General features: G+C 47.4%; 1 long non-coding RNA gene across 1 annotated transcript; it reads right to left on the bottom strand.

Annotated features, from left to right (window-relative positions):
* Nucleotides 1-32,728: 32,728 nt before the first annotated feature.
* LOC138579501 (uncharacterized) lies at nt 32,729-65,132 on the bottom strand. Its single transcript, XR_011304025.1, has 2 exons — nt 65,065-65,132; nt 32,729-33,100 (listed from the first exon to the last, which is right to left on the bottom strand). It is a non-coding gene; the product is annotated as an uncharacterized lncRNA (long non-coding RNA).
* Between the last annotated feature and the right edge of the window lie 6,957 nt (nt 65,133-72,089).

Genomic DNA, 72,089 nt, shown 5'->3' with positions numbered 1-72,089 from the left:
AATTACACACAATCTATATTTGATCCAAAAGACATATTTGCACAGGTGCACATTTGTTTAAAATTACATGCGCCCATCACATATCACAGGAGGTATACCCTGTCCAAATCTACTCTTCCTGGGAGCTTGCATTGAGAAATGGCAACATATTTCACTTTTTGGTCAAGTTACCAATATCAGATTCTTACTCAAATTTACCCAAATGTGTGCAAGGCATGCAGGCATTAATTGATGAAGTATCAGACTTTTAACATGCATACATTTTAAGTAATACCCTCTTAACTGCTAGCTTGCCCCCAGATCATGTCACCGGTTCTAAAAACCTCTTAAAATGTGGGCAGAAAAATCACAAGAATTATGGTATCATTTAAATAATCATGACAAGTCCGTACTATGAGTTATTCATCTTTTTCTAAAACCATATTCTGGCTACAGGGGTGTGGTTTCCCCCCAGCACAAGGTTGAATTTCTTGTTTTTCCAGTTCTGCCAAGCCAGCTTGCTCTCACAGGCAGTGCTCCTCCCCTTTCCTTCCAGGAGGAAGCCACTTTTTACGGCCCCCATAAGAAAACATTTGCCTGAGTCAGGACAGGGCTTTGTTCAATTTCCTGCAGAGCCCAGGTAATTCAATCAGGGAAGTGTCATATCCCTTTTGGTGGGAGCAGCAAAAGGGCAGCTAGGCCTGGGAACACAGCTGTTGTGCAAGTCTCATCTCCTGTCGGGGGTAGCTGGTGGGCAGAATTCAGTTCCTTAAGCCAGGCCCCAGCTAATGTCACTTTTAGTTACCCAGTTTTCTGCATTCAAATAAAATTAACCATTTTTACATATGCAGCTAGAATGCTGATTCTAAGTTTAAAACTATGACATTTAAACAATTGCAACCTATTTGACACTCAAAAGTAGGTCACTCATTTCTTTTAAACATTTAGATTTTTAGTGTCTTTCAGTCCCAATTTACTTAAACTGCTGAAATCCACAGCTCAGCCAGTCTTGTATAAACCTTGAAGTCACTTCAGAATATAACTTTACATTGGATCCACCTCTCAGTAAGTCTTTCTTTGGCCTGCTTTGGGTTCATTTATTCAGTTTTACACAAAGTCTGGTGTTGTTTTAAAACGCCGGCTTTCTGATAGTGGTGAGTACTGGTAATGCACCCATTTTTGGGATTTAAGAAAATTAATTCCCCACAATTCTAGGTTGCTTTTGGCAATCAGCATTGCCATTCCCAATGGTTTCAGGCTACTGTGTGGGTAGTCCAATGGTGGTTTTAGGCAATGCCCTTCTGTGCCCATAACATCGGCAAAATGGGTGGCAGCCTATTCTTCATGCACTTCCCTGGGCATTTTCTGGGAAGCTCTGGCCATCATGATGTTTTCCATGTCAGTACTGCACAGTTTTGAGGTAGGGCTTGGATGCATGGATAAAAACATCCCACAAGCCCCCCTCTTGCGATGGCCATGCTGTTTCACTGATGGGACTCGCAAGACCTGGGATGTTTCCTCATCTTCTTCCAATAGATGGCACAGTTCAGCATCTTTTCCTCCATCCGGTCGGATCGATCGGTTCTCCTCGCCGGTCCTGATGGGAGTATTGGGCGGTACACTGGGCCCCTTGCGTCTCTGCTCCTGGTCTCTGGATCGTCCTCCTTGGCCCGCGTCCAGGTTTTGTTTCTCCTAGGACGACAAAGGAAGAGCGGCAATACCTATTCATGGACATTTCTCCCCCACCATTGATATAGTGGGGTGGCATATAGATTTATAGTCAAAACATATGAACATGCACATTTCTTTTTGCATTCAAAAACAAAAACACCCACATTGAGAAACTCAGATTTTGATAGGCGATATGTCAGATATTTTAAGTTAGAACTGAATTAATCTGAGACAGTACCCTCTAGGATTCCAGAGGATTCCTCCAGTTGTTGCAGAGTGTGCCTGGGATGGCAACATTTCAACTGGTTTATGTGGACCCACTTGTCTTCCCCCTCTGCCAAACCGCCTTTGGGGATGCGGATCTTATAGGCCACAGGGGAGATTTTCTCTATAATCTCAAAGGGTCCCTTCCATGTAGGCAAAAATTTTCGCTGTTTGGCCTGGTTCCTTTGGAAATTGTATAGATAGACCCGGTCCCCCACCTGATATTCCTTCCTGGAAGTTTTCAGGTCATAGTGGCTCTTCATGCTATCAGCTGATCTTTCTAGATTCTGCTGAGCATAAGCAAAAGCATGTTGAAGGTGTTTCCTTAAATTGTCCACATACTCATGAGTTGTGGAGGCATTTATCAGTGTCTGCTCTTGGGTCCTGTAGAGCAAATGCTGAGGAAGCACCATCTTGCGCCCAGTCATCAACTCAAATGGTGACATTTTGGTTGCAGATGAAGGGGTAGATCTGATGGCCATTAGGACCAGAGGTAATCGGATATCCCAACTTGGCCCAGAATCTGCCACAAACTTCTTTAATATGCTCACAATGGTTCGGTTATATCTCTCTACTGCCCCAGAAGAAGCTGGCCGGTAAGCAATATGCAACTTCCTTTTGACCCCCAGTATCTCCCACATCTTTGTCATTACTTCACTGGTGAAGTGGCTACCCCTGTCTGACTCAATCCTTTGAGGTAGACCGAAATGGGAAAAGATGTGGTTAATCATCAGGGCAGCTGCAGTTTCTGCCTTGCAATTTGGGGCTGGGAGACATTCCACCCACTTGGTAAACAAGCATGTCACAGTCAACATGTACTTATTCCCCCTAGCAGAGCGAATCACGGGGCCTACAAAGTCGATTTGTAAATCTGACCATGGCAGTGTCATCCCCCTCTTTTGGAGAGGCGCACGGTGCGTGAGGGATGATGGCTGAAATTGCGCACACACAAGACACCCCTTCAAGTATTGGTCGAGGTCCTGCCCCATGTGTGGCCAGTATGCAACCTCTCTTAAGATTTCCAATGTTGTGTGAAACCCCCTATGACCGGCGGTGGCCTCATCATGGGCGTGACTTAACATCAGGCTTTGGAATGAGGTAGGAACCACCCACTGATCGTGGCCAGCTTTGGATTTCCTTACCAGCAAACCGTCTTGGATTCGGAACATTTTTGGACATTTCATCAACACTCTTAGGTCCTCTTTCCCAATGTAATCGGTATCCGTCAGGGGAAAGTTCTCCGGGTCCTCAAGGTGTTGGTAAACTTACCAATAATTGGATCCCCCTTCTGAGCTGTAATCAAATCAGCATCAGGGGTCTCCTTACTCCATTGTGCAATTGATAGGTCGTTGTGAGCATTTGTCTGGGACCTAGTGATAGCAGTGACCTGGATTTCCCCCAACAGGGACTCAATCTCAATTAGATCCCCTTGGATGGCCTCGGTTTTGGCCAGCTGATCAGCTAAGTCATTTCCAGTTTTGTCTGGTCCCTCTACTTTGGAATGACCCTTGATCTTTTTCCAATAGATGGTCATCTCATTCGAGGTGACCAGATCATCAATGTTTTGGATCAACTTCCCATGTTTCAAGGGTTTGTTGTTAGCACATAACATGCCTCTGGTTTTCCAATTAACCAGGTGCTCCACGAACCCGTTCCGTACATAATCCGAATCTGTGATTATGACCAGTTCGTGGAGTTGATGCTGGACAGCAGTGAGGATGGCCTGATGCACAGCCATCAATTCTGCCACCTGACTACTTTGGGGACCAATTTTGTATCCAGCGGAGGGTTCTGGGAACTCCTTCACCTATGCATTCCCTACACCGGCCACCAGTTCTTTCTCCCCGTTGTTGTCAACATGGTAAGAGCATCCATCCACATAGACAGTGGGCATTCCCTCACACTTGTCCTCTTCAAAGACTTTGTGGGGGGAATTGAGGTATGCCTCCAGGTTGTCCTTTATTTTTAGACTTTCGTCCTCGAGACAGTTTTCTCTGGCACAATCATGCAAGTCAGCCAGACCTTGCGCGAGGGGACTCTTCTTGTTTTGGCCATATCTGACCTCCACCGGAAAGCCTTCCATTGACAGAATCCAGGAAGTAATTCGGGAATTACTCACATTTCCGGCCCGGATTCTGTCACTTTGGAGATATTGCAGAGGCTGGTGTGGAGTCTCCACTATAATGTGTTCCCCCTGGATAAACGGGCGGTAATTCTTCAATGCCCACACCGTTGCCAGGAGTGCCTTCTCACAATCGTTGAATTTTTCCTCCACAGAGGATAAAGTTTTGCTCGCATAGGAGATTACTTTATTGACCTTGTCATGCTTTTGGTATAATACTGCCGTCAAGCACGTATTAGAGAACCCCGTCTCCAGGAAGAACTCCTTGTTTCTGACAGGGTAAGCTAGGCAGGGTGCTTGTGAGAGGCTTCTTTTGAGTTGTTTTACTGCCTCGGCTTGTTCTGGACCCCATTCCCACTTGACCCCCCCCTTCAGGAGATGAATCAGGGGTCTGGTGATCTCTGCGTAGCCCTCAATGAACTTTCTGCTGTAATTAGTCAGTCCAAGGAGGCTCCTTAGTTCCCGCAGAGTTGTGGGGTCTTTCAGTTTCTGAAGGGCTTCCACTTTCTTTTCCTGGGGACAGAGACCCTGAGGAGTAATCTCATGCCCCAAGAAATTAACACAGGTTCTACACCACTCTGCTTTCTGAAAGGAAAGTTTTGCTCCGGCGGCCCTCAACTGGGTCAGAACATAACGGATCTCCGCTATGTGTTCCTCCACAGATGAACTTTTGATGAGGACATCATCTACATAAGCCAGGTTACCCCTCGCACCCAGGTCGGGCATGGCCTTATGTAGGAAAATGTTGAATTCATTGCCGGAGTTGAGGTATCCGAAGGGAGTCCGGGTCCATGTGTATTGCTGGCCCCCAAAGGTAAAAGCCAGTTTGTATTGGTCCTCCCTGCTGACAGGCACGGTCCAGTATCCATTGGTCAGGTCTATTGCAGTGAATACCTGTGACCCCTGGATCTGGGCCAGCCCTTGGTCAATGTAGGGCAGAGGCCATCGGGAAGTATGGATCCGTTTGTTGAGCTCCCTGAGGTCGGCGCAGAGTCTCCACTGGCCGTTTGGCTTCAATATTCCCAGCACCGGATTATTGAAGGTGCTGTGAACTGGACGGATTATTCCCCGGGACTTAAGGTTCTTAATTATTTCAGTAAGGGACTCCATGGATGCGAGAGGCAAACGATATTGCTTCACAAACACTGGAGTCATGCCAGGGTCCGTGGGGATTGTTGTTGTGTGGATGTCAGTGCGACCACAGTCATATGAGTCTACCGCAAAGAGATCTTGGAAATCCAAGAAAACTTGTTTCAACTTTTGCTTTTGTTCCAGAGTCACACAGGCATCAGCTAGGTTGACTCTCTCTTCCACCATCTGCCTGAAGCCTGGAAAGACTTCTGGTTTGGCTATCTCAGCTGCCTCCTTCAGCTGGGTGGAGAAGTCCCTGGTCAGAGTGCTGATTTGGACCGGAGGCTTCAGGTGGGAAAGGCAGCCCTCATGGACCTGGAAAATCACCTCATCCCTCCTGAAGTCACAAGTCACATCTTCCTTACCATAGGGGCAGGAAGTGTACACCAGGAAGTTCCCCCCATGCCGGGTAAAAATCCTGTCTGGTGTTGTATTGTCATCACTGTCACTGTCAAAGCAGTCCTTGGGGATTGGCCCTAACAGTTCATTACCTAAATCTATGGAAAAATGTCGGTCATCAACCGCCATTCCAATAATGGTGCCTGCCGCTAGAGTAATACTCTTTAAGTCGCTGTTATCCACCTCTATTGGAATGGTGTCATGTTCTATGTTGACTAATGGTGTTGGGTTTACCCCCAACCCTTGCTGTTGGAGAGAAGCGTTTAGAGGTATGTAAGCATCAGGGTTTTGCAAATATTGTCCTCTTTTAACTTTCACTTCCAGGGAGAATTGTCGGGTCCTTTCTGGGATGGTGACTTCCTCTTTGATCTGAATTTCAACTGCATAAGGTAGCAATTGAGCTGACCTAAATGCTTTTTCTGGATCATCAAAGCCCATGGGATTATCCGCTAATCGGGACCAATCTTTGAAGTTTATAAGGTCCAAACTAATGGCAAAGCGATTGAGAATGTCACTGCCTAAGTAAAAGGCGGCATGGACGTCTCGCACGACCCAACAATTGTGGACTATGCTCTTGTTGCCAAGGGAGATTTTGAGCAAACACCTGCTTGGCAGGAGATGTTTGGAATTAGGTGCTTCCAGGTCCATTCCCCATTTGTCTATCAGTTTGAAGGTGGGAATGGCTGGATCTTTTGGGAGTTGGCGAAACATGGCTTCGCTGATGAAGCTCTTACCATTGTTCACGCACACTCGAGCGAGAACAGAGTCCTTCCCATCATTTAACTGAACAGGGATGAACAACTGCTCTCCAATTTGCTGAATATCAGCCAGGCTCTGAGCTGATTTCACATCTTTCTGGACTATAGGAGTGGGAGTTTCTGATTGTGGATTGGTAAAGAATTTCAGGGTGTTTCCTTCCAGTGTGGAATACCACCTTAAACTGGAAGGAAGGTTGATTTTCAGAAATAGAGAGGACCCACCATCACCAGTCTGTTGTCCTACTGCTATTACTGTCACGTCTGGAATTTGGCTATTCTGGAAGTGAAATTCTACTTGGTCAGATTTTTGTTCAACCATGTGGCAGGTGCCGTTTAAACTAACATGGTTGACACTCTGTTTTAATTTTATTGGTTGGCTAGTCTGGGTCCAGAGGACCTTGTTTACGCAATCTATTAAGGGTGACAACCTCCTCAGGAGGTCATTCCCCAGTAAACAAGGGGTGCCCTCTGGAGTCACAACTATGACCGGGTGTTTCAACTTGTGTCGCCCAATTTTAATGTCCAAATCTGCCGACCCCTCGACGGGAATTTCCTTCCCGTCAAAGTTCTGGAGTTGTCCAGGAAGTGAGGTGAGAGGAATTTGGTAATTCCCTCCCCTTCCTGCATTCAGTTCATCAAAGGCCCTTCTGGACAGAAGGGTAGCTTGAGATCCCGTGTCCACCAGTGCCAAAATTGTACCCTGTCCCTGTACTTGTACCGGGGCATAGTATCTTCCCTCCTTCTCCTCAAGGGGGCACAGATAATGCACATTTGGGCAGAATTCTGTGGAGAGCCTTGGGAATCTGAAAGAAAAAATTGGCAACTGGAGATCAGAGCCATTGTGGGTTCCCCTGGCTCCGGTTCCGGGCCGCCCCCCCTTTTTGGAGGCAGTCACCAGGATGGGTTTGAACCAGGGGATTTTGGCATTGTTGGTTCTGGTATAAGATAGTGGGCGGCGGTAGCTCAGTCTCCACATCTCCCCAGTCTGGATTTGCATCCCTAGGGACCCATTTTTCTTTGGGAGGAGTTCCCCCCTCTCTGAAGGAGAAGATCCTTTTCCCAGGATCCTCTGATGATCCCTCTCCCTCAAATTGGAAGATCTGTACCTCCTCCTCAAACTGAGTCTGTTTGGGTCTTTTGGTTATCCTACCCCCCCTCTGCTCCTTAGAAGGCAGACTTTCAGGGGCAAGAGATTTTGTTTCCGGTTCCTGGGTTTCCAGGGGCTGTTTACAAGTGAGGAAGGAAGCTTCCTCCAAGGCTTTACACCCCCCTTCCCTTTGTGCCTCCTCCCTGGGAACCGGTGAGTTATCGGGGTGCTGCCCCCATCATTGTTCTGGAGCACCAGGTCCAGAGTTGGGTGCATTCTGCGCCGGCATGCCGATCTGAGGGTTCTGCTGAGCCCTCAGTATGTGACCCAGATCCCGCGCCATGTTTTGAACCTGGCGCTCTAACTGGGAAACCCGCTCAGGCTGATACGGGGCCCTGTTTTCTCCCCTGAGCTGATCCCGGGAAGGGTAGCTATCCCTTCTTTGGTAGTACCCCTGGTTGGGAAGATTTGGATACCCCTCCACCCTTGGGCTCCCCTCTCCCGGATTCGGTTGTCTGGGCTCAGGGAATTGGGGAAAGAAGGGTGGAGGATTTTGGGGCTGGATGTTGGGTGGATACCTGGGGAAACAGTTCTACCCAGGATTTGGAGAATTTCTGCCCTCCGGTGGGAAGTTGGGAGGGAAGTTCCCTGGGTTAGGTGCTTGGCTGGATCCCCCCCCTTGGGCTGGAGGAGTCCACACATAACCCAAGATGGGTCGACTTCCCTTGTAACGGGGACTTACATAGTCAGGAGAGGGAGGGACCCCATTTGTGGGACTACCTCCTTGACTCCCTGTTTGTGACTGGCCCGAGGACCTTCTGGGCCTAGCATTATTAGGTGCAGGTAGGTTTTTGGGCCCCCCAATCTCCAAATCCAGAACGGGGGCAACCTTTACCTCTGCCACCTTGGCAGCAGCAGGGGTGCTGTTGGTTTTGGGGTTTTTAGGCTGGTTTTTGTTTTCCACCGGTTTCTGCACCTCGTAGATGCGGGTGGCTTGTTCAATGACCCATTCTAAAGATCTTTTCTCATGAAAATCTCTCACGAGCTGGGTCATTATATATTTGGGCAAGGCATGGAAAAATGTATTGACGAATTCTCTGCTGTCTGTGCGCACCCTCCTGGTGGTCTGCGCAAAAGCACGCTTTAACTCCTGCACAAATTCTTGTGGGGCCTGATCCTCCCCACATTGTAAATTGTAGGCTGCCTTGCGAGCCTCTTGAGGATTTCTATGAGTAGAAAAATGTTTCAAGATGGCCGCCTTATAGGCGGACCATCTTAAATGATTTTGGTCCTCCAGCCCCGCAAAGAAACTGGAGTATTCCGGGGAGAAGGTCCACTTTACATATTGAATACAGCTTTGGCTGTCCTTCAAATGGAAAGTCTCCATCATTTGCTGAAACAACTCTAAGTGCTCCCAAACAGAATACTTGGCGTTCTTATGATAAGGCGTGATGACACTCCTGATTGCCTTAATCTGTTTCAATGGGTCCTTAAGCAAGGCCCTTTTGCCTTATTGGCCTTTTAGGTTCGGGTAACCCTGGTCCATTCATCTTCTGACTCAGAGGCACTGCTCCCAGAGGTTCCCGTCTGTTCTTCCAGGTTTTCCCGGATTCTGCGAGCCTGGGAATGGCTGGCAGAATGTGGGGACCTGGTCTCCTGTGTCCTGTACCGCTCAGAAGAGTCTTCAGATCCCTCCTTGCTGCCAGGATTTGATGGGTACCCCCCCACTGACCTAACTGGGCAGAGGTTTTCAGGATGCCCTTAATGGGCCTACTCTCCTGGGTTTCCCCATCAAATTGCACTGTGCTTGGGCGCCCATACCCGGATGCCCGCCCCTCCATTCCTGGGTGGTACTGGCCTATGAGCCCCATGCTTCTGGCTGGATAGTAATCTGCCATCCCTGTGGCCCTGTGCTCATGTGCGCCAGGGGACATGGGGGTGGCAGAGTCCAGGGACTGAGAGAAATAAAGGCCTCTGGTACTAGGGCTCCTGGGGTTATGCTCAGGAGTTTCTCTTTCCCAGCGAACCTCATCTCTATCCGCCCCTGCTCCCTGTTGCAATGCAAGAGCCTGCGCCTTCAGTTCCTCAGTTAAGGCCTTACTAGACTCTATCAGTCTCTCCTGCATCGCTACCCGTTGTTGGAGTCTATCATTGTGCTGGCAGAGAGCCTCATTCTCTCTCTGCGTTTCCTGATTGGTCCTGGAGCACTGGGCCAGTCTTTGCTGCAGGAGGGTTACCTCCTGAGCTGTGTCCCTATTGGCCTTCTCCTGTCTTGCCAGAGCCTCCTCCACCCTCCTGGTGTGCTCTAGCAAGTCCTGGTGTTCTTTTTGGAGGTCACCCAGTCCCTGGTGGGCCAGGTGATTTTCTTCCATTTTTCTCCTTAAGTGGCAGACTTCCTGGCCTAAGGTGTCCCTTTCCTGACCAAGAGCTTGAATTTGTGACGCCAGGTCGTCCCTTTGCCTTTGGAAGGCACCAGCTTTCTGGCGCTCCTGATCAAACTCTGCCTGGGTATCCAGGTCTTTCAGGATCAGTTTATTGCTCTCCTCTTTCTCTCTGTCTAGTTGGATTTGCAGGGTGGCTACCTGCTCTGTGCATGCCCTGTTGAAATTGATCTGTTGCTCCAGCGTTTTCTGGCTCTGCAGTAGGGAGTCCAAACTGTCTTGGCGTTCCTTCTGCAAAGCCAGAATTCTGGTATCCTGGTCTGTCTTTTCCTGTTGCAGTATATCCATGTCCTCTTTTATTTTAATGATATACTGCCTACTATTATTTTCTGACTCCTGGCTCCCCTGCAGCCTCTGCTCAGAAGAGACCAGGTCAGATTGGACCTTCTCTAACGCCATCTGTCGCTTGTTCGCCAGATCTTGTCTTTCCGTACATTTATCCTGCATGTCTCCCATATATAGGTACAGGTATGCCGCTATCCTAACCATCTTGTCTTGTTCATCCTTAGCTTTAGGAGCCATGTATAGTTCACTCAGGCCACATGTAGGGGACCCTGATCTCCCCATATATCTGACCCTGTTTCAGTGACCTGTAGCGTGATGGCCTGCAACCAGACCATGCGGTCCTGGTGAGTCCACTCACCTCTCACAAATAACTTATGTAAGAAGTGCTCTCTGGCTATTTTCATGTCTACTAAGGTCGTCATTCTAGAGATTGGTCTCTGTCCTGACTTACAGAAATTAGTATTTTATTTTTGCAAAACAGACCTTTTTCTTAGAGCGTTCCTTTGAGGAGTGCTTTACAGCGTAACACAGCGTGGTGATCCGACCGGATATGTGTATCTGGTCAGCTGGCACACTGTATTAATCTGCACAAGTGATAGATCTAACCCAAACGTCCCGCTCGAGCCCCCAATTTGTAAGAGGATTCAATTCAACACTACAGCTAAGTCAATGCCTAGTCTGGGATACTGAATGGAAACCCTTATTGATATATCTTTATGTCCAGTTCATGCGTTCTGGATGACTACCCCTATATAACACCCCTCTCTTGGAATCCCCCTGACCCCACTGAGCCAAGAAGTAGTTCTGTTTTGCAAGTTTAAAGGTTTATTTGATAATTTAAACAATAGATATATATATCACACTTCATAATAAATTAATAATTGAATATCACACTTAATCTGAGCAGTAATCAATAATGGATAGTCTGGCACTAGCACACTTCTTTATAATCAATGATGAGTGGTTATAGGATGGATAAGATAGCAACAATACTTTGATGGTTTCAAATGGATGCAATGTGGAATGAAATGCAGTACAGAAAATACTCAATATGATTTCAACAAAACAATGTAATCACTTTTCTCTGGCAATTCACCCCCCCCTTTTATGCAATGCAAGGAAATGGAAGGAAAGCACACAGTTCTCAGAAATGCAATCAAATGTAATTCAGTTCACCCCAGCAAGCTTAGACTACAGAAGTTGGAAACACAGGCCCAAAATGCTTTTATATGTGCTGGCAATGAAGTGAAAAATATGCTAAAATGCTTCTAATTCCCTCTAGAGGTTCAGGGTGAGTGGTATCTAGTTAATGTTAGTCCAGGCTCACTCTAGCAATGATTCAGGGATGGTTCTTAAGAGGCAAACGAATTTTTAGCGAGGAAACTGCTGTTTTCACACGTGGAGAAATTTGCAAATCGCGGTAAATTCGCGAGTGCGTTTTTCGCGATTGTGGCAAAAGTATAGAGATACGGAATGCCGTTCTAGGTCCATTGAAAAGCCAAGATTCTAAGCTTTCAGAGGAAAGTTACTGCAAGTTCCTAAGACAAACGGTCACGGAGATATGAGCGATATGGTAAAGGTCGTTTTTCAGATTTGAAACTTTAAAAGTTCAAAGTGACAAGTGACAGCTAGCAGCTAGAAAATGACAGGTGACAGCTTTTAGGCAGTTCTACTTAGATAAAATAGATTGAATTATATTATTTTAACTAAGAGGTTGGTTCTGCACAGTTCTGCTGGGTACCCACAATATATTTAGAAATAGAATGGGCCTCGCCACGGATCTTGTCAGGTTTTAGACTGGTCTCTGGTCTGGTCTGGGTCTCTTCACAGTGATCTGGGTCAGCTCTCTGGTTCTGCTAACAGCGGTCTGGGTCAGCTCTGCGCTGCTGGTCTAGCCTCTCTGGATTCTGGAGATTGATGGATTTGAAGTCTGGATCTCTGGATGTTGTATGGTCCGGCAGCATGCTTCGCAGCAAATGGAATTGAATGTCCCTATCTGTCCTGTCTGTCTGCTTTTATGTGTTTTGAAAATGGGTGGAAAGGCTAGCTTCCTAGGCCCTACCCCTCTCCACTTGTCACTGGCCACTTCCTCCTCTTCCCCTTGATTGGGGGAATGAAATGAAGTGTCATCATGATGAGGTCTGTTTATGGTACAGAGAACCAACCCCTGTCAAATTACACACAATCTATATTTGATCCAAAAGACATATTTGCACAGGTGCACATTTGTTTAAAATTACATGCACCCATCACATATCACAGGAGGTATACCCTGTCCAAATCTGCTCTTCCTGGGAGCTTGCATTGAGAAATGGCAACATATTTCACTTTTTGGTCAAGTTACCAATATCAGATTCTTACTCAAATTTACCCAAATGTGTGCAAGGCATGGAGGCATTAATTGATGAAGTATCAGACTTTTAACATGCATACATTTTAAGTAATACCCTCTTAACTGCTAGCCTGCCCCCAGATCATGCCACCGGTTCTAAAAACCTCTTAAAATGTGGGCAGAAAAATCACAAGAATTATGGTATCATTTAAATAATCATGACAAGTCCGTACTATGAGTTATTCATCTTTTTCTAAAACCATATTCTGGCTACAGGGGTGTGGTTTCCCCCAGCACAAGGTTGAATTTCTGGTTTTTCCAGTTCTGCCAAGCCAGCTTGCTCTCACAGGCAGTGCTCCTCCCCTTTCCTTCCAGGAGGAAGCCACTTTTTACGGCCCCCATAATAAAACATTTGCCTGAGTCAGGACAGGGCTTTGTTCAATTTCCTGCAGAGCCCAGGTAATTCAATCAGGGAAGTGTCATATCCCTTTTGGTGGGAGCAGCAAAAGGGCAGCTAGGCCTGGGAACACAGCTGTTGTGCAAGTCTCATCTCCTGTCGGGGGTAGCTGGTGGGCAGAATTCAGTTCCTTAAGCCAGGCCCCAGCTAATGTCACTTTTAGTTACCCAGTTTTCTGCATTCAAATAAAATTAACCATTTTTACATATGCAGCTAGAATGCTGATTCTAAGTTTAAAACTATGACATTTAAACGATTGCAACCTATTTGACACTCAAAAGTAGGTCACTCATTTCTTTTAAACATTTAGATTCTTTCAGTCCCAATTTACTTAAACTGCTGAAATCCACAGCTCAGCCAGTCTTGTATAAACCTTCAAGTCACTTCAGAATATAACTTTACATTGGATCCACCTCTCAGTAAGTCTTTCTTTGGCCTGCTTTGGGTTCATTTATTCAGTTTTACACAAAGTCTGGTGTTGTTTTAAAACGCCGGCTTTCTGATAGTGGTGAGTACTGGTAATGCACCCATTTTTGGGATTTAAGAAAATGAATTCCCCACAATTCTAGGTTGCTTTTGGCAATCAGCATTGCCATTCCCAATGGTTTCAGGCTACTGTGTGGGTAGTCCAATGGTGGTTTTAGGCAGTGCCCTTCTGTGCCCATAACATCGGCAAAATGGGTGGCAGCCTATTCTTCATGCACTTCCCTGGGCATTTTCTGGGAAGCTCTGGCCATCATGATGTTTTCCATGTCAGTACTGCACAGTTTTGAGGTAGGGCTTGGATGCGTGGATAAAAACATCCCACAAAGTCTTTCTACGAGTCATGCACTCAGTTGTGACCCATGTAATATCCTAAAAATGCATTCTGCACTGTGGGTGCAAGCAGGCATCAGAGTTACTCGTCTGCCCAAGCCTGGTATATAGTGTGGAAGCGGGGTGGGGATGCTGTCAAGGGGAGAAGTGTCATGGCATCTTTTTCATTGGCTTCAGCGACTTAAGTCCAGGCAACAGTCATGTCAGGTGGGCAGAAACAACTGGCACATTGAAACCAATCCTATTATTCATATTATGTATTTTGCAGCAACCGCATGGATTTGTGGGAGATACGCCCAGTGCTTGATTTGTAAATGAATTGCCAGTGCCCAAAAAATATTGACCCCGTAAGGCCAGGCGCAGCGCCGTCCGCAGTGCAGGTGCGCCGGCCACGCCAGTTCAGTGCTAGACCTACTTAGATCGGCCCACCACCAGCCCATCACACTGCTGCTGCTCCATGTCACATGTTTGGCGCTGCAGCAACTGCTGGCACAGGCTAGTAGTAAATACGCAACTAAGACATGCTCCTCCTGTAACTGCGCCTCAATGCCCCTGGGCTGTGTGAGCACTTTAAAAATGCAAATAAATAAAAAAGCATTCTGTTTCAGTCACTGTTGCACTGTATTTGTCTCTACCCCTTCTGCCCCATCTGACAGTCTGTTAAAGTACACCAAGTATTGTTAATCGGTTACGTCCAGGAAGAGCACCCTCCCCTCAGCCCGTTCTTCAGTCACCTCATCCAGGTGTTTTGTGTAATCAATTTACTCTCAAGACCTTATCAGTCATCACATCTCATAAATGCATTCCCCTTCACCCTTCCTTCAAGCATGAGCATGGTGTTGTATAACTTGGAAAAAGTCATTTCTGCAAGACATTGTTGTGAAATCAACGGCCTGTGCTACTTCTGCTTTAGGGCCTCTTTCCACCTTAACACATATTAAAAAACGAAATATGTTTTGTCAACCAATATTCAGGAGCCAGAGGAGAATGCATATTCGGATACCTCCTTCCCACTGACATGTTCTTGACATACTACTTCACCCACAGACACCCACCTCCCTATCTGAGGATTCCTATCTGAGGATTGCATGTGATCTCATTCGATAGCATCAGCATAATTGTATCTCAGTCCTTACTGGATCAGCCTAATATACCTGCCACTGTGTCATTTTTGCCCAACATGCGCACTCTACAGACTTGCCTCCTTTATACATCCTGGTCCCTAGCCTGGACCATTCTAACCATCACCACAATAATCGCCCTCACCAACACTACCCCATGCAATCTGCAAGAGAGAAACTTGCGACTTAGAGCTAGGTTGCCACGACTTTATGACATCAAAAACAAAAGAACCAGTCCACCAGTCCCTCCACACACCTCCATTGCCACTAATCCTGACCTCCTAGCCTCAGCGACAGTAACTCGTCCGGAACCACAAGGTGACCCATATCACAAACAGAGGAGACCCAACTACCCTAGTCTAAGATTTGTCAAAGACACCACTACAACTCCTACATTATCAGGAGCCCTTATTAATGCTAGGTCCCTTATAGCACACAATACTGAAATAGCTGATTTACTGACTATGGACAACTTCGACATACTTGCTGTTTCTGAAACCTGGCTCCATGATACAGCTGGCCCTGCCCTCATGACTGCCATACCAGACAATTACAATATCCTAAGAGTCGACCGGCCCAACACTAGAGGAGGCGGCCTGGCCATCATAACCAAAACGCAGCTAGCTGCTAGACTTACCCCACACCCAGCAATCACATTGTGCAAACTTCTCTCAGCTAAAATGCCGATCTCCAACAATAGCACACTAACGATACTCCTAGTGTACAGACCTCCAGGCCCACTAGGCAACTTTGAGGAAGACCTATCCAGTCTCCTCACTAATAGCATTAAAGACTCCACCCAGCTCCTTTTACTAGGTGACTTTAACCTGGGCTTTAACGACGTTGAGGACAAACAAGCCCAATCTATCCAATCCATTTTAGTCAATCATGACATTACCCAAAAAGTCTTAGCTCTGACACACATAAAAGGTCGCACACTGGACTGGATAGCCAACCATAACTGCGACATCACCATCTCTAGTATTCTACCTCAAACATGGACTGACCACCATCTTATATGCTTTACAGCCAGCATAGAGCCTCTCAAACCTAACAAGAATAAAATAGTACCCCCCATGCCAACGAGAAGCAAAAAAGAAATCACAGCTGAAAAACTTCTCCCACTACTCCTACCAGCTCTCACTGCCAGTTCCAGTGAATCTAACCCTAGCGAGTTAGTTGAGTCATTTAACAACTCCATGACCAAAGCTCTGGACTTGATTGCCCCTATCAAATCCCATAAAAGTAAATGGGAAGTTCACCTTAACTCATGGTTCACCCCCAACTTAAAGACATGCGCATCCAAAAACGCAAACTCCAAGCTATCTGGAGGCACACTCCTTCTGCTGACAATAAAACCACACTTGCCAACTTTGCCAACAGTTACAAGAAGGAAATAATTCAAACTAAAAAAGATTCATTCAACGAAAGAATCAGTAAAGCCAACTCAAACTCCAAAGAACTCTTCACTATTCTCCGGGAAATGGAAAACCCAATTGCCCCTACAGACAATGTCCCCAAGGACAAACTTTGGTGCACCAGCATCCAAAATGCCTTAGCAAATAAAATCACAACCCTTCAATCTAAAATTGCTAAGACAAAAGCCTTCTTGAGCCCTAGTGGAACTCATACCACCCCACTGAAAGAGATACCCAGCACATCCACCCAAAGCAATTATAAACCCTTCAGGTTTACTAACATCTCTATACTGGAAACTGAAAAGGTTATTCTATCCCTTAAACCATCGAACTGCCAAGGCGACAGTTGCCCTGCGCAAATCATCAAGGATGCAGCCAGAGATTTAGCACCCTTCATCTCGAAACTAATCAACGCCTCCTTCAACACGAGTACTGTACCCACAAACCTTAAAGAATCTTGGGTACTGCCCCTACTCAAAAAACAGACACTTGACCCAGCAATCCCCACCAACTACAGGCCCATTACTACGGTCCCATTTCTCCTTAAAATCATCGATAGAGTAGCCTACCTCCAGATCCAAAACTATCTGGACTCACACCAGCTATTAGGTTCACGGCAATCTGGCTTCAGACCTCTTCACGGTACTGAAACGGCCCTAATCGACCTCAAGACACAAATCGACGAGTTGAAGGATAAAGGTAGAACAGCTATGCTCCTCCTCCTTGAACTATCAGCGGCCTTTGACCTGGTGGATCATGCAGTATTATGCAACCACTTAGCGTCTGCCGCCCATTTCTCAAGTGAAGCTATAGCATGGGTACAATCCTTCCTAGCTAACCGTACGATGAGAGTGTTCTCCCCTGTAGCTGCCCGAAGCCTCAAGCCGCGGCATGAAGTATGTGGAATGCGGTGGGTGACGTGGGTGTTGGAGAGACGGTTGGGATGTGAGAACGAAGGTGGATGCGGATTACAGGGCGCCGGTTATATATATATGCATTAACTATCTTTATGTAGACAATAAAGAAGAGTTTTACTGTTCCGGCTCGTGTCCCACACTTCAAATGGCGACGAGGATGCCGGCGCCTTGAGAGCCCACTGGTCGGAAGGAGTGGCAGACACAGCAACAGCAGCCATAACGAGAGCGGGTGCTCTGAGCGGTTGCACCTCCGTGCAGGCTTGTGCAGACAGAGAGCAGATGCTCCGAACTAGCGCACTAACATTGTGTTGGTTCGTGCAGTTAAACGAGGCCAGGACAAGAGCAGCTGCTCCGAACTAACGTCCCTCACGTTGGTTTGTGCTGAACTGTTCCCCGCCCTCTAAGTTACGTGCCATTGAAGAGTTAGAGTAAAGGACCCACAGTTTGGCGTGTCACGTGATTAGGAAGAGCAGGAAGAGCAGGCAGAAACAGGAGTAGACAGTGATCCACTCCCCCTCCTCACAGTACTTTAAAAAAAAAAAACAGGAAGAGCAGGCAGAATGAGGAGTAGACAGTGATCTACTCCCCCTCCTCACAGTACTTTAAAAAAAAAAATTATAGGAAAGAACGTATAATACATAGCCTATACTTTAGGAGTATACAAGAGTTTATGCAGATACTATAATCAGTTATCTACAGGATTATGCAGGGCATCAGTATACAACCGCCAGCAAGTTTTCTTCCAACCCCAGGTCAACCGGTAGTTTTATGGTCAGAATGGAAAGAATTCTGGTTAAACTATATCCAGGCAGTAGAACAGGAAGAACTCACATCCCGAAAAAAGAAGTTGTTATTACTACATGCATTGGGGTTGGAAGGGCAAAGAAAGTTCAGAGAATTGCCAGAATTGACTAGAGATGAAGCTGGTGATGCTGATGAGCATGACAGAGCGATCAGACAATTGGACAAATATTATGCTCCAGAAACCAATATGGCTATAAACAGGTATAAGTTCTATACCAGAGTACAGAAGGAAAATGAAAACATAGAAGAATATGTCTCCGCACTGAGAGTACTATCACGGACTTGCCAATTTGGCAATGGCATCACCTTGGATGAGTTGATCCAAGATCAAATCATTATCCACTCAAAAGATAATTTAATCCAAGATAGATTATGGATGGTGGGTAATCCGTCCTTGCAAGAAACCATAGCAATAGCAAAGCGAGTAGAACACACTCATTTATGTTCGAAGGAGGTGAAAAGCAAGAAAGAGGAGGCTATACAAAGTATGCAAAAACATAGCCAGAGCAGCAAGGAGGTGCAAGAAAAAGAAACAGAGGAACAAACACAGGTCAATGTAGTTCGACCGAAAGACAGAGGAGGAGGAAATACTAAGATTAAAGATAAGATTGAAGTCAATGCACAGGGACGAAATAACAGAATGAGAAACTATGAGCAGAGAGGGAATTCATATAGAGGAAAGTCTTGGGTGAAAAATGAACCCAGACCCCAGGATGATCAGTGAAATCAGTATAACCAACAGAAAGAAGGAGACAGATGTTATAGTTGTGGAAGAGTTGGTCACTATGCATATGCAAGACAATGTCCTGCGTTGGGACAAAAATGTGGAAACTGTGGCTTAAGAGGCCATTTTGCAGTCATGTGTAGAAGAAGGAAGAAGATATCTGGCAATATGGAAGAAGAAGAAGAATCGGATGAAGAAAGAGTGTTTCTTATTCGGGAACCACCTGATGGAGAATTCAAATGTCCGAGTTGTGAAGTATTTTTGGATAGCTGGAGAATAAAAGTAAAAGTGGATAGTTGTTCGCCATGGACAATTATCACCAAGAAAACCTGGAAGAATTTAGCAAAATGTGGCTTAAAAACCAGGATGGAGGCATCTGACATTCTGAACCCTGGTGGATTTGAGGGATCCAAATTCAAGATGATTGGGTGGTTCTCGAGCATTGTTCAATTTAAAGACAGAAGATCTCAAGTAAAGGTATACGTGGCCGAAAAAGGAGTAAATGTTTTGGGTTGGAGAGATCAAGCTGGACTCAGGACCAGGTTGGATCCAAACAATGAAGAACAGATTCTGGTTGTCAATAAGAGCCAAGCAGCAAAAAGCAAGGAAGTCATAAAAAAAGAACAGGCCAAATTGACTAAATTGGGATTGTTGAAAGATTTTTCACACAGAATTCGTTTTAAGGAGGGTGCAATTCCTGTTAGACATACTAAATCCAGACCCATTCCGTTTGCCATCGCTGAAAAGGTGGAACAGGAATTGACCTTGTTAGAATCTGAAGGAGTGATAGAGAAAATTGAGTCGTCTGAATGGATAAGCCCCATCGTGATTGCAGTAAAGAAAAATGGCAAACCTAGGATTTGTGTAGACTTGAGAGACGTCAACAAGAACATTGTAACAGATGTTTTTCCACTTCCTATCATATCCGAGATGCTAAATCGTATTGATAATGCTGATGTGTTTTCTACGTTAGATTTATCTAGCGCTTATCATCAGATATCCCTAACAGAAGATTGTAGAGATATTACTTCTTTTGTTACGCCTCAAGGATTGTATCGATACAAACGTATGCCGTTTGGTTTGGCGTCTGCAGCAGCAGTATTCCAGAGAATTATGATGAATGTGTTGAAAGGTTTGAAAGGGACACTTGTATATCAAGATGATATAATAGTGTTTGGCAAGGGGTCTGTGGAGCATGATAGTAGGTTGAAGGAAGTGTTGAAGAGATTGAAGGAAGTCGGTTTGAAAGTTGAAGATAGTAAATGTAAATTTGGAGTGGAGGAAGTAGATTATTTAGGACATACAGTGAATGGCAAGGGTTATAAGCCAAAAGGGGATGCATTGAAAGCCATCAAGGAATCCCCTGAACCTAAAAATAAAGACGAGTTAAGGTCATTTTGGGATTGTGTGAATACTACAATAGATTTGTAAGGAATTTTGCCAGCACCATTGAACCATTGAGGAATCTGTTAAAAAAAGATGCAAAATTTACATGGAGTGATGAATGTAGTAAGGCAGTTGGAAGTATAAAACAAGGAATATTTAACTTGATAGAATTGGGAGGATTTGTTTATGGAAGATTGACCAAGATCACGGTTGGTGCCAGTGGAAGTGGTTTAGGGGCAGTGCTGGCAGTGAATTATTTCAGAAAGTATTTATGGGGAAACAAATTTATAGTTCAGACTGACCACAAACCTTTAATAGAAGTTCTCACGGTGAAGGGAATGTGTAAAGCTTCACCAAGATTAGCTAGATTGAGTCTAAAATTACAAGATTACAATTTCTCTGTAAGGTATGTACCAGGGAAAAGGAACACAATTGCTAATTATTTGTCGAGGCTACCATTGAAGAGCGATGAGACAAGCACTGATTCTGACGAAGAAAGAGTAGCAACTATTTTTGAGGTCACATCCAAAGAGATGTGGTTGGTGGAGTTTGCCAAAGATGAGGAGTTGCAAGAGATAAAGAGATACACGGAGTCAGGTTGGCCAGAGAAAAGGGTCATTAGCAAAGATTGTAGAAGATTTTGGGAAATTAGAGACAAATTGTCAATGGAGGATGGATTTTTAGTTAGAGGAGATAAATTAATTCCCCCACACAAGTTTCGAGGTGAACTCATCAAAAAGGCACATCAAGGTCATCCCGGCATTACAGGTACTAAGAATAATGTGCGTTTGAAATATTGGTGGCCAGGCATGGATATTATGATTGAAAGATATATCAGGAATTGTTGGCCATGTCAAAACAGTGATAAAAGTTGCAAGATTGTCAAGTCCAAGCCAATTAGCATGGACAAGGGCGAGTCTCCATGGAAGATGTTGGGGATTGACATCATTGGGCCATATGTGGAACTAGTGGGAGAAAAAGAATTCCTAATAGTATTAGTAGACTATTACTCAGGTTGGGTAGAAGTCAAAGCGGTGAAGAAAGTTGACACAGGTGAGGTAGTAAAATTTCTAATGCAGATTTGTAGTAGGGAAGGATTTCCCAAAGTAATAATAAGTGATAATGGTGTTCAGTTTAGAAGCAGTGAAATGATACATTTTGCCAGGAAGATGGGAATTGAGTGGAGGTTTTCGTCGTTATACCACCCTCAAACCAATGGGTTGGTGGAAAGGTATAACCGTGTGATCGTAGAAGCAGTAGAATTGGCATTGAGCAACAACATACCAGTTGATGAAATGTTAAGGGAGAGGGTATGGAGCACGAGGATGTCATTAAAAGAGGAATGGAGGTTTCTCCTTTTGAATTAATGAGGGGAAGGGCTCCCAATACTTTATTAAATCCTGAATGGGTTAATCGGAGGAAAGTGATGAAGACTAAGTCTAAGATCTGCAACGAACGGAAAGGTACGGTTGATTTACATAATGCTCCTCCTGAGAGGGTTAGGTTGAGAATCCTACCTGGAGATTTTGTGCGAATCAAACTTGGGCGGAGTGTCAAAAAAGGTGAATCTAAGTACAGCAGACCTGTTGAGGTGGTACAAGTGTTCAAGAGGGCAGTTAGAGTTGTTGGAGGATCTGTTTGGAATCTGGATAGAGTTAATAAGTGGATGTGGAAAGGAAACAATGAAGGACTTATACAAGCCAATGTCGGGAGAAGAGAGAATGATTTATTTGGTGATGAGAATATTACAAAGGGTACGGATAGGGTGAATGACAATGTGGCGAGAGTGAGACAGTCTGGTTCTGGTGGAGAAAATGCACGTCAACAACAAGTGGTTGAGATGTCTGATAGTAGGAGTGTGCGTAGTACAAGAGATAGGACATTACCATTTTGGTCTAGGGATTATGACATGTGAAATTACTTATTTTGCAATTGTGTCTAAGTGACTCTTTAATCTTTTGATGAATCTTTTGATGACTTAATAGTTTGCATTCTATTATTAATGTGATGTTTTTTTCCAATAGTTTGCTTTCCTATTTCAAGTTCTTTATTATTATGGTTAAGTTTGGGGAACCTTCAAGGTTTTATTTGTTTTTCTAATTTTGTGTAAAGGGGGGATGATGTTGTATTCTAGCATTCCACGTCCCGAGGCTTCTCTTCCCAAAGCCTCGAGCCGCGGCATGAAGTATGTGGAATGCGGTGACGTGGGTGTTGGAGAGACGGTTGGGATGTGAGAACGAAGGTGGATGCGGATTACAGGGCGCCGGTTATATATATATGCATTAACTATCTTTATGTAGACAATAAAGAAGAGTTTTACTGTTCCGGCTCGTGTCCCATACTTCACTGGACTATTGTAATGCCCTCTATGCAGGAACTAATAAAACTATCATAAATAAAATGCAAATCCTTCAAAATAACGCTCTCAGAGCAGCCCTTGACATACCCCGTAGAGCACACATTTCCAACATCAGGAAAGACCACCACTGGCTAAAAATCAGCGACAGAGTCCTTCTCAAGACACTATCTCTCACCGACAAAGGGCTCAACAACACAGCACCCCCCCCTACATCTCGGCCAGACTGACCAGAAAATCGCCCAGCCACCACACCAGAGCTACTAACCACTTCCTGCTAGAAACCCCTAGATTTAGACGATCCAAAGTGGGCAGAGCAAGCTTCCCTGTTAGAGCTGCCCAGGCTTGGAATGCATTGCCCACTGCATTGAGAGCAAACCTATCCTATTCCAGCTTCAGAAGTAAGGTAAAAAACTGGCTCTGGTCCTACGACAACTAATTTTCGCTGTACCTAACTGTCGTGATACTCCTGAAATCCGGTTCAAAGACTATCTTGTTCTACCCTTCTACCTCTCTGTATACATGCACTCTTAACATTGTAACATGTTAGCTCTCATTTCAACTGCTTGTATTGACATGTATGCACTGTACTGACATGTTTCTTATCCTCCGTATGTATGTAACCTAAGTTTAAGTAAGCTTGTACCTGCTGCGCCCGGCTACCCCTGGGTTTTGTGCGCATTATCAAATAATAAACATAAACATAAACATGCTCGGAGCGTATTTTACCCAGGTTAAGGGGCCACATCTGGTGTATAAACCACACATCAGGATAGAAAACATGCGCTGGAATTATGTAAAAAAAATGTCAGCAAAAGACGGTTGTGAATTATACACGAATACTCAACTAGTGCTTTTATTTATGACGACAGATTAGTGGGCACGTGCACCATGTTTATCCCCGTCTAGTTTCCATGTGTGTATCTTTAAGCCTGAAATGGCATTTCAGATGTTCGTCTTTGCATGAGCTTTTCTCACGAAGTGCAGCCGGTTCGGTTTCGGCCCAATACGTGCACCGTTCCGGGTCCCCGTGCTGAAGCTTGTTTGTGAACGAATGAGGCCGATAACATTAAAAGGAAGAACGGAAACACCCAGGCAAAAATTCACAGTTCATGTTTCGCTTAGATGAATGCTATCCAGGGTCGGACTGGGGCATACAATTGTCTCAAGTCGGGCTCGGCACCAATGAAAAAGTGGCCAAAGTTGCAAACGACAATTCAATCCTTTTGTGACAGACACTAGTTGGACCACGCTGCCGCCCGTGCCTCGCCCGGTCCTGGGCTTTGGCCTGCCTTGCCTCAATCACTTAGGCTACCTTCCGTTGGGCCACCACCACCATGCTGAGCCTGATGATGACAAAAATAGGTGCACGGTGTAGCAGCCCCACGGAAGGTAAGATTTTAAAAGAAAAAACGTATATTTGGGCAGCTGGGGCCCATCACTTTCGAAGTGATGGACCACAGCCTCCACTCAAAATAAGTTATTTCTTTTAAAACCTACCTTCCGTGGGGTGGGGCCGTGGCGACCAGCGAGTTGCCATGGTCCTTAGGGATCATGTCTCAAGGGGCAAGGATGTGACATGGGTTCCTATATGAACACTGCAGGCATTCCTGATTTCTTGCAGGAATGACGCAGGAGGGCACGCTCTCCTGAAGTCCCCATTGTCTACAATAGGGTGAAAGTAGGTCCCCTGGAATGAAGACCTGTCTTTACTCCTGTGGTGTTGTGCATCACACCATCTCATTGTATCACCCCCAGGATTATAGAATGTCAACAGAATCCTCAAAGACTCCACGTAGGTAGCCACACAGAGCGATGTGAGCATGCACACAATGGTTGGTGGCATGCTTTTCCTGTACTGCATTCTACCACAGGAGTGTCTCCCTTCAAGGGTAGGAAGGGAGGGTGTAGTGGGGGAGCTCAGTTTAGGCTCATCCTTCTGGGTGAGGCCTGGATCTTCAGCACTGACCCATTCGCCAACTTTTTGAGAGGGGAAAAGCGAGTGGGCTCTATTTTGGGCTGCCAGACATATACCTTACTGACTGGCAAGTAGTTGGCATACACAATCTGAACATACACAAGGGCATTCCTTTGTCATTTGCATTTACGGACCTATTCCGTGGCCTGGCGCTAAGACTGGTCATAGCTCTCACGATTGCTTCACTCCTCTGAGTTCTTCAGTGCTCAGCGTTTCACCAGGTGTCCTTTGGGGTGTGCCAGGCCAAAGCCTGGGAGCGAGGTTCTAGAATTCCCATGAGGTATTCCAGTGGAGCGACATGTCCCTTCCCTGGTTCAGCCCTGTGGGTTCCCCAGCTTGCCCTTTGTCCTGCCTCTCCTGTGAATACACTTTTCTCAAACGCCTGCGTCAGCCAGATGCTATTGTTGTGTTGCTTATAGTGAATAAGGGAGTGCTGTCACATTTACTGACTGCCTGCTGCCGAGCCCTGCGCCTTATGTACAGCAGGCAGTGCTGCAGTCGAGGCAGTTCCTACTTGCCCCGTGGACAAGCAGCTGTGGCAGCCCCCTGCTGTGAATAAAGCCCCTCTGCTCACCTTCCGGCATGAGCGGCTCTGACAGTGCATGTGGTTGCCATAGCATTTCACAGGCGTAATGGAAAAAACAGAGAGCGCGTGATATCCACGGACTAATTTAATCAATGTAATCCTTCAAAATGACCTTCTCTGCAGCGGAAAAACATTTCGGTTGATAAGGCTGGTATTGAGAACAGGCTTTAATTAGCTTTTCCTATAATATCCTGCCAACTCCCTTCCCTGGTCCCTTTCCTTTGGCAAAAGCAAGCCATCGATTTTATTTGTATATCCCTGGCTGCTTCACTACAGCTTCTGGTGTCCTTCCGCCTGGAGTTATTCAGCTCTAGCAGACCTACTAGATTTCTCCAGCAAAACAAAAAGGTGAGGGCTGGAAGGTTTTCAATTAATCATAACCACGGGCATAGCTCTGGGCAACCCTCCAGACCATTGTTTTTCAGCCTGCCAAGCCATTACAGAAGTTGGTAAACCATATGTAAATCAAGATTGGTCCTACCCCAAAAGGGGCAGTCCAAACCGAACTGCTAGGTCACATCCCCTCTGCACGAGACCACAAGCATCTCCAGACATGTTTCAGCCTTGTTGGGCCTCATCAGTGAGGAGTAGCTTGGATCTCTAGGCCGAGCTTTCCCGAGTGTATTATCTTTCCTGCACCCTCCCAGCAGTCCTCACTGTCCTTATAGCTCCCTTCCCTTAGGCTGAAGGACTCCCTCTCTATAAGCTTTATGTAGCCCTCCCTTCTTGTGCACTGATCTATCATTGTTCCTGATTGGATGGGAGGAAGTTCTGTTTGTGTGGTGCCTCTGGATAGGCTCTGGATCCAATCTGCTTGTTTGCCCCAGCTGCTCTAGTTCCATGGAGACATGGTCCTTTACATGTACTTGGCGGCCATCTTTTTGAGAGCAGAAGTTGTGCCTTCCATTTGCACCTGCACTCAGCAGATCATGGCAGCATCTTGGAGGGGTTCTGTCTTCCGGCTGTTCTGCAGTCTTCCATCTTGGGGCTTTGCTTCACTTGTGCTTAAATCTTTGCACAGATCCCTCCAGCCACATGTCACTAGTGAAACAGCTGGACGGGCCACGTCTCGCCCCTGCTCTGTTAAGGGTTTGCAGGTGTGCTCTGCTTTCTCCCAAAGGGCCCGTACTGGGCTATGGGGCCACGCAGCTGATTTGTAGATGGCAGATAGTCTGGAATTCTCTGTGCCATCATGTGGTGACTTGTACCCATGGAGGTCCCCTGGGATAGGGGGGACCCCCATAGAGGGGTACCCTAGTTCTGGACCCTCCTTCTAGATGAGGGAGCCAGTCTGAGGGATAGATAGGTGGGCATTGATGGATGTAAGGCAATCTGTCTCTCACTGATGTCAGGAACTCAGCCTCAGGCTTGGGAGGGTACTGGGAGGGGCACTCAGCAGCTCCCAGCCTGTACTACCTCCATGTAGCTTGCGTCTCTGATAGCAAGGCGCTGGTAGGCGGGCACTCCTGTGCATCGGGACATCCTGCTGGGTTTGAGACGGGGGCAGGCTTTTGACTTTGCCATACTGTTCAACGTGTGCGTGTATGTATGTTGTGCCTGAGCCCTCAGAACTAGAAAGAGAGTGAATGCTCCAGATCTGCGAGGCCAAACCCTAGAGTGGGATCAAATCCAGATGTAGCCCCTCATTCCTTGCAGAACTCCAGCACTTTAAGCTCCCACATCTGCCTCTCCAAGTTGAATCGGAACTAACCGTCTTTGCGCGCGAATGTAAAGACAGGATATCTTATTTGTATTTGTATTTATTGGGTTTATATAGCGCGTTACACCAAAGCGCTGCACATTTTAACAACAGGATACATTTATCAATAACAGAAATAACAGTAACAAAGAAGCAAAATACAGTTTTGAATCAGATCAACAAAGCAGTATGTGGAGAAATTAGACAGAAGGGAAGGGAGTGGAGGAGTAGAACTGGGAGGAGGAGGGAGGAATGGGAAGGAGGAGGAGGGATGGAGGGGTAAAGGGAAGAGGATGGAATGGAGGGGAGAGGAGGGAGCAGATAAGGGGGGGGAAGGAGGGGAAGGGAGGGGGAAGGGGAGAGGAATCATGCCAGGGAATGGAGAAGGAGAGATTTAAGGGAGGTGCGGAATGAGGAAAAGTTAGGGATAGAGCGGATTGAGAGAGGTAAGGAGTTCCAGTGAAGGGGAGCTAGGAGTTGGAAAGAGCGGAAGTGGGTGGAAGCACAAGGGGAAGGAGGAACAGTGAGGAGGAAGTGGTCAGCAGAACGAAGAGGGTGAGACGGAGTGTAGAAAGAGAGAAGGGAAGAGAGATAAGAGGGAATAAGATTATGGAGAGATTTGCAGACTAAGCAGAGAAAAGGAAATTTAAATTGGGAGTGAACGGGAAGCCAGCCAAGGGAGGATAGGGAGGCAGAGATGGAATTGCGGGAGGTGAGGAGACAGAGAGTACGGATGGCCGAATGGTAGATAGATTTGAGGGGAGAGAGATGTGAAGTGGGTAGACCAAAGAGTAAGGAGGAGCAGTAGAAGAGGCGAGAGAAGATTAGGGAGGAGATTAAAAGTTTACTGGCATGGAAAGTAAGAGAGGGGCGGACTTTACGAATGTTATGGAGGTGGAAGAAACAGGCACGAGAGGTGAGAGAGATATGATGGCAAAAAGTGAGACAAGAGTCGAAGTAAATGCCTAAATTGCGAGCATGGGGGGAGAAAGTAAGGTTAGAGGGAGGAAAGTGAATGAAGGGAGGAGGAGAGGGAGGGGGAAGGGAGTTGGAGTGGAAGAAAAGTACCTCTGGTTTGTCAGAGTTAAGGGAAAGAAAGCGAGAAGGCATCCAGTCTTTAATGGCAGTAAGACAGGACAAGAGTTTAAGGTGGAGATCAGGAGAGGACGAGAAGGAAAGAAAGAGCTGCGTGTCATCGGCATAGAAGTTGTGAGAGATGCCCAATGAGGAGATGACAGGGGCAAGGAGGGAGGTGTAGAGTGAGAATAGGAAAGGGCCGAGCACCCAGCCTTGGGGTACTCTTTATTGCAGAGGCTGGGTTGGAGAGGAGCGGCCTCTCCAGGAAACAGAGAAAGAGTGGGAGGAGAGGTAAGAGGATAGCCAGTTGAGTATGGAGCCTTTGAATCTGAAGGAAGAGAGAGTGTTGAGAAGAAGGGGGTGATCGACTGTGTCGAAGGCAGCTGAGAGATCAAGAAGAATGAGGACAGAAGATTGCTTAGAGTGTTGAGCGGAGAGGAGGGAGTTAAGGATGTATGTGAGGGCTGTTTCAGGAGAGTGTTTAGGGTGGAAGCCAGATTGAGAAGGGGGAAGGAGAGAGAGATTAGAGACAAAGGTTATAACATGCATATCAGCAGGGACCAGTGGACCTCCAGTGCTAGCATTAATTAGCACTGGCAGAAAGTGAAATGCACATATGAATATTAACCTGAGATGAATCACAGTAATGAACCTGCCTGAGAAACCTTTGCAGCTGAGGTGAAGATTAACCTTGTGAGAGTGATGGCCCTCAGAGCGAGTGTGAATGAGAGGGGTTAGTGTTGCTGAGCAATGAAACAGAGAAAGGCAAGTAGCATTATTTTCCTATCTATCCCAATACTAAAAGAAACTACTGTAGCCATCCTCCCTGTATGCATATACTGCCCTTCATTTAATCCAGCCAGCTGTTCCCTAATGCTCTCCCGCCTTTGAAGTCCTCATGTGTGGTGTGTTTTTAGCGGTCCATGGCATGACTTTGAGAGGCGCAGCAGGGTGTGGGCTACTTCCCTGAATGGCAGGTGACACAGAGGTACCGCGTCAAACATGGAGAAGGCCAGCAAACACGGCTGCTACAATGCAGAGGTGGAGAGATTACCACATAATCCTGCAATGAGATCTACCATGCAAGCTCTAGCCAGCATCAACCATGCTAAGCTATTCTCTCCAGGCGGCCTCTAATGCCCTCCTGCCAGAGTGCATGCCATTTCTACTCTTTAATGCCACTGCGTCTTACCTGCTAATTTAAGACGAAAGGTGAAAGAGATACATCACATTCTGCATGGTCAAGGGCTGACATTTTAAGACCACTACGGTGGGGATGTGTGCAGAATGAAAGAGAAATAACACATGATGCCCATCCCACAGTGGACCTTGGTCAAACCTGCTTAGTTTCCGAGATAAGAGGGCATGGGAGCATTCAGGCTTAGACCGTGATGCTCTGCCTCCTGAAGACTTGTGCCAGCGTACCCAGGTTGCACATTAGATAATGAATCAATGCATGGTTGTTGTTGCACTCAGCCCCAGGGCTGGCAGGTAGCGACACAGGAGAGATCAATTGCCTCTCAATTGCCATCATGCACTTTGGTGCTCAGTGATGGCTTCACTGACTCAAATTCCTTCTCCCTCATCCCCCTCCAACCAGGACCTCTTTGCTTGACAGAGTCTCAGTCTGTAGGTGCTTTGTTCCCCAGGAAGTAAGATAATGTAGCCCCCGAGCCCTGGGTAAGGCCGAGTTGGAATCTGAAGCCCCTTTTCTCTATGCTGAGTAAATCAAAGAACAGGGCACTAAGGAGTCTTATCATGAAATAAGACGCCACTCTTGCAAACAACAGGATTACTTTTGGTTTTTCAGAAGTGGAACACAGGTAGAAACTCACCACACAAATACTATGAACCCAGGCCTAGAGGTTTAGGGGGCCTCAGATAGACAAAGAAAGGACTTAGATGGGTTGTGCAGGTTATACTAGATACCTTCATAGATATCTCGGAAATACGCCTGGCAGACCATCTTATAGCCCTAGCCCCCTCTCTGTAAATAAAACCTCATTTAATTGAAATCACTGGGTACACTTGTGTTATACTTACAAGTTCCATATATGCTATATTGTGCATGGATTATTCTAACTTTCCACATTTCTGGAAGGCAGAGTTCCTCTGAGTGTACTGTTGTCAGTATTTTGATATGTCCACTGTCTTCTAGTTCATAAGCGCTATTTGTCCTCATCTCTTGCTGGAAGTGAGAATAATTGAATTCTTCAAGGGTGTAAGGTCTTTGTTAAAGGCCGAGTTGTGAGGAATTGGCAAAAGCAGAAGATGACCTAAAAAAGTTGATGCCTTTAGAAAACATTCACTTACAACAGACACAGAGGCCTACTGCCATTTTGATTCAGATGCCACCTAGAAAATGAAAGAAGTGTTACAGGATCAGGGCATCAGGGCTAAAGATAATGAATGGATCTGCCAACAAGAGGCAGCTTTTTTTATACAATCTGATCTTAGGACCTCATTATTTAATGTACTTACCAAATTACATTAAAGTTTCATGAATCCACCAGGATGCCAGATTGTGTCAGGTGTATCTTCGGTCTTTGAACTTCTTTCACAATTTGCAGACTTCTTCCTTAAGAAATGTGTACCTCAGATGCAATTGTGTATTAAGGATATGAGACATATTATTAATATCTTGGAGAATGAACCTTTGGATTGTAAGAACAGTCTTTTAATAGGATTGGATATTGTTTTTTTGTATACAAAAATACCTAAAGTAGCCACTTTAGAAGTGGTGAAGACAGAAATAGAGTCAGAGAATAGCTTGGAATATATTCCAAAAGGGTTTGTTTACTGTGTGCAGAATTGGTCCTTTACAAAATACATTTTCCAATTTCAGGGTGTACTCCATAAATAAACTGAGGACAATGCAATGGGGTCTGCGATGGCACCCAGTGTGGCTAACCTGTATGTCAACTGTTTTTAGCAGAATGTCATCTATGATGAAAGTTATCCTTTCAAGTAGAATATCAGAATATGGAAAGGATTCATAGATGACATTATCGTAATATGATATGGCTCTGAATCACAAGTTGCTAGGTTTTTAAGTGGATCAATGGGAAAGACAGACATTTACAAATTTACCTCCAGTATGAGTAATCTAAGTATCAACTTTTTGGATGGGACAATTATGAAAACAAAGGGACTCTGCAGATAAGACCTTTCCACAAACAAATAGAAACACTAGCCATCACCCTAAGCATGTCAAAGAAAATGTGCCCTTTCAACAGTTCCTGAGACTAAGAAGGAATTGTAGAACTAAGCAGGCTTATGAGGTGGAAGCGAATGTGCTGATTAACAGATTACAGGCAAGAGGTTATGGGAAGAAGCAGCTCAAAAAGGCAACAAAGAGGGCATGGAATAATAATAGAGAAGCCCTCTAAGAAACTAACAGAAATAAAGAGCAGTCACAGGAACAACGAATTCTATGTGTGAGTACTTGTATTAATTTATCATATAAGATAACAAATTGCATCAAAAGAAATTGGAAATGTTTGAATCCTGGCAATTAATTATTCAAAGAGCCTATTTTTGCTTGCACAGAAAGCACCAGCATAAAGGATAGATTGATTAGGAAGAACATTAAAGAGCAAGTAAGATGAGCTCCAACTTTAAATCAATGATGGGGCTTGGGAGACGTATCTGGACACTACCCATGTGGGAACTGTGTGATCAAACCATCACAACGAAAGATGTGGATGTTGGCCTGGGATAAACATGGAGTCTTACGAGTCTGACGGATTGGAATACTAAGATGGTAGTCTACCTGATAGGTGGCTTGAAATATGCAGGTAAGACCAAAAGGGCAGTTAAAACAAGGATGATCGAGCATGAAGGTACTCTGAGAAAACATATACTCACAGCCCCCGTGTGAAACATTTTGAGGAAAAGAAAATAGCCTTCTGGAATTTGAACAGGTTTCTTTACAACAGGTTACGGATAGAGGGGTTGCCATCAGAAAAGGGTAAACACGTACTTTCAAAATTGGTAAATAAAATGAATGTTTTAACCGTAGAGATAGGGGTTTAATGAGAACATCATTTGGGAGAGATTAATAAGAGTATAAAATCAAATTGGTGAACAGTGCCATTACATTTACTCCCCATTAATCTTCTGTACCATGCAATTCAATTAAGATACCTCAGTCTTACTGAGTTTGAGAAAATGAATGCATAGGTGTCTTTGAATTACTGATCCCAGGATGTGTGTCCTCTTGATTTAGCCACACATTAGGATTTTAGAACAGTTAGTCACCTTGCTAATTGCCTCCTTTAAACTGAGGATAGTGCAGAACTATTTGAACACTTTGACATTTCCAGTGGGCCTTGCATTGAAACCTGCTGTGAGGCCATGCAATGAATGATAAAAAGAGTGCACTGTGAAGAACATTGTCACATAACTACAAATCCAATGTGATTTGTAGTCCTGGAGTTTTTAATTGGTTGGCCATGTGTACCAAGTAACGGCTTCCCCTTATTTGGAGAATGCCGGTCTGCTTCATTGCCCCCTTTGAAATATGTGAAGCAGTTAAGACAGCACTCCGGCGGTTGCACTCACACAGGTCCGCCGGGGCGTTTGCAAGATACATGGTGGATAGTACCATAAAACAAAGCAGTAAACATACTAACTAGTGCATGATGAAGAACGCGGCTCTTGATTAGACTACAATTTCCATGAGGTTTGTAGTCCAAGAGTTCTTAATCATGTGGCAAGGCGTACCTTTTTAGGCATCTCCTTATATGGAGAACGCTAGTTAGAGTCATCATTCACTGCAAACTAATGAAATGGTTGGATGTAGCACCAAGGTGAGTGCCATCATATAGTTACATTGAGGCAGATTATGTAGGTATAATTCAGATTTTCCATACTAAACTTCAGGAAAGCCACAATTCTATTAAATACACAGAGGCAAAGTTTTATGCTTAACTCTTTAATTACCACTCGAGCAGCAAAGAACAAAGTACGTTTTAACCAACTAAAAATAAAATAACTATGATTTCTTTAGAAAGACAGTCTCTTTGTGGTTGAAACTGGACTGCTCCTGGCATGACTCCCACATGACTCCGTCCACCAATCAGGACACAGTTCTCCACATAAACCTTCCAGACCCTCCATATTCTTCCTCTTTCTATAGCTGCTCACTCAGAATTTCTGTAGTAACTGAGCTCCCAACCGTAGCACAACAGAAAAGGGATCTGAACTGTCGGTGCCCAACGTGGCACAACCTCTTGCACCTGCCAAACTCGTGTTCAGATCTTCAGGAGTCCACTGGCTTACCTTCTGCACCTGGAGAGGACATACATGATACAAACGCTCATTAAATCGGCAGGCGAGCAATCGCTCATACAGTCGCATTCGTGCCACTCTCTCTCAGCCTCGTTGCCTGCGCCTATTGTAATGGCATATCGCTTGGTTTAGCTTATGCTTGACCTCTCCAGCCGCTCACCAATTTCATGGGTGTGATAGTACTTCGGCTCCATATCTTTAATAAAATTATGACTTTCCTGGTAGAATGGAGAATCTGATTTAAATGTCAAGACCCTATGGCTTGTATTATGCTTGTTTAAAGCTTTCTTACCACCAACGAGGCTACCTGATCAATTGGTTTGAAATAAAAAGTCTTGAAAGTTGATTAATTCAAGCAATCTGCAGCTTTCGTATCTTGTAGCCATGCTCCGCTAAAACGGCTTCTCTAGTATTATTCCATGACCTCTTTGTTGCTTTTTGAGCTGCTTCTTACTATAACCTCTTGACTGTAATCTGCCATGGTGCCCTGCGTTGAATGCGCTCCACGTCTATGCCGGCTTGCAGCATTACCCACTTAGTTAGTATGGAAAATCTGAATTCTATGTCAAGACATGGAGGCTCGTATTATGCTTGTTTAAAGCTTACTTACCACCAACGAGGCTACCTGATAAATTGGCTTGAAATAAAAAGTCTTGAGAGTTGATTCATTCGAATAGTCCACAGCTTTCATATCTTGTAGCCATACTCCGATAAAGCTTTGGAAGCCACAGCGATCCACACTGAATGTGCCCCGAAACGTTCCACGTCTACGCCGGCTTGGAGCATTACCCACTTGACCCAACAGGCCCGGGTGGCCACTGCCACCACCCTGAAAGGCTTGTGGGGTGCGATAAACACTCTGTTCTCCCCCCAAACCTAAGGGGTGTAAATCCTTGCTTCGTACACCTGAAGGCTTCTGACTGGAATGCAGCTTAGGCTGTTCTGGAAAAGCAGGAAAGAATACCGAGCTGATAACCGTCTTGGTCCTTTTCTTCACATGGAAGGTCACCCCTTCCGGTGAAAAGGACTTCCTATTTATCTCAAGTGCTCCAGCGCCAGACACTCTCTTGCATGCCACTAGACAAAACAGCATTGTTAACATAGCAGAGAGATCTTTCCGGGACAGATCCATATTGTTCGGCCATATTTGCAAGACCTGGAGGATTACGTCCATGTCCCACAAGCAGGAATATTTTGGTTTGGGCGGCCAAATGGCTTTCACTCTTCTGAGCAGCCTGGATATCAGAGCATGCTCACCTATTAGAGCTCCCAACACCTGCTCGTGCCTGGCCGAGATGGCCGACCTGTAGGTGTTCACTGTTCTATATGCTTTACCTTGGGTAGCCAGGGCTGCTAGAAAATGGACGATGGGGATCACTTCTGAAGAAGCGGGATGAGGCCCCTCTCCAGACACCAGGAGCGCCACTTGGTCCATGCTGTCCTGTAAGATCTAGCTGTCTTCAGCACCCAGGATTCTCTGATGAGCTGGCCAGCTTCTCCCAAAAGGCCTGGCTATCAATCTGAGAGTCTCTAGAAGGACTAACGGGTGCAGGAGTCCTGTAGGATCCTGCAGGCTCTCTGTCCAGTTGGGTGGTAGAACTGGACTGTCACATGAGAGATCCAGTAGGCCAGGGAGCGAAGCTTGACTCTTCCGAGCTGGCATTACTAGGAACAGCTTCACTCTCATAGTCCATGCTGGAACCCCACTGCTGCATGAAGGCATCTGTGGCGGCTGCCTACGGGTCCGGCTTCAAGCTGAAGAAACGCATCAGCTGGTGGGTCAGTCTGGAAGGGAAAAGATCTGTCATGCATGGTCCTTCTCCAGATCCATCAAACTGAAAAAGATCACCCTGTCCAGCCGCCAGTCGCTGGAATTTATGTGATAACGAGAATTCCAATCCACAACTTGGTTGGCTAACCCGGGCAGTTACTCCACCATGATGCTGAGTCTCTTGCTCAAGCAGTGGTGCCAGAAATCTTTGTCTAGCTCTGCTAGCAATCTGGACTTTGTTTCCACTTAGCCGGTTGATATAGTGTATGGCTGAAACATTGTCCATGCAGCACTGCACTCTATCCTGAGTCAGACTCCTGATTGCAAAGGAGCCTGTTAGAAGCTCCCTGCAGTTGATGTGCATTTGGCCTTCTGAGGCAGGCCAACAGCCCCCGGTTGAGTTTGCCCCGCAGCGGGCTCCCCAAACCCTGCGGCTGGCTTCTGACTCAATGACAAGATCTGGGTGTGAACAAAATATGGCCTTCGCATTCCAGGCCTCCGTGTGCTGGACCCACCACTCCTCTGTTTGTAAAACAGCCCTTCCCTGAGGTGCTGTATTTTCAGCCACTACACAACTCAATTGTGGAGGGGTCCTGGGAAGATCGCTTGAATGGAGGAGGCGAGCCTCCCCACTATCCTTGCTAGCTCAGTCAGGGACACCTGGTCCTTGTCCAGGACTGACCTGATCTCCTTTTTGATGTTGTTGCCTTTTTGCAACGGCAGACTCAGAGTCTATTATGAAGCCCAGAAACTCCATCTTCTGGGTAGGACTGATCTCGGATGTCTCCCAGTTTACTAAGAATCCCAGATCTTCCAATAGTCCTGTAGTTTCTGCCACTTGCTACCACAGAAGTTGGACGTCCTGCGCCATTATCATCCAGGTATATGATAAGCATGCGACTCGCTGGCGTAACTCTGTTACCACTGGCTTTAGCACCTTGGTGAAACACCAAAGAGCTGAGGACAAAACCAAACACAAGGCAGGTAAACTGCCACCCTTGACCTTCTCAAAAGAACCAGAGAGAGCGTTGGTGAGGTTCGTAAACGGGGATCGCTAAATAAACATCTCTGAGGTCTTTCGTGCTAGCCAGTCTCCCTCTTGCAGGATATCTCGTAAAAGGTGGATTCCCTCCATCTTGAAATGCCTGTAAAAAAGATATGTGTTGAGGGCCCTGAGTTGATGACTGGTCTGACTTTTTCTTTCCTCTTGACTAGGAAAAGGTTGCTCACAAACCCACCTGGCTAATCTTTGACCTGACTGATTTAGAAGTTTTGAATATGTTCCTGTTCTGTGAGGAGCAGTGGCCTGGGCAGACCGGCCTAGCTGGGTTGCTCGTAGAACTCTAGCTGAATACCCTGCACTGCCGCCAAATACAAGGTGTCCCCAGTGATCTCTTGCCACCTCCAAGTGTGTGGCTAATTTGCCGCCTATCGTGGGTTTTGCAGAGCTTGCATTTGCCGCGGGAGCTTGCTCTCCCCGCTGAGGAGGGGGTTGGAGTTCTGCTGGCGCCTCTTCATCCTCGACCTCTGCTTCTCCCCCATGCCGGGAAAATGGGGTTGGGTTTCCCAGTTTTTTCAGTGTCCCATGAGCCTCTGTAGGAAGGCTTTAGACCACCTTCTCAGCCGGCAGAGAGGCCCTGCCCTCTGCCGGCCTGCTGAAAAACTCTGGGAGTGAAGACTTTTCTGAGGGATGCCTGTGCCTTGTCCAGGGCAGCGAATGTATGGACGAACTTTGACATGTCCTTGATGAAGGCGTCCCCGAGGAGGCATCACTTTGCTGCGGCAGAGGGCTCTGAAGACGCCAACTCTCCCAACTTTGGATACCTTTTCATAAGAATCGACATCTGCCGTTCTACAGCGATGGCACATTTTGGGTTCCCATTGAGACAAGTAGCCCAACCTGCAAGCACATTCTGGTCTATCTCCGTATTATTCTCCTTGGCCTCTTCCGCCATCGCCATCATTTTTGCTTGCGGACCGATCATGTCTAGAAGCTTAAACTCGCAGGCAGTCCATGATCTGTCAATTCCTTTACGGATGTGTTTAGAAAATGTTGCCATAAAGGTTAGCATTTTTTACATTAATTACTGGCGTATCGGCCTCCTTGTCTGGCACAAGGGATCTGGGACACTCAGCCCTCAGCTTATTGCACCCCTCATTGATCAGCAGTGTCGTCAGACGTTTGCTTAGATTGGCTGCCACTGCCACTTTGGCTGTAGGCTCCCATTCTGAGGTTCGGGGGTGCACCAATAAGTTGGACCAAACTCTCCTTCTGGCTGTTATGCCAGACCATTGCACTTCCTGCGGGGCTTCTCCTGCTTCCGAGGGCTAGCCGAACAGCTAACTGTCACCACTGATTCTTCATCACCGGTGTAGCTGGGCGTGCCACTGGATTTGCTGCTCTGTTGGCCATCCTCTGGGCTACAGGGTACGTCCTCATGCCATGCATGGTCGCTGGACTTCGGCAGTCATTTCGTGGAGCGTGAGCATCTGCTGTGGCATTTGGGAGGGGAACCTGGCATGGGGTCACATCTCTCCTCGCCTTGCAGGTCTTGCGCTTGTTAGTGCTATCCTACCCCTCTGCGTGACTCTTCTCTTTCCTCTGCGAAGGCTGAAACGCTCTCGGGCCTTGCAAGAAGGACATCCTGTCATTATTGAAATCTTCCTTGGTAGATCTAGGCCCCAGCCCTGCCCAAACCGCCTTTTGCAGTAATTCCTGCTTCTTGGGGAGCACGATCTGGATGGGCCCGCCTGCAGTGATTCCGAGTCTGATGAAGATTCGCACACCAAAGCCATTCTTAGGGCTCAATTCCACTCCAAATATGAATATAATAGTAGACTCCACCAACAGGGGTTCAACCTCTCACACGCTTGGCGATATACTGTCATTAACAAATTGCACCCAGATAAAGTGTCCTCGGGTTTGCTTGTGACCTGAACCCGTCTTAACTCGATGCACGGCTGGCCTGCTGCGGTATAATGTAATGGCCGGCAGGTGGCGTGCCTCGCGATGTTGCTTGGCAATCTGATGCGGTAGCAGCTTGCAGCAGGGTGACAGGAAGGATGCTGACTGCAAAGGTATCCCTGAACAAGGGTCTGAAGTGGAGATATACGTAAATAAACGTCTTGGTGCGCGGACGGGGAGGGATGGTTCCGCGAGCTGGATTTCCTGCTGCGTCACCCTATGCTCTGACTAGCGCGGTGCACATATAACACATTCAATGCTAATAAGGAAACAACAAAAGAATGGTACTTATCTGCTGCTCGAGCAGCAAAGAAGGAGGAGGAATATAGAGGGTCTGGAAGGTTTATGTGGAGGAGCACGTCCTGATTGGTGGACTGAGTCATGGTGGATGGAGTCATGTGGGATTCGTGTCATGAGCAGTCAAGTTTCAACTACAAAGAGACTGAGGGTCATTACGAGTAATCTGGTCCAGAATAAATTACGGTAAAACGGCCAGTACTACCGGCTGCTGCATTTCCAGACCCGATTTCTCTGAGTCTGCCGGAAGGGGCAGTGAACTACCGGCAGGCACAACTTGCTGGGATTTCAGACCCCTACCAGCAGAGTAATCCCTGAAGCACCAGCACCGTTAGCAACTTTCTTTTGGCCTCATTACGAGTTTGGAGGTAGCCATGGTGCTATTAGCGCCATGGCTGCCTCCATACCGGGCTCCAATACCGGGTTCCTGCAATGAGGACTTACTGGGTCATTCCGACATAGGAGGACCCGGTAATTCCTCCTTGCAGGAACCATTCTCCATTCCCATTGTGCCCCCATAGGGCTCAATGGGAATGGGGAGTGGGGTAATAACGGGCAGATTACAACTGGCCCTTTATTACCTCCCTCTTCCCCTCGTGGGACCCAGAAAAGACGCCTAGTTTTACCAGGCGTCCTTACAGGGTCCCGCAAAGGGAACCTCGCAATCGGCGCTCACGTAATGAAGGGGGCCGGTCCCGTACCGGCCCCCTTCATTACGGGAGCGCCAGGGTTATAATGAGGCCCTGTTCTTTGTTGCTCGAGTGGTAATGAAAGAGTTAAGCATAATACGAGCATGCCGGTTTTGACATAGAATTCGAACTCTGGCAGTGATGCCGTTCCTAAATAAACGTGTTTGGTATTTTTGTGTTTCCAGCTACAGGGAAGAAATTGTAACAAAAGCAGAAAAGACAGTGACTTGCCTCACTCTGTTAAGATATGCATACGGATATATGTTAGGCATGGAGACACCTTAATTTTCAGCGGAAAAGATAAGGCGAGCAGTACTTGGAATTGTGAATTATTTGCCTGCGATAAAAAATTATTTATACCCGTTAAATCATAATACCATATTTATAGTATCTGAGAATAGATAGCCCTCTAAGAAGGGTCTGCTGGAATTATTGAAACTCCAAAAAATCAGGTAGGAATGGAACCTTTGTCCATACTATTGCCGAATACTAAACTGTAGAATTAATTAGAAATACATGTGTAAAGGTATTAAGTCCCTTTCTGTCATTTCTACAGCTCCAATGAGAAATTAAATCGGAAGTTAATTCTTTAAAAGAATAACGCAATTGGAGAAGTCTTGCAGCTTATGAAATGTATTGGAAATGGGTGTTGTTTTTACCCCTGACAGAAACATGTACATGTCACAGTTGTTGTCTTTTAATTTGTGTTCACGTGTGCACTGTTGGAATTAACAATTGTCATGATTGGCTAAGGCTATTGGTTAATGAAATGTTTTGAAGCCACACAAGTTAATATGTCTGCAGCAGTAGGACCACGTCAACCTCAGACCACACTAGTTAATGGGCATGGGGCAGTGGGAGCACATCACCCTGAAGGCACACTAGTTAATGGGAATGGCGAGCACATCACGTGAAGCCACACTCGTTAATAGGCCTGGGACAGTGGGAGCACATTACCTTGAAGCCACACTAGCCTGCATCACCCTGAATCCACACCAGTTAATGTGCACGGGGCAGTGGCTGTACATCACGCTGCAGCCACACTAGTTAATGGGCATGGGGCAGTGGCAACACATCACCCTTCGGCTACATTAGTTAATGGGCATGGGGCAGTGGCAGAACATCACCCTGAAGCAAAACTAGTTAATGGGCATAGGGCAGTGGGAGCGCATCACCCTGAAGCCACACTAGGTAATGGGCATGGGCAGTGGCAGCACATCACCCTACAACCACACTAGTTATTGGGCATGGGGCAGTGGCAGCACATCACCCTACAACCACACTAGTTAATGGGCATGGGGCAGTGGCAGCACATCACCCTGCAGCCACACTAGGTAATGGGCATGGGACAGTGGGAGCACATTACCTTGAGGCCACACTAGTTAAGGGGCATGAGGCAGTGGGAGTACATCACACAGCAGCCACACTAGTTAATGGGCATGGGGCAGTGGCAGAACATCACCCTGCAGCCACACTAGTTAATGGGCCTAGGGCAGTGGCAGCACATCACCCTGAATCCACACTAGCTAATGTGCACGAGGCAGTGGCAGTACATCACGCTGCAGCCACATTAGTTAATGGGCATGGGGCAGTGGCAACACATCACCCTGCAGTCACATTAGTTAATGGGCACGGGGCAGTGGCAGAACATCACCCTGAAGCCACACTAGTTAATGGGCCTAGGGCAGTGGGAGCGCATCACCCTGAAGCCAAACTAGTTAATGGGCCTAGGGCAGTGACAGCACATCACCCTGAATCCACACTAGTTAATGTGCACGAGGCAGTGGCAGTACATCACGCTGCAGCCACACTAGTTAATGGGCATGGGGCAGTGGCAACACATCACCCTGCAGTCACATTAGTTAATGGGCATGGGCCAGTGGCAGAACATCACCCTGAAGCCACACTAGTTAATGGGCCTAGGGCAGTGGGAGCGCATCACCCTGAAGCCAAACTAGTTAATGTACATGGGGCAGTGGCAGCACATCACCCTGATGCCACACTAGTTAATGGGCATGGAGTAGTGGGAGCACTTCAATTAAAGCCACACTCGTTAATAGGCCTTGGGCAGTGGGAGGACATCACCCTGCAGCCACACTAGTTAATGGACATGGGGCAGTGGAAGCACATCACATAAAGCCACAATCACTAAAAGGCCTGAGGCAGTGGCAGCACATCACCCTGCAGCCACACTAGTTAATGGGCATGGGGCACTGAGAGCGCATCACCTAAAGGCACAATCACTAAAAGGCCTGAGGCAGTGGCAGCACATCACCCTGCAGCCACACTAGTTAATGGGCATGGGGCAGTGGGAGCGCATCACCCTGAAGCCACACTAGTTAATGGGCATGGGGCAGTGGCAGTACATCATCCGGCAGCCACACTAGTTAATGGGCATGGGACAGTGGCAACACATCACCCTGAAGCCACACTAGTTAATGGGCATGGGGCAGTGGGAGCACATCACCTAAAACCACAATCACTAAAAGGCCTGAGGCAGTGGCAGCACATCACCCTGCAGCCACACTAGTTAATGGGCATGGGGCAGTGGGAGCGCATCACCCTGAAGCCACACTAGTTAATGGGCATGGGGGAGTGGCATCACATCATCCGGCAGCCACACTAGGTAATGGGCATGGGACAGTGGGAGCACATTACCTTGAGGCCACACTAGTTAAGGGGCATGAGGCAGTGGGAGTACATCACACAGCAGCCACACTAGTTAATGGGCATGGGGCAGTGGCAGAACATCACCCTGCAGCCACACTAGTTAATGGGCCTAGGGCAGTGGCAGCACATCACCCTGAATCCACACTAGTCAATGTGCACGAGGCAGTGGCAGTACATCACGCTGCAGCCACACTAGTTAATGGGCATGGGGCAGTGGCAACACATCACCCTGCAGTCACATTAGTTAATGGGCACGGGGCAGTGGCAGAACATCACCCTGAAGCCACACTAGTTAATGGGCCTAGGGCAGTGGGAGCGCATCACCCTGAAGCCAAACTAGTTAATGGGCCTAGGGCAGTGACAGCACATCACCCTGAATCCACACTAGTTAATGTGCACGAGGCAGTGGCAGTACATCACGCTGCAGCCACACTAGTTAATGGGCATGGGGCAGTGGCAACACATCACCCTGCAGTCACATTAGTTAATGGGCATGGGCCAGTGGCAGAACATCACCCTGAAGCCACACTAGTTAATGGGCCTAGGGCAGTGGGAGCGCATCACCCTGAAGTCAAACTAGTTAATGTACATGGGGCAGTGGCAGCACATCACCCTGATGCCACACTAGTTAATGGACATGGAGCAGTGGGAGCACTTCAATTAAAGCCACACTCGTTAATAGGCCTTGGGCAGTGGGAGGACATCACCCTGCAGCCACACTAGTTAATGGACATGGGGCAGTGGAAGCACATCACCTAAAGCCACAATCACTAAAAGGCCTGAGGCAGTGGCAGCACATCACCCTGCAGCCACACTAGTTAATGGGCATGGGGCACTGAGAGCGCATCACCTAAAGGCACAATCACTAAAAGGCCTGAGGCAGTGGCAGCACATCACCCTGCAGCCACACTAGTTAATGGGCATGGGGCAGTGGGAGCGCATCACCCTGAAGCCACACTAGTTAATGGGCATGGGGCAGTGGCAGTACATCATCCGGCAGCCACACTAGTTAATGGGCATGGGACAGTGGCAACACATCACCCTGAAGCCACACTAGTTAATGGGCATGGGGCATGGGAGCACATCACCTAAAACCACAATCACTAAAAGGCCTGAGGCAGTGGCAGCACATCACCCTGCAGCCACACTAGTTAATGGGCATGGGGCAGTGGGAGCGCATCACCCTGAAGCCACACTAGTTAATGGGCATGGGGCAGTGGCATCACATCATCCGGCAGCCACACTAGTTAATGGGCATGGGACAGTGGCAACACATTACCCTGAAGCCACACTAGTTAATGGGCATGGGGCAGTGGGAGGACATCACCCTGCAGCCATACTAGTTAATGGACATGGGGCAGTGGGAGCACATCACCTAAAGCCACAATCACTAAAAGGCCTGAGGCAGTGGCAGCACATCACCCTGCAGCCACACTAGTAAATGGGCATGGAGCAGTGAGAGCGCATCACCTAAAGCCACAATCACTAAAAGGCCTGAGGCAGTGGGAGGACATCACCCTGCAGCCACACTAGTTAATGGACATGGGGCAGTGGGAGCACATCACCTAAAGCCACAATCACTAAAAGGCCTGAGGCAGTGGCAGCACATCACCCTGCAGCCACACTAGTTAATGGGCATGGGGCAGTGAGAGCACATCACCTAAAGCCACAATCACTAAAAGGCCTGAGGCAGTGGCAGCACATCACCCTGCAGCCACACTAGTTAATGGGCATGGGGCAGTGGGAGCGCATCACCCTGAAGCCACACTAGTTAATGGGCATGGGGCAGTGGCAGCACATCATCCGGCAGTCATACTAGTTAATGGGCATGGGACAGTGGCAACACATCACCCTGAAGCCACACTAGTTAATGGGCATAGGGCAGTGGGAGCACATCACCTAAAGCCACAATCACTAAAAGGCCTGAGGAAGTGGCAGCATATCACCCTGCAGCCACACTAGTTAATTGGCATGGGGCAGTGGGAGCGCATCACCCTGAAGCCACACTAGTTATTGGGCATTGGGCAGTGGCAGCACATTACTCTGAAGCCACACTAGTTAATGGGCATGGGGCAGTGGGAGCACATCACCCTGCAGCCACACTAGTTAATGGGCATGGGGCAGTGGGAGCGCATCACCCTGAAGCCACACTAGTTAATGGGCATGGGAACATATAACCCTGACAGCACAATAGTTAATGGGCATGGGGCAGTGGGAGCAAATCGCCTTGAAGCGATACTAGTTAATGGGCATGGGGCAGTGGCAGCACATCATCCGGCAGCCACACTAGTTAATGGGCATGGGACAGTGGCAGCACATCACCCTGAAGCCACACTAGTTAATGGGCCTAGGGCAGTTGCAGCACATCACCCTGAAGCCACACTAGTTAATGGGCATGGGGCAGTGGCAGCACATCACCCTGAAGCCACACTAGTTAATGGGCATGGGGCAGTGGCAGAACATCACCCTGAAGCCACACTAGTTAATGGGCATGGGGCAGTGGGAGCACATCACCTAAAGCCACAATCACTAAAAGGCCTGAGGCAGTGGCAGCACATCACTCTGCAGCCACACTAGTTAATTGGCATGGGGCAGTGGGAGCGCATCACCCTGAAGCCACACTAGTTAATGGGCATGGGGCAGTGGCAGCACATTATCCGGCATCCGCACTAGTTAATGGGCATGGGACAGTGGAAACACATCACTCTGAAGCCACACTAGTTAATGGGCATGAGGCAGTGGCAGCACATCACTTTGAAGCCACACTAGTTAATGGGCATGGGGCAGTGGGAGCGCATCACCCTGAAGCCACACTAGTTAATGGGTAGTGGCAGCACATCACCCTGCAGCCACACTAGTTAAAGGGCATGGGGCAGTGGGAGCACATCACCCTGAAGCCACACTAGTTAATGGGCATGGGGCAGTGGGAACATATAACCCTGACAGCACAATAGTTAATGGACATGGGGCAGTGGGAGCACATCGCCTTGAAGCGATACTAGTTAATGAGCATGGGGCAGTGGCAGCACATCATCCGGCAGCCACACTAGTTAATGGGCATGGGACAGTGGCAGCACATCACCCTGAAGCCACACTAGTTAATGGGCCTAGGGCAGTGGCAGCACATCACCCTGCAGCCACACTAGTTAATGGGCATGGGGCAGTAGGAGCGCATTACCCTGAAGGCACACTAGTTAATGGGCAGTGGCAGCACATCACCCTGCAGCCACACTAGTTAATGGGCATGGGGCAGTGGGAGCGCATCACCCTGAAGCCACACTAGCTAATGGGCATGGGGCAGTGGGAACATATAACCCTGACAGCACAATAGTTAATGGGCATGGGGCAGTGGGAGCAAATCGCCTTGAAGCGATACTAGTTAATGGGCATGGGGCAGTGGCAGCACATCATCCGGCAGCCACACTAGTTTATGGGCATGGGACAGTGGCAGCACATCACCCTGAAGCCACACTAGTTAATGGGCCTAGGGCAGTGGCAGCACATCACCCTGAAGCCACACTAGTTAATGGGCATGGGGCAGTGGGAGCACATCACGTGAAGCTACACTCGCTAATAGGCCTGGGCCAGTGGCAGCACATCACCCTGCAGCCACACTAGTTAATGGGCATGGGGCAGTGGGAGCTCATCACGTGAAGCTACACTCGTTAAGAGGCCTGGGGCAGTGGGAGCACATCACCCTGCAGCCACACTAGTTAATGGGCATGGGGCAGTGGGAGCACATCACGTGAAGCTACACTCGCTAATAGGCCTGGGGCAGTGGCAGCACATCACCCTGCAGCCACACTAGTTAATGGGCATGGGGCAGTGGGAGCACATCACGTGAAGCTACACTCGCTAATAGGCCTGGGGCAGTGGCAGCACATCACCCTGCAGCCACACTAGCTAATGGGCATGGGGCAGTGGGAGCACATCACGTGAAGCTACACTCGCTAATAGGCCTGGGGCAGTGGCAGCACATCACCCTGCAGCCACACTAGTTAATGGGCATGGGGCAGCGGAAGCACATCACGTGAAGCTACACTTGCTAATAGGCCTGGGGCAGTGGCAGCACATCACTTAAAGCCATACTCGTTAAGAGGTCTGGGGCAGTGGGAGCACATCACCCTGAAGCCACACTAGTTAATGGGCATGAGGCAGTGGCAGCACATCACTTTGAAGCCACACTAGTTAATGTGCATGGGGCAGTGGGAGCGCATCACCCTGAAGCCACACTAGTTAATGGGCAGTGGCAGCACATCACCCTGCAGCCACACTAGTTAATGGGCATGGGGCAGTGGGAACATATAACCCTGACAGCACAATAGTTAATGGGCATGGGGCAGTGGGAGCACATCGCCTTGAAGCGATACTAGTTTATGGGCATGGGGCAGAGGCAGCACATCATCTGGCAGCCACACTAGTTAATGGGCATGGGGCACTGGCAGCACATCACCCTGCAGCCACACTAGTTAATGGGCATGGGGCAGTGGCAGCACATCACTTAAAGCCATACTCGTTAAGAGGTCTGGGGCAGTGGGAGCACATCACCCTGCAGCCACACTAGTTAATGGGCATGGGGCAGTGGGAGCACATCACATGAAGCTACACTCGCTAATAGGCCTGGGGCAGTGGCAGCACATCACCCTGCAGCCACACTAGTTAATGGGCATGGGGCAGTGGGAGCACATCACGTGAAGCTACACTCGCTAATGGGCCTGGGGCAGTGGCAGCACATCACCCTGCAGCCACACTAGTTAATGGGCATGGGGCAGCGGAAGCACATCACGTGAAGCTACACTTGCTAATAGGCCTGGGGCAGTGGCAGCACATCACTTAAAGCCATACTCGTTAAGAGGTCTGGGGCAGTGGGAGCACATCACCCTGAAGCCACACTAGTTAATGGGCATGAGGCAGTGGCAGCACATCACTTTGAAGCCACACTAGTTAATGGGCATGGGGCAGTGGGAGCGCATCACCCTGAAGCCACACTAGTTAATGGGCAGTGGCAGCACATCACCCTGCAGCCACACTAGTTAATGGGCATGGGGCAGTGGGAACATATAACCCTGACAGCACAATAGTTAATGGGCATGGGGCAGTGGGAGCACATCGCCTTGAAGCGATACTAGTTTATGGGCATGGGGCAGAGGCAGCACATCATCCGGCAGCCACACTAGTTAATGGGCATGGGGCACTGGCAGCACATCACCCTGCAGCCACACTAGTTAATGGGCATGGGGCAGTGGCAGCACATCACTTAAAGCCATACTCGTTAAGAGGTCTGGGGCAGTGGGAGCACATCACCCTGCAGCCACACTAGTTAATGGGCATGGGGCAGTGGGAGCACATCACATGAAGCTACACTCGCTAATAGGCCTGGGGCAGTGGCAGCACATCACCCTGCAGCCACACTAGTTAATGGGCATGGGGCAGTGGGAGCGCATCACGTGAAGCTACACTCGCTAATAGGCCTGGGGCAGTGGCAGCACATCACTTAAAGCCATACTCGTTAAGAGGTCTGGGGCAGTGGGAGCACATCACCCTGAAGCCACACTAGTTAATGGGCATGAGGCAGTGGCAGCACATCACTTAAAGCCATACTCGTTAAGAGGTCTGGGGCAGTGGGAGGCCATTACCTTGAAGCAATACTAGTTAATGGGCATGGGGCAGTGGGTGCACAACACCCTGAAGCCACACTAGGAAATGGGCCTGGGGCAGTGGCAGCACACCATCCTGAAGCCACACTAGTTAATGGGCATGGGGCAGTGGCAACACATCACTTAAAGCCATACTCGTTAAGAAGTCTGGGGCAGTGGGAGGACACCGATCTAACATGTGCACTAATGCGACTTGCACACTTGCTAAAATGGGCATCTAAACACAGACATACTCTGCACTATTATTAGATGCCCCATTTCTGAGAATGCACCATGAGGCATGAAGGTATGCAAATCAGCGGACCATTGTTATCCAAAAGAGAATAACCACTAAGGCTGGGGGGTTTCCAGCCGACCACCATCTGGGGGATGGCATTTTAGTGAGCATATTTGTGACAGATCTTAGTGAGCATTTGCAGATAGTTAACTTAGCCAAGTTACCTGGTGAAAGAGTCACCTTCAGTGAATTGAAAGATAATGGAATTGGTGTTAAATGCACGTATAAAATAGGTATTTATTAACTTTGCAAAAGTAAGACATTCATATGCTAAAACAATCCTTATTTCTTCTGTTTTACTTTGTAAATGATATATTTTTTGGGAAAGGTCTGCCCTGCTGTGACTGTAAACTTTACATTGGCATTTGGGGAACAGTTTAATCACAGCTTTGCCCTGTAGACATGACATGCAAAGAAAGCCTGCAGGTTAATCGAGCGGACAGAGAAATGTTGGCGGTTGGTTCGAAAAACTCCCACGCCCTTGGTGGTTATTCTGTTTTGAATAAAAACGTTCCGCTGATTTTCATACCTCCATACCTCAGGCTCCATAAACAACACACGCACTAAGTGTGTGGGTGTGGGGGAAGTACCGAGAGGGAAGCGAAGTGGGCGCATACTTGCCAACATTCTGTGACCAAAAAGATGTAGGATTTTTCAGGTTTCAAAAGTAATAATTCCCATAACAATGACATCACAGGAAATTACAAACCATACATTGTTGGAACAATTTAAGCATTCTAAAATACACAACCCATCAAATAGCACAACATGGAAAGACGTTAAAATGTTAAAAATGTATACTTCTGAATGGTAATTTAACACCAAATTCAATTACCTAACTTCACAGAAGGTGATCACACAGAGCTGGTGGGCAACGTTTTCCAATGCTCTGTAGCAGCAGCCCAGGCAGTACATATTTATTGCAAGTTGAACACTGAATGACATGGCGACTGATACCCCCCTCATTGTGATAGGTAGATGCTGTGTGATGGTGGTACGCTCTGCCAATCGCCTTCACTGGTGGTTCACCTAAGGTTTGTCCCAGCCAGAGTGCAGGACAGAGTCAAGTAGCTGTCAGGTCAGTGGATTGGTCTGAGTCCTATCAAAGTAATCGCCTACCAGCCCACTGTATAGACAGAGTAATTAATATGTTGCATGCTTTGTCCTGGAGCCTGCCTTAGAGTCACATAAATTACCTGCCACTGTAAAAAGCAGTAGGATCTGTCACCGAAATCTGTAGGCTTAAAAAGCAGTAGCCTACTGCCTAAATCTGTAGGGTTGGCAAGTATGTGGGCGAGTGATATGAACACAATAAGTGTGCGTGGGACGGTTCATGGACACATTGGTTGAGTGATAACTTCATGGGGAAACATTTCCAAGCTCAACTGAGGGGCTCACGTGGTAGGCTACTTGATGCCACATAATGACATGTTCCTAAAACCCCACGTCACTAACCTTTGAAGTGTACGTTTAGGAGGTAAGGGAACACGTGGATGCACAGCCACACACCTGCTGACTCAAATAGTTGACACGTGGGGGGTTCTGTATGGAAGTTTCTGCCTATCAGTTTGACATTTTTTGTATTGCATCAAGTTGCAGTAAATGTGTGTGTGGACATTGCACTGCCTTCGTTGCATATAGAAAACATGGCAAATTCCACTGGTTAAACATAAATGCCAACTAAATCCCCCCAAAAAGACAGCATGTGACACTGACAATTAGAAGAATTATTCGGAATGTGGTAGACGTGTTTTCATAGAGGTTCAGTAATTCCCCCACAAAATATGCAAGACATTGATTGGATCCAGTAGAAGAGCAATGAATGGATAAGGGCTTTGTGTTGCGTTATCAGCCTTTATAAAATGGTATGATTTTACTAGATTTTTGCATTTCTAATGAGCATACCTTTTCAGGTTCTGGCAGAAACTGTATCTGGACGCAGAAGATAGTTAATGCTTCGCTCGGGTATAGCTCGATGCTAATTTTAGTCGGTGGAAGACATATTACAGAAAAAGATACGTTTTCAATTGTTTCCTGAAGATAGGGCTTTAATCTGCCGGAGGTCAGTTGGAAGAGAATTCCAAGAATGAGGGCGGAAAGAGGAGAAAAGTCTATCACCCCATGTTGCAGTTTCTGAGAAGGGGACCACCAAAAGACCCTGTCCTGTAGATCGAAGTGATCGATTTGGGCAGCGGATTCGAATTTCTGAGGTGAGATATGCCGAAACAAGGCCATGGATACATTTAAAGACCAAGCAGAGAACCCTAAACAGGATTCTCTTCTGCACTGGCATCCAATGAAGACTTTTCCGAAACTGTGAAACAGTTGTCTTCCTTGGCAGAGCAAAAATCAGCCGAACTGCAGAGTTCCGTGCAACATGTATTCTCTGTATTTAGAATTTTTGCCAAATGCAACTCAAGTTCTTTACTGTATCAGTGAATTTTGTAGAACCACCAAACAGGGTCGGACATAAGGTGGATTGTATAGCGTTTGCTACCTATTTTTTGCAACCAAATACAATAACCTCCGTCTTTTGTGGGTTTAATTACAACTTATTTTACAGCATCCAGGTTTTAATTTTGATCGCGCAGGATAAGACTTGATCCATTGCCTCCAAAGGTTGTTAAGCCAAACTTAGATTTGAGTGTCATCAGCATACAAGTGATAACACAAGTCAAACTCAGAATAAAATGTTCAACAATGGGCGGATGTAAACATTGAACAGCAACAGAGACAAAGAAGATCCTTGGGTCACCCCAAAGTCAACAGACAAAAGTCTGAGAGATATGGACCAACCATAATCCGCTGGGTACGATCGGTTAAAAAAGACATAACCATCTGATGGCTTCATCTGAGGCCTGTGCCACCGATGGCAGTCTAGAAATAGGAATTTCAGAATTGACTGTGTTGAAGGCTGCCGGCAGGTCCAGCATGGCAAGCATGCTGATGTCACTTTCATCGGCAGCCCTCAGCAGATCATCCCAGACTGCCATAAGGGCCGTCTCAGTGATGTGGCCTGGTCTAACTCCTAACTGATGTGAATCTAGGAGATTATGTTCCTCCAGAAAACTCGGTAATTGAATGGTTTTCAGTTTTTTCCAGGATTTTAGATAGAATCTTACGGTCCAAAGTTGATTATTTTTAGCAAAGGTGTGAGAAAAGATTTATTTAGGTCTGGTGGGACACAGGCCTGGACAAGTGCGGCATAAACTAAAGTTTGAACCGCCTCACTAAGTGCATGTGCATGCCGCTTGACCAGATAGGCTGGAATCGGATCTTAGCCAAAACGAGTAGGCTTGAGTTTGCCCAGCAGATTGGCGACATCCTCAGTGTTTACCAATGAGAACGTACATTTGGGAGAGATAGTTTCCATCCCAAAATGCGTTCCTTCATTGACTGGACTAGAATCAAGGAGAGCAGATTAGGTGTCAATATTGTCTCTGATGGTTTTCATTTTTCACAAAAAATATTGAACTCGTTGGCCATTTGATATGATTATGGCAGACTGACATCGGATTAGTGAAATGTTTTTGCAAAGAGGAGGATTTTGCATTTTATAATTTCTTTTTTATATTCCTCTAAGGCCAATTTGGCCTGATGGCGGTTGGCTATATCTCTGGTCTCAAGCCATTTTTTCTCTTTTTTTCGATAGATTTTCTCGAGATTTCTTAGGTTCTGACTGTGCCATTGATTATTTTTCCTCAGGGACGTTTTCTCATTTTTTACAGGATCTATGTTGTCACAGCTAGTTTTAAGATGTAGGATAGGATTGGTATATAATTCCATACAGTTTGTGTTAGGTTGTGCATGAACCAAATCCCCCAGTAACTCCTTGCTTGAGATAAGGTCAAGGTCCTTCTTTCGGCGGAGCAGTTGGACACTGGTATTCACAGTCTTACTACAAGATGCGTGATTAAGAGGTATTGAAAAGCTCACCACACAGTTATCTGACCAGCTGACTAGAGTGTGCTCCTGGTAACATCATTTCAGCCCTCTAAATAAAACAGGATCCAAACAGTGGCCACCAATGTGGGGTCGAGGTTTGGCTAAAAATAGCAGATCGTGAGATTACGAAACATGGTGAAGATACTTGCAGTCAGATTCTTCAGAGACGTTGCACCATATGTTTACATTGCCCAAAATAATCATTTTTGAATGGTGGAGTGTTTCTGAATCCAAGTAATCATCCAAGGTGTTCAGAAATGACGTAGCTGGACCTGAAGGTCTATAACAGAGTACCAGCTGATAAGCTTCATTAGGGGATGGAATGTAGGTACAAGTCAGTATCCCAATTGGGATAGTGAAATTTGGTAACCTCAAGAGAGGCAGAGTCTCAACCAGACTTTTTAGCTCAATATCCCTTTCACAGAAAAGAAATATCCACAACATATCAGTGTTTGTCCTGCCCAGGGGCAGTCCAGCACCAAAATACTAGGCAATTCTCTTCTGAACAAGAGTACCAACAGCAACCCCAGACACATGTTTCGGCCTGCATTGGCCTCATCAGTGAGGTGGATCTGTGCCTTTCTAAGAACAGTGAGCAAGGGGTCCACGTCTGGATTACCCTAGTAATTTAGGGTGAGACCCTAAATTCCTTTTCAATATGCAAAACAGGTGGGTTCTGGGAGTCTGTCTCTACCTATACCTTTCACAGAAGAAAAGTATCCACAACATATCAGTCTTTGTCCTGCCCAAGGGCAGTCCAGCACCAAAATGCTAGGCAATACTGTTCTGAAAAAGAGTACCAACTGCAACCCCATACATGTGTTTTGGCCTGGCTGGGCTTCATCAGAGAGGTGGAGCTGTGCCTTGCTAAGAACAATGAGCAAGGGGTCCACGTCTGGATTACCCTACTAATTTAGGGTGAGACCCAAAGTTCATTTTTAATATGCAAAACAAGGGGATTCTGGGAGTCTGGTCAGAATGGCAACTGTGCCTCCTTTCTGATTCTCTCTATTATGCCATTTAATTTGGAAAGATTCAGGTACTAGGAGATGCAAGTGTGTGGTGCAGGTATTGGTAAACCATGACTGTGTCTAAAAAGCATATCGAGTTTCATGGCAGAAGTGAGCTCATTTATAGCGACTGCATTCTTAATGGCGGATTGAGCATTAATTAATGCTAACTTAGAATAAGAACTATGGTCTTCCTCTTGCCCTTGCCAGCCATGACCTTGACCTTAATGAATCATCACCTTTTCCATGAAGCAAGTGGAGTTTTAGAAACAGTGTAAATATTAGTATTATTCAGTGCCAAGAGCCAGATCTGGTTCCAAAACCTTATTCCTATTTACAAAACGAAAGGTTTGTTGTCAGTCCATTGTTTTGTGCAGCCACACATTTCTTCGTTTTTCTTTGATTCTTTTTGTTGCTATTTAAAAATGAATTTCCTCTTTAGTCATGATAGTAATACACATGATTCAGGTAGAGTCTGGCGATGCAATGACAGCACCGATGAGCTGGCTAAGGAGTCTGCAGAGACATGATATCAAAAGTACATGAACTTGGAGCAATGAGGCTAAAGTCCACCCATTGAATCAGTCCTTGGATCTGTGGAGAAGTGAAGTGAGGGATCCAGGAAGTGTCTTTCATCCAATGGATGCCATAGACGCAGATGCATGGAGACAGCAGGCAAAGGCAGTGCCACCTCACCAGTTGCGTTAACCAAATCAGAAGGGTGTATGTGGACGAAAGAGGGGGCCAGGGTGAACTTGCATGAACATGAGCTGAGTTGAACCAGGCTGAAGAAGAAGAAATATGAGCCAGAAAAGAAAGCAGTCGAGTTGTTCCTACACAAAACATAATCAGCAAATAATCTAATCTCTACAGGGATATCATGTGGAAAGGATTGGTGATCCCTGTGAGAGATTTAGATGGAGGATATTTATGGAACATCTGGGAGTTTCCAGCTGTACAATTGACTTTGGCAGCTCTGTTTGCAAACATATCTGACTGGAATACGGAATTTACACTGTGGTGCACATTATTATGCTTGTGATAAAAAAGTGTTGCTTGCCACGTGAGTTTCTTTTTCTTTTTTTGCATGTGCTGAGTGCTACACATCGGAAACCACCCAGGGGTTTATGGGTAAGGTGCAGGTGTAGCAGTGGTTGCTGGGATTGGGGAAGTAGCGGCGTTAAGAGGGCTCCAGAGGGTCTGAAGAAAAGGTAGGGTTGTGTGCAATGATCCCTGATTGCAAAGAGGTTATTTGTAGAGTAGGATTTTCAGGTCCGAGGATGGGGTCAGGGCAGCCTTACCTACACCTGTAGGGACTGAATTCAATTGGCATCGAGTGGAAAGTGGGAAAGATGGGGGCCATCTTCCTTGCTGCTGGTACCCAATGGGGACAGCACGGTGCAGCATGTAATCATGTGTGTGAAGGTGTAGGTGGGGGAGAAGAGGAATGGCTGTGTCTGTTGGCATGTTGGAATCCATCCAGTGGAGTTAAAGGTCTGTGGTGGCATTTGGGGTGCAAGGACGGGGAAGCAGGCGAAATGAAGGTGCACGTGGTCACCTATGAGCGGGGATGAAGATTCATGATAAGCTGATCTGTGCAAGAGCAAAGGAGATGGAAGGAAGATGTTTGAGGGCACAAGAGGATGTGTGAGGCGGAATGATGCTTCATGATGATACAGGATTGTCTATATGAGTAAGCCAAAAGGGCGTGAAGGTATACATGCCATGTGAGGGAATGTAAGGGGGGTGCCTGAGGCTGTACCAGGGTGAGGGATGAGGAATGAAGGTGCATGTGTGCAAGTCGCCATTGTTAAGACGGATTTCTGAACTCTGTCCTGGTGGCGCAGAAGTTCAGAAGGCCAACCTAATTACTTGGAACAGGGTAACCTCTGGACGAGCCAGACCAATCAAGGTAGCGATCGCGGCGGTCAAGACTAGGTCTCAAGAGGGGTGAGGGTGACTGAAAGCCCGCAATGAGCACACAAAGCAAGAGCGCTTACAAACTACTCCAAACAGTTGTTATATCAAAAATATAAACACATTTATTTTAAGGCCTTTAAAACAATGACCGTAGCGAGAAAATCACAATATCACAATATTAAACCAACACATACCATATCAACACAATATATATACAAATACACAGTCGCAAGCGTTTAAAGCACGAAATATGTAGTCCACCTGAAAGGAAAGGAAAACAGGCAGTGCGATAACGCTTTAGACTCAGTTCGCCTTCAGAGGCACCTAACTAGATGGAAGTCCGAGCCCTGCGAAGAGTGGAGCCTTGTGCTCAAAGTACCTGCCACGCCGGTGCCAACGGGCAAAAGGGGAAGCTCTTCGGAGGAAGTCAGGCAGTTCGGGTTAGTGCACAGCAGAAGGAGAACAGGTTCCGCAACTCAAGCGCAGCCTCCACAGCGGGCAGAAGCAGAGCGCGAGTACGGCCAAAAGGGTGCTGTTTTTACACAGCAGGGAAAAGCAATGGGATACTGCAGGAGGGCGACCAGATCCTAGCTAAACTACTCACCGGTCCCCGAAGCAAGCAGACCCAGGCTTCTCCACGTTAGTTTCAGCAGCTGGCAGGTTCAGAAGAGCAGGGAACGCCTCGTAGTCGTGTAGAGCAAAAAGACGCCCCAATCGACGAAACCAGCACAGTTTGTTGCCGCAGCAGGACAACGGAGCGGCCGTGTGTATTCGAGCCAAATGTACACTCCTCCCTTCAGACCTGGGGACGCCAAGCGTACGAAGCGTGGGAGAGTGACAAGGACTCGAAATACAACACAACCTGGCGGCGGTTACAGAGCAGGACTCCCTTGTAAGCTGGTCAGTCAACTGGATGGCCCAGAGACACTTCCGAAGGCTTACTTGGCAGGAGATGATGAAGTCGCCGGGAATAGCTGTTCCTGCTATTCCAAAGGTCGAAGCACCAGTACAGGCCTTCTGGTTCGATCCAAGGAGGAAAGGGTTTCACAGGACGACAGCAGTGCAAAGGAGGATTCCTTCAGCGGGTCACCAGCGATTCCTCGGTCCAGCCTCTTGGTTGCAGGATACTTGGCTCCTGTATTCCTTCGTTCGTGAGAACTCAGGAGATCGACATGGTAGTGGTGTTTCCAGCCCCCTCTTATCCACCGTTCCCTTCGCGCCAAAACGGAGGGGAGCCAATGGGAGATCCGCTCATCAACACACATACCATACGTGGACCAATCACGGACCACGGTGGTCCCAGGCATTCACACTGCCCTAGACTCTCTGGCACCCAGGATGTGTATTGGGACCAGACATCCCAGCCCACACCCTGGAGGCACACAAACGACATGTAGAAGCCCGCGAAAGCAACCACGTTTCGCGGGAAAGTACATGCCCAAATAAGGAAGGCCCCGGGTCGCTCGACCTGGGGAAGGTGAAGGGAGCAAGACGGTCAGTGGACAAGACAAAGGAGCCTCGTGGTCTGGCCATTTTGGGAGCCAGGCCACCATTTTGGGTTCAGTGCGAAAAACGTGCTCAGAACGCCAAAAAGAGCTCAAAATAAACAAAACGATCGCTGCCACCATTCGAGTCCCTGAATGACTTGCACCGATCAAATACCATCCTAAAAGAGTATCTAGGGCCTGTAGAAGGCTAGAGACCCAAGAGAGCTGTAACTTAGCTTACAGTGCCCTCTTGTGTCATGTTGCACTAAAGCCGCAACACGATAAAAGAAACTACGGGAAACAGCGTTCCCCGGTACTGACTGTCTTAAGGGCATGTCAGTTTCCCCGTAAGAAAGGAGCGAAAGCCCCGAGGAGTGCGGCAGAAGGCTGTACTTCTCTGGCAAAGTCAAGAACAAGGTTAAAAACAATAGCAAAAAGTTTAGGGGTTGCCACATGGAAGGAAAATTACCTGCAATCATGAAATCTTTCCTAACACTCGCCCCTCCCAGACTATGGACAGGGGGAACTAATCCACCCCTGGATGAGTCTCTTGTTCAGGTCGGTTAAACATTCTGGACAACCCATCAGCATTGCTATGTTGGACACCTGGCCTTTGCTCAATAGTGAAGTCGAAGCCTTGTAGACTTATGGACCACCTAAGCAACTTTGGATTCTCCCCCTTCATGTTCATTAGCCACTTTAACGGCTTATGGTCAGTCTGCACAGTGAAGTGGGTCCCATAGAGGTAGGGCCTCAGCTTCCTTAGGGCCCACACAACAGAGAAACATTCTTTCTCTACCGTGGACCATCTGAGCTCTCTGTCCTTAAGCTGGCAACTAATAAAACCGATAGGGTGTTCCTTACCCTTCTCATCTACTTGTGATAGTACAGCTCCTATCCCAGTGTCAGAGGCATCCGTCTGCACGATAAAAGGTCTTTGATAATCAGGGGCCCTTAGGACAGGGGCCTGGCACAAGGAGTCTTTTAAGCCATTGAAGGCCTTCTCACACTCGTCGGTCCAAGTTACCTTCTTGGGTTTCTTCGGAGTTGTGAGGGCAGTCAGAGGAGCAGCTATGGTGCCATAGTCTGCCACAAAATTGCGGTAATACCCAGTGAGTCCTAAGAAGGCTCTCACTTGGGTTTGCGTAGTGGGGGTAGGCCAGTCTTGTACTGCTTGTACCTTACTGGATAGAGGCTGTCTCCTCCCTCCACCTACTTTATGTCCAAGGTAAACCACTGAGCCTTGTCCATTTTGGTGAGGGGCCACTCGGACACCCTCAAAAGAGCTTTCTGAAGGACTGCTTTTGAACAGGTCGGGGAGAGGTTCAGACTCCTCTTCCTCAACGTCTGAAGCCAATAGCAGTGCTGCGATTTCGCCGCTTGGGACGAAAGCCTTCAGCCTATTCACGTGAAACACTTTTGGAGCCTGTCCAGGCCTTCCAAGGTCCACTGAATAGTTAACCTCACCCAGGGACTCCACCACTGGGTAAGGGCCTGACCATTTGTCCTGTAAAGCTCGAGGCCTTATGAGATTCATGATCAGGACTTGCTGACCAAGTGTAAAGTTGATGAGGGAAGCTTTCTGGTCGTACCAATGTTTCACCAGCGCTTGCCCTGCCTTCAATTTATCACTAGCCAAGCCCATCAGAAGCACCTTCCGTTTTCTGAGCCCTAGCACATAATCAACTACATTGGTAGTAACAGGGGGAGTGGGCATCTCCCATCCCTCTTTGACGATGGCTAAGGGTCCCCGTACGGGATGACCGAACAGAAGTTCGAAGGGGCTGAAGCCAACACCCTCCTGTGGCACCTCTCGGTAGGCAAACAGTAAGCATGAATCAAGAAGATCCCATTTTCTTCTCTGAGGCTCCTCCAGAGCCCCAATCATGCTCTTTAACGTCCTGTTAAAACGCCCCCCCAGACCATTGGTCTGGGGGTGGTATGCAGAAGAGAACCTGTAGGTGACCCTACATTCTATCCACATAGCCTGCCTATACTTTGACATAACGTTGCTGCCATCATCCGGCACAACTTCTTTAGGGAAGCCAACCCTAGTAAACATGCCGAGTAAAGCTTCTGCAACTGGCTTGGCAGTTACAGTTGTAAATGGGACGGCCTCAGGATACCGGGTTGCATGGTCGACCAGCACCAGGATAAACCTATTGCCTGAGGATGTTTGCGGGTCAAGGGGACCAACGATGTCGATCCCTACCCTTTCAAATGGTACCCCCACAACTGGGAGCGGTACCAACGGAGCTTGGATTGTCGCGCCAACCTTACCAGACAACTGGCAGGCGGCACAACTCCTGCAGTGACTTTCTACTTGCTCCCCCATCTTGGGCCAGTAGAAGTGCATGGATAACCTTTGCTTGGTCTTCCTCATACCGAGGTGACCAGCGAGGGGAACTTCATGCGCCAACTGCAGGAGGAAGGGCCTAACAGCAAGGGGAACCACCAACCTCCTATGGTCTCCTTCTGTAGACTCTGTGGGCTCACTATACAGGAGTCCACCTTCCCAATAAATCCTATGCTTCCCAGGAGGTTCACCCTCAAGCTGGGAGCAGGCCTGTCTCCTTAGGCCTTCCAGAGATGGGCACTCACGTTGGCCTTTACTGAATTCGTCCCTATCAGGACCTCCTTCAACTAACAAGTCTTTTAGTTCAGGATGATCGTTGGGGTCGAATACTTCAGGCATCGCCACCTCCTCGTCAGGCCCGGGCGATTGACCAACTTCCTCCACCGCAGTGGTAGGCGAGCTCGGGGGAATATTCTCTTTCCCTCGTTTTGACTTGTAGACTCCTTTCGCCTTGGGTTTCCCCTTCGGCTGGGGCGGCGTATTGGACTTGGCCAATGCTGCCCGTGCTTGAGACCGTGTGTAGGGTCTTTCGGCAGTGTCTCCTACGAGCCCTAAAGCTCTGAGATCATTACCTAACAAGACCTTTCCCGGGACGTTTCTCTGAATGCTCACTGGAATCCTGACTGCTGTACCATTTAAAGTAAGATTTACAGGGATCACATGAAACATACGGAGGGGGCCGTCAGCCAACTTAATGGGCATCAGAGTAGCTCTGGCAACTTCCTCTGAATCTACCAAGGTAGAATCCACTACAGTGCGACTGCACCCACTATCCCTAAGAGCTGGAGTATCCACTCCATTGATCAGCACACTGTCTTTAAAGTAGTGCTTGGTATTATCCGGAATCCTAGCATAAGCCTCTGCGACTTTAGGCTCCCAGGAACCCAGGGACACTAAAACTACCTCAGCCTCTATCCCGCTGGGAAATGAGTCTGAGGAGAAGGATGCTCCTGTAATCTCTTCTTCCTCGTAGGAGGAGAAGGCCAGATTAGCGGAGTGGACCCCCAAAGGTCTAACCTTACACCGGGGATCCCCCTTCACATGGTCAGTTGCTCCACAAGAAAAACAAGCCCCAGTGGGTCTGTTTACGTAGGGAGGCTTATTGTAACCAGAGTTCTGTTTCGGAGGCGAACCTCCACTACCCTGTGAGTTCTCTTGTGTCTTACCCTTGTTTTTCTTTTTGTGGCCCTTATGGGAAGAAGATTTAGCAGATTCCCCACCCTCCATATCTTTGGACTTTTTCCCTTCCTCCTGCTTACCAGGATGAGTTTTGTCCTTATGGGACACTCGATGTGACACCCATAAGTCTGCTGCAATGGCCAGCTTCTTAGGATCTATCTCCTTCGAATCGGCCAAATGCTGCTTAAGCTCCGGGGAAGAAGAAGCAAAAATATGTTCCAGCATGACAAGATTTATCATGCCTTCGAAGGTAGAAACCTTATAACCTTCGACCCAGCCAGTTAAGTTTTTCAAAAATTCAGCGACATAAGATACCCAAGTACCACCTTCCTTTTTCTTATACTCTCGAAAACGCTTTAAATATTGGGCCGGAGTCTTCCCAAACTTTAAAATGAGAGTTTGCTTTAACATTGCGAAATCAGCCCGCTCAGCCTTCGACATTTCCATAATGGCACTACAGCCAGAATGGGGCAGTCTACTGAGCAACCACGCAATCTTATCAGCATTGTCAACTTCTTGAACCTCGCATGCATACTCAAACGCATTCAGCCAGCCCATAATGTCATTCCTTTCTTCATACACACTGAGCAGATCTTTCGGAAACCGTGGATGAGAGGAAGCCCCAGACCCATGTCCAGGACCCTTGGACCCATTTGCAACCTGAAGCTTGGCCAGTTCCAACTGGTGATCCCTGTCTTTCTGTTTTTCTGCCTGTTCGATTTTTAGTTTGGCTATGCTGAATTCAAGCTCCTGCTGCCTAAACCGCAGCTCTTGCTTCTTGAATTCAAGCATAGCATCCCCATCAACACTGGCAGAGGAAACATTAGACATCTCGTCCTCCCTGTCCTCGTGGTCGCGATGGATCAGTGCAGCGGCAGAACCGTCGGTTCTACCAGTGAGAGCAGCCCCACCACCTTCTGCACTGTCCTCAGAAGTTATAGCGTCAAGCTGCGCTTCTTGCCACGCCACGATTCTCTGGATCATTTCCAATTTTGTGCCTTGAGAGGAAACACCTCTCTCCGCACACATCTTTTTCAGCGTTTCTGATTTGGAAGCATTTAAAGTTAACAAGGTATTTGTTTCCATACTGTTTGATAGGACTATGGCCTTTTTAAAGTTATACTACAACAATTCACTACGTGTACTGGTTGGAATAACCTGAAATGCCTTAGTTCGAGCGCAACACTGGATACCTTCAGTCGTATCCCACCGCTGTACACCAATTTGTTAAGACGGATTTCTGAACTCTGTCCTGGTGGCGCAGAAGTTCAGAAGGCCAACCTAATTACTTGGAACAGGGTAACCTCTGGACGAGCCAGACCAATCAAGGTAGCGATCGCGGCAGTCAAGACTAGGTCTCAAGAGGGGTGAGGGTGACTGAAAGCCCGCAATGAGCACACAAAGCAAGAGCGCTTACAAACTACTCCAAACAGTTGTTATATCAAAAATATAAACACATTTATTTTAAGGCCTTTAAAACAATGACCGTAGCGAGAAAATCACAATATCACAATATTAAACCAACACATACCATATCAACACAATATATATACAAATACACAGTCGCAAGCGTTTAAAGCACGAAATATGTAGTCCACCTGAAAGGAAAGGAAAACAGGCAGTGCGATAACGCTTTAGACTCAGTTCGCCTTCAGAGGCACCTAACTAGATGGAAGTCCGAGCCCTGCGAAGAGTGGAGCCTTGGGCTCAAAGTACCTGCCACGCCGGTGCCAACGGGCAAAAGGGGAAGCTCTTCGGAGGAAGTCAGGCAGTTCGGGTTAGTGCACAGCAGAAGGAGAACAGGTTCCGCAACTCAAGCGCAGCCTCCACAGCGGGCAGAAGCAGAGCGCGAGTACGGCCAAAAGGGTGCTGTTTTTACACAGCAGGGAAAAGCAATGGGATACTGCAGGAGGGCGACCAGATCCTAGCTAAACTACTCACCGGTCCCCGAAGCAAGCAGACCCAGGCTTCTCCACGTTAGTTTCAGCAGCTGGCAGGTTCAGAAGAGCAGGGAACGCCTCGTAGTCGTGTAGAGCAAAAAGACGTCCCAATCGACGAAACCAGCACAGTTTGTTGCCGCAGCAGGACAACGGAGCGGCCGTGTGTATTCGAGCCAAATGTACACTCCTCCCTTCAGACCTGGGGACGCCAAGCGTACGAAGCGTGGGAGAGTGACAAGGACTCGAAATACAACACAACCTGGCGGCGGTTACAGAGCAGGACTCCCTTGTAAGCTGGTCAGTCAACTGGATGGCCCAGAGACACTTCCGAAGGCTTACTTGGCAGGAGATGATGAAGTCGCCGGGAATAGCTGTTCCTGCTATTCCAAAGGTCGAAGCACCAGTACAGGCCTTCTGGTTCGATCCAAGGAGGAAAGGGTTTCACAGGACGACAGCAGTGCAAAGGAGGATTCCTTCAGCGGGTCACCAGCGATTCCTCGGTCCAGCCTCTTGGTTGCAGGATACTTGGCTCCTGTATTCCTTCGTTCGTGAGAACTCAGGAGATCGACATGGTAGTGGTGTTTCCAGCCCCCTCTTATCCACCGTTCCCTTCGCGCCAAAACGGAGGGGAGCCAATGGGAGATCCGCTCATCAACACACATACCATACGTGGACCAATCACGGACCACGGTGGTCCCAGGCATTCACACTACCCTAGACTCTCTGGCACCCAGGATGTGTATTGGGACCAGACATCCCAGCCCACACCCTGGAGGCACACAAACGACATGTAGAAGCCCGCGAAAGCAACCACGTTTCGCGGGAAAATACATGCCCAAATAAGGAAGGCCCCGGGTCGCTCGACCTGGGGAAGGTGAAGGGAGCAAGACGGTCAGTGGACAAGACAAAGGAGCCTCGTGGTCTGGCCATTTTGGGAGCCAGGCCACCATTTTGGGTTCAGTGCGAAAAACGTGCTCAGAACGCCAAAAGGAGCTCAAAATAAACAAAACGATCGCTGCCACCATTCGAGTCCCTGAATGACTTGCACCGATCAAATACCATCCTAAAAGAGTATCTAGGGCCTGTAGAAGGCTAGAGACCCAAGAGAGCTGTAACTTAGCTTACAGTGCCCTCTTGTGTCATGTTGCACTAAAGCCGCAACACGATAAAAGAAACTACGGGAAACAGCGTTCCCCGGTACTGACTGTCTTAAGGGCATGTCAGTTTCCCCGTAAGAAAGGAGCGAAAGCCCAGAGGAGTGCGGCAGAAGGCTGTACTTCTCTGGCAAAGTCAAGAACAAGGTTAAAAACAATAGCAAAAAGTTTAGGGGTTGCCACATGGAAGGAAAATTACCTGCAATCATGAAATCTTTCCTAACAGCCATCTTCTAGGTGCGTGCTGGAGACGGGCACTTTAGGGCAAGTGAAGTTGTAATTATGAGGACGAGTGACGAGTGATGAGTGTTATGAGGCTTGCCTGTAGGTGCGGGAAGATGTGTGAGTGAAAGTGGCATAGACTCAGGTGCCATGAGGGAAAGTGCTGGAATATGCATTGATGCATGTTGCATGATGAGGAATTGGGGGCATGTTGTGGAGTACTTTGAGGGGAGCGATTTCCTTGACTTTTTACAGGTGAACAAGGAAAGTGTATCTGGGTCAGGGAGTAAGAGCTTATAAGAGGAATGACTGTGAGAAGTGTATTCTGTACAGGTTTTGTACAGGAAATAACAGATGTCTGAAAGTTGAGAAGAGGACGCAAAACTCCCACAAATGCTGTGGAGCGGTTTGCATCCTCTTCCCAACTTGAGATGTGTGAAGTTAAAACATAACTGCATGAATGTGCACCATAGATTCATTTGCATGAAGTCCAGGTCATTCTTTTGGGGTGTGATCAGGTGGTATTAGTAAGATAACCACCCAAGGAACGTATGATGACTAATCTGGTTGCTTGGATTGTCTGCTGAATCTACTGGCAATTCCGGGTTGCAAGTAAACCCACAGCTACTTTCATAGGAACGCCCCCCTTCACTACCTGGCCTCCTGCCTCTGCAATGCGTTGCTCCCCCATGACCCACATTTTATTCCTCAACCCCTTGGCCGCACTTTCTACTCTATCATTTGGGAAGTCAAGTAAAGTGAAAAGTGCCTCTTTAAAAAAACACCTTGACTTGTGCCATGGCGGCCATATTAATAAACAAGCATTGGCAATGCCAATAGTTTTGGGGTTTACTGCTGTTCTTTGCATTTTCTATTCATAGGCACCATGTTGCAAGGAGGAGAGTGCAACGTTTTAAAGGATGATGCAATAAGGGGTGTAGGTGTGCAATGGAATGAGAAGGGGAATAGAGCAATGGAGGAAGCCATTGATAGAGGGTGGCAATGACGAGCAAGAGGTAATATGAGCGAGAAAGGGTGAGAGAGTAAGAGAAAAAGTTAGTGTGAGAGGAAGGATGAGAGAAAAAGTAAGGGCTGAGAGCAAAGGTGAGAGTTGGGGAAGACGGAATAAAGGGATATGTTCAAGAGTGCCAGAGAGGGAGCGACAGCGCATGCAGGGAGAGAGAGTGACAGTGTGTGCGGGGAGAGAGAGAGGGAGCAGCAGCATACGTGGGGGGAGAGAGTGCGACAGTGTATGCGGGGAGAGACAGAGAGAGCAGCAGTGCACGTGGGGGGAGAGAGAGCGACAGCGCATGGAGAGAGCGACAGCGTGCAGAGAGAGAGTGCAGCAACGTGCACAGAGAGCCCAATTGTTGGAGAAATAGATGACACAGCAGCAATAGAAGCCTTTGCGGAAGCAACATCTCAGAGAATGCCCTCATTTTGATACTGAACATAAACATGGGAAAATGAAGAGGAACTTTTGTTTATAATATTGTTGTGTACATCACATAATACATCACGGGCGTGCATTTACATACACGTATGTTCTTGCTCGGTCATCCTTTATTGCAATGCGTACGCACGTCAAAGGGCGCTGATAACACGAATTATATATCGGCTTAGCAAGGACTTGTTTATGGGAGGAGAGACCCACTCCTTTCAGAGTTGTAATGTAGATTTTCAAGTTGTCTCTTGGTTGAGGCCTTCCATATACAATATGGATACAAAGGTTATGGGATCGTATGGCCGTGGAATCTTTGATGTGCTCTGTGCTACATCCACGCGGAGGCAGCACCGCTATGAAGCCCCGCCTGCAGTGTGGATGCCACGAAAAATACTTCCCTTATTCGGAAAAACAAAAACACATCCTACAGTACCTCCACGTAGACAGAACAGCGCACAAATATAGCCATCAACACGAAGCGCTAGGCAACAACACCATGAAGCCTCAACCGCAGCGTCGATGCTGTGAAAAAGACTTCCCTTGTTTGGAAAAACAAAAACACATCCTACAATACCTGCACAGAGACCGCACAGTGCAGAAAAGTAGCCATCAACATGCAGCGCTAGGCAACAACACCATGAAGCCTCAACCGCAGGATGGATGCTGCGAAAAAGTCTTCCCTGGAAAAACAAAAACACATTGCACAATACCCAGGCGGTGCGGCAGCCGCACTGGGAACATAAACACAACATTAACATGCAGCGCGCGGGCCACACAGGCACCAAATGTTCCGGTGAACAACCGATGCATTAATATTGGGCCCAGCCTCGGCCGGGCAGGAAAGGACAAGGCCCGCGAAGGGCACTACCTTACCAGGCCGTCCCAGGCACAGCACAACCAAATGCGCCAAAACCAAAAAGGCCCCAAACAGGGCGGCTGAACATTGCAGAGGACTGATGAAAACCGTGGTATTGAACTAACCTTAGCTTACATTTAAAACGGACAGCAGTTAACGAGAGGGAGAGAGTGAACTGTCTTTCCACGCTGACAGCCTCTGTTTGTAGAAGCAATGGTTACTAGAGCGATGCAGGGAAGGAGGAAGCACGCGGTGTTAAACAGAAGTGGATCTCGTGAAATCACTCGGTCCGCCGGTGAAGACAGTGTCGCAACTCCCAACAGTTCCTCAAAAGGAAACTGTCAGTCTTAACCCATCCCATCAAGGACGAGTTCATTTAGTCTCCAAACAATTCATGTGTCTTTATAATACGGTTTCTCGTGACAAATCACATTACAATTTCGGGATAGATAATATCACTATCATTAGGGCCACTCTTTCTTCTAATAATAATAATCTGCAATTATTGCTTTAATACTGCTGGCAAAGTATCGCAATCCAGACACCTTCTTTGTTAGTATGTTAATGCAGTACATGAACAATGGACCGATAGGGCCTTAACTCAATTCACTTTCTAGTCGATATCTATGTCAAAATGGGCAGGGCCGGCCTTAGCCATTAGCCCCCCGCCACCAATCTCGGGGGAGTCTTTCAAGGGCTCCCCCAAGGTGGCGTAGTGGGAGAAGGTGCTGCAGCTAAGGCCGGCCCTGAAAACGGGCACCCGCTCTGGGATTTTGAGTTGAGTTGTGGCTGAATTTTAATTTTAATATGGATAAATACCTCTTCCTTGAACACATCAAAGCTACCCATTTTCCACCTTTTGGAATGTGCTTTGAAACTTAAATTCATTTGGTTAGTTTGTATGCGTTATGCAGTTGTGTCTTTCATCGCTATTTGTTGTGTTCTGACTAGGGTTTGTTACGTAAGTGATGTAGGGTTGGAATGTTGAGGTGTGGAATGTTACCTGCAGTGGGTTCCATTGTTGGCGGTTGACCAGGACCTGGCCAGAGTGAGGGGCTGGTGGATGTTTCTAAAACCTGTATTTTACCTCATCTATATCGCCAATGTTACGTTGGGTGCCTGGCTAATAATGACACTGACATCTTTGCAGGAGCAGTCAACTTCTTTACTGGGCTCCAGGTACATCATACAAGTTAATCAGGTCAGGTAAGTACAAAGGGACCGGAACAGCCACCAGCATCCTCTCTGTCACCCCATCATCTCAACTGACATTCATGGAACCACTCATAACATAACATTCTCTCACTCAGCACTCCACGTAAGTCACTCACAGCATTCCATCCATACAAAGCCAGGGGCAGGTAAAGCTAATTGCAAAACTATGTCACCTAACCTCATTTTGAAAACAATGGATGCCACAGAGTTTGGGTTGCATGAAATATGTCACCTAAGTATGTCATTGAAATGTATTTTCGTTTAAGGGATTCTTTTTTTTCACGACGTCTAAATAGAAACGCATTCGTCATTTTTTTCTGGATGGCACATGACCAGCAAAAACCTTTATGGTTTAGTTTTGTATTTATTTACACACTGCTGTCTGTTTCTAAGAATGCTGCTGCATTTAACCCATCTGGAAATTAGCTTCTTAAACACACGCAGCCTTGTGCACGATCCTCCTCCTCCTTGCTGTTGTTCAAAGGGTGAAAATGCTGCGGCTTTACAACTTTAAACGTATTAAAAATAACCTCAGCTTTCCTAGGACTCCCCTGCGCGATAATTGTGCCATAGCCCCCTCTTCTTCCGCCTTCTCCAACCGTTACTGGAACCGGTGGGATGCACTCAGCCAACGCGAGACACAGTTGAGAGGAGGAAAGAGTCTGACTGCGCATGCGCCGCTGTGTGAGAAGGCCCACGCAATCTTGCATATCTTACCCGGGCACGCTCGCCTCTGCCCCCAGAATACAGCCGACTTCATTGTCGCTGAGAAAATGCCTGCCGCTTTGGGGAAACACACAGGGTAAAGAGTGCAAAAAGGGGTGTGGTTTAAGGTGAGATGGGTGGGAATGGGAGGAAAATCATATAGATTTGACGTGGAAAATGAAAGAGTCAGAGGATCCGTTGATTTATATTCAGAATTTTCAAGACGCGTGGGTGCTCGAAACGCATGAGTCTTGGACGAAATCAATCCATGTATTCTACCATATATTATGCCAGGGGTTGCCCGAGCCAGTGCAAAAACAACTTAAGAAATTGGTAGGAATAGAAGCCAAACCATGGGCTGAAATACAGTTGACAATTGCACATTACTGTAGATTGTTGCAAGAAAAGAATCGGAAAAAGGAGGCAACTCGTAGGGGTGAGGAGGCTAAGCTGGTGCAAAAGAAACTCTCAAAGTATGCTCTCGAGGGAGCCATGCTGACAAGCCCAGCTGAACCACACGCACAGCAAGCGACTAACCCATCGCTGAATAATCAGGGTAGCGCAGGATTTTACCCAAGGGGAAGTGGTTTTGGAGGAAGAGGATGGCAGAGTAATCAGGGTGGGTTTCGAGGCAACCAAGGGGGCTTTCAGAATAATCAAAGTGGCTTTCAGAACGCGCAGATGGGCAGTCCAGCTACGTCATATGGACAGATGGCCCGACCACCGCCAGTGTGTTGGCTGTGTGGAATGACAGGACATGTGGCGCGCGTGTGCAGAAGCCAAGGAATGTGGCAAAATAGCCAAGGGATGGGGGCAGGCCTGGTGAATCAGCCAGCCGTCCCGCAACAAGGCAGTGCACAAAATCACACAGTGCAGCAGCAGGCGCCAGGCTTGCAGCAGGGTGCACAGCAAGCGGTTCCACCCCCGCACATGGGCAACGTACCGCAGGGACAATCCCAGAAGGCACCACCGCAAGTGTCACAGGGCACTAGCTCTGGAGGGGGAGTCAACCATGGGAATGGTGGAAATCGGCAAGTATACAGAGGGCCGAACTTATATATGAAATAGGACAGCTCACGGGGGACTCTGATGTGTTCTATCCTGTCAGTGACACCAGACCCTAACAGGGAACCTAGGTTGAATGTCGTCATAGGGGGTAAAGAATATTCCTTCTTAGATGACACGGGTGCGATGCGCTCGTGCATACGAGAAGGCAAGTTTTCCTTGTCCGGCGAAGCCAAAGATACTCAGAGTTTCACGGGAGCTCACAGTACATTCCCTTTACAGACGTGCTCCAAGTCTCCAGGAGAGAGCGCGCAATGAATGTACCCTTATTATATTCATGTCGACCCCAGTAAACATCCTGGGTCGGGACTTAATGACTAAATTTAATATGACAATCTCGTTTACCGAGAATGGTATAGTATGCTCCACTCCAGGAATGCATTATTCAAACGTGTGCGAAATGATCAGAGCATACTCCGGACGTATAGCCATGAGAGCTATACCATTGGAGCCAGAAGTCTTCGCATATGGCGTGCGGGTGCTCATGGTGGGATTGCCAGGCCTCGCGGATAGAACTATGAGGACACTTGATGAGTTCCTATTCAGACCAAGAATACCTATGCATGAAGAAGAGGGACAAGTATACCCTTAATGATACAATCTACCGCAGTGCGAGGGAAAGTGGTATTTATCAAAGGATATGACGATGAAGGCAGACAATGGTGTGCTATTATCGCCATCGAAGAAGGGTATCTAGTGACTGACGTCACCGATGACGATCTGTTCGAAGAACACCCTGACCTAGAAGAGACAAGGGTAGAAGTGAGTCTCATATTTTGGGTCAAAATGATCAAACGGGAGGTGCCACAGAGAATGATGTTGGCGCTAATACGTCCAGAATACTTTGATGACAACATGGCCCAAAGAGCTTTAATGGAAGGCCAGTGGAAATGACACAAGGGCCTGGACAGACTCGCGAATGAACGAAAAGCTGCTATCGAAGACAAGCACGCCAGTGCGAGTTGCTACGAAAATAAATGTAATGGACACAGAGAAGAGACAATGTTAAAACGTAAGGAAAGGCTACGAGACAAGATGGAAGCAACCGACCAGTTAAACATGTGTAAATAGGCTTGGAACGCAAGAAGCTAAAAGAAAACTATACTGCTTGCAATGCTTAGTAGAAGAATAGAGCGGCAAGCGCCAACTATAGCTACCTCAATAAGGCACGCTATACAAGTGCGACTCCATTTTGGAAAAGCAGAAATGTACCCAGGCTGCCAGAGGCCTGACAGGCTAAGTTTCGTAACCCAGCCAGAGACAAGAGAAGGAGCGGAATCGAAACTCAACAAAGAGCGGCTCATGCCTAGGAAATCAATGTCATCCAGAGAAAGGGAGGAGAGCGTCAGCTAACAAGACTCAAACTTCAGAGCATAACAGCCTGCCCCGTGAAGGTCAAGCTAAGGGAGGCCCATGCAGGTGGCGAGGCCGAAAACAGAATTAAATACACTAATAGCTGGAAACTGAAGCAGATTCACGGTGAACGGACATGTGAGCAAGACAGGCGCAAAGAATTACCAACGTCTAATGTCACCCAGATCCAAGGGTGCCATAACTTCTCCAGATAAGAGGCTGCAGTTTTGAGACCATGCCCAGCCAACTAATTGGCACATAGACCCAAGATACTGATTGATGGAAGGGAGGCAGGGTGAAACTTGGGACACCAGGCACCTGGGTGTCCATTCTGCATGCTGCTAATTAAAAGTGGAGATTTATGTCTAGGGGTTTAACCTGCCCAATCACAATGGACCAAGTTATCTAAGGTCCTATACATCGTAGAACCAATGAGACGTCGTACTTGTAGTGACGTCTATCGCGTGTGATGTAGAGGGAGGGGCGTACACACCCACCCGATAAGAATTATCCAATCCGCATGCTCTATTATCACATACAGATATAGCACCTATACTTAAGTTACCTTTCCTAACCAATTATAGTGCATGACGAGTTTTGTCATGACGTCAATGATGACGAATATTGCCTATAAGAACTGCTGTTCAACTGAAGTTCGTGGAAGTTGGAGCGAGACAGGTGATTGCAACGATGCCGATTCCCATTTGTTTCCCTGTTTGATGTACTTGTCATTAAACAGACTTCCCTTTGCCAAACTACTGAGTCCTCATTATTGAGTCGTGTTGGAGTAAGTGAATCCTGCACCCCCATCTCTCACATGGTGCAGCTATCCTGTCTTAGAAGTACTAGAGGGTGAGCACTGACCTTTGGGCCCGTCTGTGAATTTCCCGCCCTCCTGTACACCGCCCTTTCATGGAGGGCTGTAGTGATTCGCTCCATTGTGTAAATGTTTGTTACAACCACAATCCACTCTTTCTTGCTTGGGAGTTGGCTCGCTTTCCACTTGATTACGAGGCAGGCTCGTGCGGCGAGCAGCAAGGGGACTACAATTCCGTTCACTTTTAACACCTCATCTTCGCATTCCTCTAAACCAAACAGTATAAGGAGGTGCGAGACTTCCCGGGAGATCCCATCTATCTGCTTGATCCAACCCAAGACTCTGTTCCAATACATCTGGACCCGGGGACATTCCCACCACATATGCCAGTAATTGCCCCTCTCCCCACATAAACGCCAGCACACAGGGCTTGCAGCTTGGTACATTTTCGAACATTTGTAGGGTTCATATTGCCACCTGTGCAGCAATTTGATAGCATGTAATTTATATTGGGCTGGAATCGACACCTGTGAAGCGCCTTTACATGTCTATGCCCACAAACGTGCATCCAGCTCTCTGCCGAGATCATGTTCCCACCTATGTTTCAGCTTAATAGTAGATCTCCTCGCATTATCTAATAGCGGCCTGCACATGCTCGATATCATACCCTTGGTTTCAGTTACGGTGTCAAGCAACTTTTCAAACGGAGTGAGTTCTCTCTGTAATTTCTCACGCCATTCTTCTTTCATCAGTGTGCCCTTAAGTCTCAGATAAAGGAAGACCGGAAGTGAGTGTATTCCCAGTACCTCTTCCAGGTCCGATATCGTGAGGAAGACACCACGACGCCATAATTGTCCCACCCTCTCGAGGCCCGCATCGTACCAAGGTTGAAATCGCGTATGGTCAGGTATCTCCTCGCGTTCCCCCAGGGCCCATAAATAACTTAGTGGGGAAGGCCATGTGATAACACCTTTCATGTCTACCCCCACCCTCCAGATTTCCCATACCGTATCAAGTATGGGGTGGTCTCGGAGTCTTCGGAGAAGTTTCTTTCTAGGGACCCACAGCCATTCCGAAACAGTGGCGGGGGCCAGATTATAATCGTCAGGGTGGACCCATTGCAGGTCTTTCCTCCCTCTTAGGTGGGGAATTAATTGCACTGCTTGGTAATATAATTTTAAGTCTGGGAGGCCCACCCCTCCTTTATCTTTGGGCATGATGAGTACCTCATATGGTATCCTCGCTTTCTTCCCCTGCCATTGGAATTTTAAAATTGTTATTTTTATTTCTCAAAAGAATACTTCCGGGAGCTTCAATGGGAGCATCTGGAATGGGTACAGAAATCTTGGGAGGCATACCATTTTGATTGCGTTAAGCCTCCCCATCCAAGAGATTGTGAGGTTCTGCCATTTCACCATGTCTGCGTGGAAGGAAGTGAGGAAGTGGGGAAGTTTGCTTCATACAAGTCCTCCAACTTCCTCATCAAATTGATCCCTAAATAACGCAAAGTAGTTCTCCCCAACACAAGGCCGAGTTGAGAGAATCTAGTGGAGCTCTAGGGAGTGAGTTCCTGTAAAGGGAATAATATGGATTTGGGCCTATTGATTTTGAAGCCCGAGAGTGTTCCATAGCTTTCTATCAGCTGTATGGCTCTGGGTTTTGTTGTCTTGGGATTTTTGACATGAAGCAAGATGTCATCAGCATAAAGGGCTACTTTATATTCCCTTCCATCTACTCGGAGGCCCTCCACTTGACAATCGGCTCTGAGCGCTTAGGCAAGAGGTACGAGGAAGAGAGCAAACAGTATTGCTGAGAGGGGGCAGCCTTGTCTCGTGCCTCTTCCCAGATTGAACCATCTAGAGTATTCAGAGTTGACCATAACGGATACTGCGGGGACGTGTAGACGGCCCGGCTCCTTTTCTGAAGGTAGGGCCTAATCCGACCTTACATAATACCGCTTCTAGGAAGCCCCACTCTACTGTTGAATGCTTTTTC

Source organism: Ambystoma mexicanum, chromosome 3p (assembly GCF_040938575.1).
Source record: "Ambystoma mexicanum isolate Mex_15411 chromosome 3p, UKY_AmexF1_1, whole genome shotgun sequence".
In the NCBI taxonomy this organism is placed as follows: domain Eukaryota; kingdom Metazoa; phylum Chordata; class Amphibia; order Caudata; family Ambystomatidae; genus Ambystoma; species Ambystoma mexicanum.
The sequence above is the reverse complement of the archived record's forward strand: the minus strand, read 5'-3'. Positions and strand labels throughout refer to the sequence as shown.